Source organism: Podarcis pityusensis (genome assembly GCF_964106645.2).
Source record: "Podarcis pityusensis genome assembly, chromosome: 3".
Lineage (NCBI taxonomy): Eukaryota > Metazoa > Chordata > Lepidosauria > Squamata > Lacertidae > Podarcis > Podarcis pityusensis.
In genome coordinates, this window is record NC_138026.1 from 87,256,654 (window position 1) to 87,317,601 (window position 60,948).

The 60,948-nt window shown below is 42.9% G+C and overlaps 1 long non-coding RNA gene across 1 annotated transcript; it reads right to left on the reverse strand.

Annotated features, from left to right (window-relative positions):
* Positions 1 to 21,366: 21,366 nt before the first annotated feature.
* On the reverse strand, positions 21,367 to 60,011 carry LOC308474254. The gene is made up of 4 exons (XR_013984622.1): positions 59,748 to 60,011; positions 58,364 to 58,482; positions 23,994 to 24,056; positions 21,367 to 21,500 (listed from the first exon to the last, which is right to left on the reverse strand). It is a non-coding gene; the product is annotated as an uncharacterized lncRNA (long non-coding RNA).
* Between the last annotated feature and the right edge of the window lie 937 nt (positions 60,012 to 60,948).

Genomic DNA, 60,948 nt, shown 5'->3' on the forward strand with positions numbered 1-60,948 from the left:
GGAGAGAGCTTGAATATACACCATAGCAGCATTAGCTGGTTTGCATATTATTCCTTGCTGATAGAATCGTACAAACATCTGTCTCAGTTTCCCAAACGCTCATCCTACTGAGGTCAAAATAACACCATCCACACAAAATGGGGTGGTATGAGGGGTTTGGGGTGGGGAGCACACAAAAGAAAAACCTGCTGTACCAGGCCAACGGCCCATCTAGACCATCATCCTGTTCTCACAGTGGCCAACCAGATGGGAAACACGCAAGCAGGAACCAAGAAGAAGAGTTCTCTTTTCCTTCCCTCAATTTCTAGCAACTGGTATTCAGAGGCATCCTTGCCTCTGACTGTGGAGACAGAGTATAGCCACTATGGCCATTGATAGCCAAAAGTATTACCGGTAAGTTTCTAATGCACTCTGGGGTTGCTTTTAGAGGCTAGAGATATTTTTTAATAAATACATAGAATAAAATACATTATTTGAATAAGATTTTCTGTGCAGATTGTTCTGAAAAAGAGCAAAAAATGCAGTTTAGTGTGGAAATGGAACAGAGCAGATTCAGACGTGACAGCATGAGAAGCCAGCATTGTCCAGAAATAGACTGACGATCCCTGTTTTGAACCCATGGCAGGTAGGACAGCAACATGTATGTGTTGCAAGAGAAAAGCAGTAGGTAGGAATAGATTTAGGATTCCTCCTCCTCCCCCTGTTGCTTCTCAGCTGCAAATCATGCGCTCTGGTTGAGCGCAGGAAAGAAGCTGCAATAAGGGATGTTTATCTTCAGCTGTTTACAGATAAACTCAGTAGAAGCAGGGTTAACAGAACAGATCATTATTTCTGAGGAGGCCAGACCACACCTCTTGAGCCAGCTCTCCAGAAGCTGGCCTCCTGGGCCATAGCTGTTTCTCTTAAAGGGGCCATGTGCCCCTTTCAACATCTATTTAGTTGGCATTGCATATATCATGGAGGATTACGCGCTCATCTTAAATAACGGGGCGCAAAATGTAAAGGCATTCATCCTGGTTTTCAATTTTAGCCGGGCATGTTGGGGAATCTCCATTCTGGTAAAGGTCTTAGTGCTAGCATATAAAGCCTTAAATGGTAAAATACTTCATCAGATACCAACCACCTTGGGCTCTACAATTGATAGGGGAGGTCCTGTTGGTGGCACCACTTCTGGCTGCTGCCCAGTTGGCATTGCCCATGGCAGGGCCTTCTTGGTGGCAGCTCCCCCTTTGTGGAACCCCTCTCTGGTGAGGTGTGTCCACCTCCCTCATTATTGATTTTCATGGGATTTTTTTTAAAAAATCTTGTTTACCCTATGATTGGTGGAACCCTTCCAAATCTAAAATTCTATGATTCTAAGATACTTGGTGATATTTGGTGGCTTGTCTTTATTGTTCCTGGCAACTCTGAAATGATTAACTGGGGGGAGGAAACAGCATGTGACTATATATATTTTTTAGATTTTTAAACATGTTTCTCTCTTCTTCTAACTTTTGTTTTACCACTATGATAGCTGCTAACCAGGGCTCCTTTGGAAGGAAGGTTGGAAACACATAGACCCAGTCTTTTCCTTACACTCTCCCATCATGGTGAGAATCGGGTTCCATGGCACAGGTAATTAGGTGTGGAAAAACAAAATATATAGCTGCTTCCTATGCATGAAGCACACGTCTAGTATTTGCCCTCAGCCTGCTTTTGTTACGAATTTTGAGTGCAGGGTCTCAAGCTCAATCTAGCTGAGGCCACGGATGCATCCTTCAAGACTTCCAATTGTATTTGTCCCCACTTCCACTGCTAAATAATTCAGCAAGCTGCAATTAGTACCTCCATCTGTAAGTACTGGTAAGACGGTGATTTTTATCAGCCCTGTAATTCTCTGTGCTGTGGACCACAGGAAAGCAGAGCATCTCTGAGAAATTGTGAAGTGATGGTGATAGGGGGTATCTTTTTGCCTCTAGGCTAGATGCTTTGAAAATTGCATGTAATGGGAATTCTTAGCAGGTTGCATGGACGAATGTTATGCTCACAGTGTCAGGAGGTTAGAACTGTGCTGTGCGAGGCTAGCTTTTCTGTGCGGAAAAGGAACAAGAAAGTTATAGCCATTTCACTTTTGCAGCACAGGTCAGTGGGGTTTCTGGAGAGCTGTCCGTTTCCGAATCTGATTTGGATCCACTGCGGGTTGGAACAAAACTGAATTGTTCTAGAAGGAATTCGGTCAGAGCAAGATTTATACATTTGCTGGGGGCGGGGAGGAGTTATTTACACAGCCCAGTAGAAAAACCAGCTTTCATTGTCTGATTTCCTAACCCTTTCCCTTACGAATGCAGAACATATATAGTGGGGTCATTTCCCCCCAACCTCATAGCAGGGGCCACTCATGCCCCTTCGATAGTCCAATTTCACAAAGGAGAACCTGTAGAATGACTGCTGGTGATTTGCTATGGATCGAAACTGACTCAGTTGCAGGCTCCAGGAAGGGGCGGGGGGCGATCACAACACTGGGGCAAATCTGTGAATATTTCAGAAGCAGTCCTGAATGACAAGAAGGCTGGCCTGCATGATTAATAATTAACTGTTGTTATCGTAGAGGGTGGTTTATCATAGAGGATGGATTCAAGAGCAGCCTTTTCCCTTGCCTGCTTCATCTCCACACTCTCTGGCTGTGCAACTCTGTGAGCTGCACCTTCCACAGCTGATAAGTTAGGGGTGTGTGGGTGTGTTTGGCTCTGCTTCCCATGATACATCTAATTAGTTTTGAGGCTATGTCCTGGGCACACGATTGCTGGCAAGAGGCAAGGGCCTGAAAGCACCAGACACAATGACAATGAAAGTGTCAGCAGTGAAAGTTGCAACTCTCGAGTGCTGTTAGGTAGAGCGGAGTTTCACTGCCGCTTAGGCTCCCTCCAGACTTGGCCTTTGCAAGGGTTGATTCAGTTGTCTTCACTTGGACAAAGAAGCTCCCCCCCCCCCAGCCTTTTGTCGCCTCCGCTCTGACAAAAGAAGCATCTATCACAGCGTGTCTTATTAGGGACCCATCTTCAAGTCCAATAGGACATGCATTCCTGAACGGGGGTTGTCACTGTGCTTACTCACAATACCTGGACACCGGAAATGGCTGATGATTTATTGTAGGGACAATAGACAAGAATGCCTCTTCATTCCTTCCCTTAAAATATTAATAATAAAGTTGCACAGCCTGCTGTTGCAAGCAGGGAAAATAATCATATTTGGTTCAGATGTCTGGTGCTGCTCACGACAAATCACTGTCTAATCTATAACCTTTCTGCATATATACAAACATCAGTAGCTTTACTTATTTCTTTTTAAAAATCTGATTTAAAAGTTAAATGTTAGTTTTTAATCTTTCCAGTTCTGGGATAAGTAGCTACAAATTCTTCTATTCCATTTATTCAGTCATAGGTATGGGTCAATCGATCAATGTCGGTTTCTATTGGTTTCTGATTTTGCTAATCTTAGCATCCATTCACCCCATTTCCACATCAGCTTGCATTTTTTTTTTAAATCCCCATGAATAATCACCAGCATTTTAGTGCAAATTTCTGCTAATATGCAGAATTCAATTTTGCCCAATATACACATTTTTGCTAATAGAGTGCATTTTTTTGCATGTTATTTTCATGACTATTTACATTTTAATGCACTTTTTACACTGGCATATGCATTATAGTACACACAACTTGACTGGAGAACTGCCTTAAAAAAGTCAAAGAAGTGTGAATTTCCGAAGATGGCTGTATTTCAGTTCACATATAGCTCTAGCAAGTACAAATTAGATAGGTTCCCCTATAAATGCAAAGTGGATCAACTTTTTCCTCTATCTTTACCAACAGGCTGTGGTGCATGCTTGGTTGCAAGGCCTGTATGGTACCCATAGCAGTGCTTGAAGTTTGTTCTCATGTTCCCAAGAAGGCTGGAGGCTCTTGACAGAGGGTGCCCAAGAAATGATCCATATGTGGGGGGTCAGGGAGACAGACAGTGGTCACAAGCCCTACTTTCCCTCTCCACACATTGCTTGTCGCCGGCGGGGCAATTCTAACAAAGAGCTTGTGAATGTGCTGTTTATCTTCTGTTTCCTTCAAAACATCTTTGTTCAAAATACAGGCATGCTAAAGGCTACACTGATTAGAGAGAGAATATATGTTCTTTTTCCTTTCTCATCAAATTTACGAGGGATAAATATTTCCTCTCAGTAGATACAAAACCAACCTTAGAGGCTGAACAATATGAGCAGCCTCTGGGCTCATGTGAAATACTGAGGTCACAGAGCTTTATTCCCGGAATAATTACTTTAGCTCTTAAATCTGCCGGTTTCTTAACAGTGGTGCTGGTAAGCTACTGAAAACCCTGTTCTTCCCAACAAAGCAAAAGCGGCAGGGCTGTGCTGGGCTTACCATGAGTCAGAGTGAGGAAGCCACCTCAGGCAGCAAGTCTTGAAGGGTGGAAAGAGTCGGGTGTGAAACAGCACCTGCCCCTAAGCTAACCTGCCATCCTCAGGGCAGTGGAAGAAACTGTTCTATTTCCAGTGCCTCAGTAAGATTCAATGGCCAGTCTGGGCAGCTTTTGTCATTGGAATGATGGGGGTGGGGTGGGAGGGGGCATTTTGTCTTTCTTTTCAGGCAGTAAATTTTCTCCAGGCCTGCATGCTAGATATGAGAATAGAAGTGTGGAACTTCAAGCCTGGGGCTCAGATGCGACTGTTCAGGCTTCTCTATTTGGTCCTCTGGACTTTTCCCTCGCCACTTCCTCTCAGACCATCACCTTTGTTCACCCAACTCTGAGTCCTCCTCTATTGATTTTACCTAGCTGCATTGTGTCCCTGAACTGTGATAACCTCTCTTGTTTGCCTGGATAAAGGATGGAGAGCAGTGTGTCTGAGCACACAAACTTTGCTATACCCAGCACTGGCAGGTGGCCCCTGGAAGGCTGCCTATAAAGGAAGGTGGCCCTCAAGCAGAAAGAGCCGCTGCATGTCTTTTATCCCCCTTTTTCTGTGTGTTTCCCTGCTCGCTTTACTAAGAGACGAGGATGCAGACTGGGAACAGGGATATGCACAGCACATCGATGTCATATCACAAGTTGGGTTCAAATAGCAGTTACTGGGAAAAAATAGGAAGAGACACAGAATAGTGCCAGTTCCAGGCTTCCTTTGAACATTTTGATCCACTGTAGACTTGCAAATAATGGTGGATTTACGCAGCCCTCATTGGTCAGTTTCCCCTGGAGCTCCCATGGTGCTGTGAACATGGCAAGGTGTGAATTACTTGCCAAGGAGTACATAGTGGGCACAATCCAGCCAAACCTAATTGCTTTAAGGTTAAATAGGATCCGTGATCCATGGCAGTGGTTGTCAGGAGTTCAGCCTACACTCGAGTAGGACCCTGCCAGAGACACATGCTCGACTGGCATGTTCCCTCCCTCTTGGTCAATCGTTTGGGAGCATCAAAAGCTTTCTTCTGCCCGAACATCACAGTGACCGATGCCAACTGACACCGGCACACTTAGGAATCCTCAGAGTCTTTGCAACTTGCGTGACAGACCTCAGCAACTCAGCATTTTGGCTAATCTACTTTATTTACATATAAACACACACGGAGCACTGCGACATGGCTCCCTCTCTCTCTAGCATCAGACAGCAAAGAGAAAAAGAACAAAGGACAATAGTCCCACTTCACGGAACACAGTAACACAAACATCCCGTCTTCGTCACTTCCCGCTCTGTGGAGTCAAAACATATACCGTCATGTGAAAGACAAAAATCCCATGATTGCAATCATAGATCAGGAATTCTGACAGTGGTTGTGTAGAGATAAAAGAGGGAAGGTTGTGGGGATCGTGGAAGCAACCCTGGCCTGCCATGCACTGCCACCACCCCTTTGAAGGATGCCCAGGGTGTATTGCCCGTGAGGACTTATCCAGGTATCATGGAGCTTGTAAGAACTCTTATAATGTTTGGGAGCTTCCAGTTATCACAAGAAGCATATAGGAGTTTTAGATCTCATGGGTCACAGGATCTCACAGCCTTATGTGTGCCTTGTGAAATTTTGGAAGACTCATATAAAACCTTACCCTAAATAGTTTGGCCAAAATAGTTTTGGCCTAAATAGTTTGGGAAGGCAGCACAACCCACCCTCTTCATCAAAGTTACCCTACCGGCTCACTTAATTGAGGCTCAGTAAGGATTTTTTTTTTTTCTAAGCTGCCCAGACTTGTTGAAGATGGGTATCACCTTAGGGATGTGTAAGGATTGCTGCAATTAATCATCACAAGTGCCAGCTCTGAAGGCTGATTTTGCCCTAATCTGTGCATTATTTTGAGAAGCGTGCATTACTCCAGTTCACTGAAAATTGTGACCAAAAATGAAAGTCTCCCCAATCCTAAATCCAAGGAAAACAAATGAATGGTTCTTCTCTCGTTTTCACAAACTGTAACTATGGAGCAGATGGCGAACCACTATGCACCAAAAAATACCGGGGAGAAAAGGTATAAGGATTCATGTAAATTTGTTTCCTAAATAGATTATTCATACTATTAAAACATTGTTCCTCTGGGCCTTTGTTCTCCCTTGCAGCTGTGGAGGGTGATTAATCTTGCACATACTATTGTTAACTACCTTCGTGCTAGATTTACAATACCACCTGAATTTAAAGCGTACAGTGAACTAAAGATTTGTCTGTTACAATAATCTTTAGGCATAAAGAAGGATGGCACTATTACCAAGCTATTTCCTCTCTCTTTCCCGCTCGAAAATCCATCATGCTGGACTTTGGTAATGACCCCCAAGGGCAGATCCAAGTTCAGAAACTTAGCCAGGTAATGATCCCACTTGCAATTCACACCCATGCACTTAAAGCAGGGGTAGCAAGCTGGTAGCCTGTGGACTAGATCCAGTCTGTAATGCTGATTCAAAGGATTTGCCAGTTGCTTGCCATTATGACCAGGGGTGGGGATGGGAGTGGAAGTGTGGAACAGCAGAGAACAATTTTCTTCTCCATTGCACCACTGGGCACCCCATTCATGGTACCCAGAAGAGCAATGAGATCAGCTGAGGCACAAAGGAGGGGACCCTTTTCGTCTGCATTCCAGTCAGCATATCCAGCATGGCATCATGATGGGAGAGGGAAACAACCCCTTTGCTGATCTGCATGGATTGAAGAATGGAGGGACTGTGAGGATTGGGAAGGGGATGGTACATTTGTGTGAATGCTGTGTATGCTAAATGGCCATGTCCGTCTGTCTCTCGTAACTCTGCATGCTAAATGTGTCTCTATGTGCAATTGTGTGCATACTGTGTTAAAAGGAGCATTGTTTTTGTCTCTGGATTAGAAGGTGTGCCTCTTTGGCCCCACCCACTGTTTAATAATAATAATAATAATAATAATAATAATAATAATAATAATACTGTGGTAACCCAGAAATAGAAATAGCACCTCAGGTTAAGAACTTTGCTTCAGGATGAGAACAGAAATCGTGCTCTGGCGGCGCGGTGGCAGCGGGAGGCCCCATTAGCTAAAGTGGTGCTTCAGGTTAAGAACAGTTTCAGGTTAAGAACGGACCCCCGGAATGAATTAAGTTCTTAACCTGAGGTACCACTGTAATAATAATAATTTATTATTTATACCCCACCCATCTGGCTGGGCTTCCCCAGCCACTCTGGGCAGCTTCCAACAAAATATTAAAATACCCTAATGCATCAAACATTAGAAGCTTCCCTAAACAGGGCTGCCTTCAGAGGTCTTCTAAAAGTCTGGTAGTTGTTGTTCTCTTTGGCATCTGGTGGGAGGGCATTTCACAGGGCAGGTGCCACTACTGAGAAGGCCCTCTGCCTGGTTCCCTGTAACTTGGCTTCTTGCAGTGAGGGAACTGCCAGAAGGCCCTCAGCACTGGACCTCAGTGTCCGGGTAGAACGATGGGGGTGGAGACGCTCATTAATGCCCACGTTTAGAATGCACCCCCTGACATCTGTCTGCCATGACAATGCAGTCATTTACCTCAGGAAAGCTTCCACATCCCTGAATTAATTGATGCCACAAAATGTTCCTCGTGTTACAAGAAAGAAGATTTTGACTAAATATCAGGAAGAACTTTCTGACAGAAAGAGCTGTTCAACAGTGGGTTGGATTCCCTCAGAAAGCAGTGAGCTCTCCTTCATTGGAGGTTTTTAAGCAGATTTTGGATGGCCATCTGCCATGATGCTTTAGTTGAGATTCCTGATAGACTAGATGACACTTGGGTTCCATTCCAAATCTACAATTTTATGATTCTACATATTTATATTAATAACAAAAACCTTTAAGCCAATGGTTCTTTTAGGGTCATGGATGCCTTTGAGAATCTGCTGAAAGCTCTGGACACCTTCCCAGAAAAGGTACCTGAACACATACATACCACATTTTCAAAGTAACAGGATGGAAATAAAAGGACCCCCCCCCTTTGTGTCCAATTCATGGACACTCCCAGGGGTCAATGCACCACAGGTTAAGAAACCTTGATCTAAGTGGTTTACATAAAATGTAAAATATATATTTAAATGATTTTTCATTAAATTTTCAAAAAAGTCAAAGGAGAGGGAGGAAGATAGCATACACAAGGCTTATAGGCTGTACATGGTTCCCATCTCATGTAGCTCTTGGGTTGCATGGTGGAAGGAAAGGGTATTTGGTTGCTCTTAAAAAGTCCTAGATATCTGTAGTGCCTATTTGGTTAGCTGAGCTAAGATAAATGAGCTTAGGCGAATGGGGAAAAGAAACCCAGGCAGAGCTGAGCTGGATATCAGACAAGAGTAAGTCCTTTCTCGTATCCAGTGCAAAGATGTCTCAACTGCATTTGGCTGTCTTCTCTGAATACAGACATAGATCTGTTGCTCTCTTCGTCTCTGAAGGAAGCTCCAAATCTGACTCACAAAGGTGCTTAATATTCACAACACAGTGAATGTTGCCCACTGGGTTGGTCGAAGCTGTGATTTGCCTATTGGAAAAGAATTTGTGACCTGTTAATCTTTGTGTGTTACCTAGGATATTTATATTGCTCCTTTCCCTCAGATACAGATGAACCACTTCCTCTCTTTGTCATACTTATCACATCATTTGTTATAATTTCATCTCTCTCCACTAATTCCTCTCATCCATTTACTAAATCTAATTTTGCTTCAGTTCCTTCCTGGCAATTCTAGACAGTGAAATGACTATTTTAAGAACACCTTCTAGGCCTGAAGATTGGAACCATAATTTTTTGTTTGTATTATTTGCCAAGCTTCTTCTGATTATTTTTGGCATTTTGTCAGGAGCTGTTACCGTCTAGTGTAGCTGAGGCTGGTAAACTAATTATTCCTTGCCCTTCTCTCTCTAACATAAGAAGATTAAATTTATTGCACACAGTTATAGTTGGCGTTAAACATACAGGCACATTCCCTTTTGACTAAAAAGATAAAAATCAGCAGCTTTTATTAAAGGTTTATACTCTGTCAGTGTCTCATCTTTTAATTAGAAAAGCATTAGACTTGTAATTTTGCCTATTCTCAGTTCATTTAAATGGTTTCACATTCTTCAAGAAAAGATCATATTTGGCTCTAATCAACTTATATTACACTTCAGCCTCTCCCATTCGTGAGAAAGCATCCTTTAAGAGAATTATAAACAGGTTGTCCTGAAGGAGGAGATGCCATTTCTCCGTACATATATATTCAGATTTTGAGATTTACAAACAATTATCAAACAACCAAAACAGAAAGAGAATTCCATAATTTCCCATGGACTTCCCTCCTACCCTTCATGGGCCCTTATGTTAACTTTTTTCTTCGTGCATCTTCTCTATTAATCCAATTCTATCATAATCCCATTATAAACATAGTCCAATGTTAAACTACAAGTGTCATTCTAGTCCTGCTAAAACTTTTCATTGTTTTCAATGATTTTTAAGGTAAATTATATATTTCCCCCATTCCTTATTCAAATTTTGGTCTTTCTGGTTCTCCGTACTGCTTCTAATCACATTCCAAAAGCCTTCATGTATTCTTGGTCTTGAGGGGAAGGAAAAATAACAGAGGAAGTTGCCATCTTACTCAGCATTGTCTGTGCTGAATGACAGCAGATCTCCAGGATTTTAGACGGTGGCATCTCCCAGCCCTAGGAGATACTTGGGATTGAACCTGGAACTTCTTCAAGCAGGGCAGATACTCTACCACTGAGCTTAAAGGGGGTGGGGGGGGACAAAGTCCGTTCTACAGAAGATTTTTCTCAGAAGATAATATGGAAGCTATATGGAAGATAATATGGAAGCATTTGCTATTAATGTGTAGGACATTACCATGCTTATCATGAGTGGAGCCGTGATTTTAGCCCTGTTCCCAGCATTGTGTCTTCTTCTTGCAGCCACGTTGGCTTTCGGAGGTGGCAGCAATTTTTGGTAACGTGCCTATTTTTTACAAAGTGATTCCCCCTAATAGGATGCATTGTACATTTATATATACATCTCTATGCACACTTTACCTCAGTATATGCATTTTTTGCACACAAAACTTGAATGGAGAACTGCATTGCAAAATTCAGAGAAATGCAAATTTCAAAAGACATCTAATTCTAACATTGTTTCAGAAAGTGAAAATTAGGTAAGTTTGCTTTAAATGCCAACTGAATTAAATCTCCCCCCCCCCCACGAACTGGTACTCACAAACACCCCTTGGCTACCTCAGAGGTAAGGTAAGTACAAAAAAGTTTTGCACTGCTTGCATGAGAATGTCACCACAATTTCTGTTCTCTTTTGTAAATTTTATATGCAATTTATTTCCTCTTTAACTAACAGAGAATGGTAAAAAGAAAAAGTGGGATAAATTTTCAGCACAGCACTGAACATAATCAGACAGCTGCCATTCCTTTCCATTCTTAACTGCATTTGCTTTGCTGGAATTCCCTCGCGCCTACTGAGTTGGCAGAAGACACTTCATTTAGTGCCACAACCTTTGCAAGGAGCGTGCAATCTTCCAGGCATCTGCCACAGATCACTTCTTCTATTGCTAATGCTTTCATCAGTGAGCTGTCAAAGGATACGGCAGACAGTTCCTGACTACTAAAAAGGGAGAAAACAGGGTCAGTGTCCCAAGGGTCATGCTTATATCGCCTTGGTGATCCCTGACTTGTTTGCCATTAGGGAACATGACAAACCACTGCCGAAGCATCATTTGATCTTCATAAGCCAAGTCCTTCTCTGAAGTTCATAGAGGCAATGGACCATTTTAGCAAGGTGAAATGATACTCTGAAAGGAAACCTTTTCTTTTGGTCAAATTCTATTCCTTTTTCTTCCATGATATAATGGTATGGGGTTGCTGGTGCGTAAGTTGCCACCTCTCCTGGCTATGTTGCCTTGTTAAACCTTTCTGTCTGGACAGCCCTTCAATTCGTGGCTGCCTCAGTCGCTAGCAGAATCCGTCAGTGGGCGTTTCTTAAACCTTTTCCAACATAAAAGTTGTTTGACACCCAGTCTCCTCCTACTTTCTCTGCGCGGAAGTCTTCTGCGCAGGGAGGGCGTGGGTAGCGGAGGACCAGTGCTCTCCCCGCTGGTGTCCGGTGAAGAGTCTGGGAGCCCTCTCGCCGATTCCCCCATCTGCCCCTCCTTATCCCTGGTGTTGCACTGAATTGCTTCCCCATCTGCTGAGCTGCCTCTCTCCCTGCTGGGCGCTTCTCCAGCATCATTGGAGAGCCTTCCCTCCACCTCTAGCTCCGATGTCAGTTCCCTGACACATGACCTTTTTCTTTTTTTGCTGGATGCATTGGGTGGGCCTCACACTATTTACAAAGTAAAACCCTCCTGGAGATTTCACGTTGTTCAGGTTCTTAGCAATGCTTTGGAAATGAAGCATGACTATCCTTGTGGGCAGAATTCACTCCTGCATTCAGGGACAGCAAAACGCCTATACACCACTTAAATAGAACTAAACAGTCGTGGAAAAGCACATGTGCCTTGGGCAGAGGTAGAGAGACTTGCTTTGCTTGATGGTCACAATGGAACTATTGCATTCCTTTTGAAGCCCTCCGAGGAAAAGTAGGATTTAAGTGCTGAGCCCCTTAATACAGCTGAGTTCACCTAATTTGATCCAGTTTATTTAATCCTCATAGCCCTCAAGCTATACTTGGGCCTCCTGGGGAATAAATAAATAATAATAATAAATCAACATTTTCCTCTATTTGTGCGCATATCAAATATTTGCTGCAGTCCAGCTAGGGACAATATGATATGCCCACACAGAATCAGGATTATCTCTGGCTTGATGGTGAACTATTGCTACAAATGGATTACCCTGACAGATAATCACTGATGACACCAATTACACTAATCATCTTGGTTAAGGGGGTTGTAGGTGGAAGAACTCTGGCTTACTGACTCTTCCCATTATGTTCCAGAAAGCTGAAAGCTGCCTTATACTGTGCCAGTTCATTGGTCCACCTCACAGTATATTATCTCTACTGAGGGGCAGTGGCTCCCCAGGGTTTCAGACAGTGTCCATCTCCATTCCTAAAATGCCAGGGAAGGCGCATTTTGCATGCAAAACAAGTGCTCTCCTACTGAGTTACAGCTCTTCTGCTTGTAGCTGCCTACAAGGTGATTGGTAGACAACCAGCCACTGCCCCCCCTTATTTAAAGTGCTAATGAGTTTTTTGCAAGCTGAAAAATGTTGGCAGCTGTGTTGAAACCTAACTGTCTACTTAAGAAGATGGTGCATGCTCAGTTGGCAATGGGAACATCACATGTGAGTACAAAACTTTGCCTGAATGCACAGAGTAATGAGGTTTCCCCCCTTTTTTCAACCCAGGTGAAAGGAACTAAAGGGAGATCTTCCTATTTATTTACTTAAATTATTTTTAACCTGCTCTCCATTGTTCACACAAGAGTGAGGAACAACATTAAAACACAATAAAACCATATTTAAATATTGAGTGCAGTAAAATAAACATCAAAAGCAATATTTAAAACAGTAAAACCATCATTTAAATACAGTACAGCTGAATATAAATCAAATATACCAACAATGTTACTACTTCAGCCAAGCATGTAGTACTTCTTTAGACAATAGAATGCCATTTTGTGTGTTAGTTCCACAAATATACGCTGTTTGGTACACTTTGGTTTGAGAATCACCACCACCTGCAAAACAGCATAAAATATGTGCAGAATTCAACATATTCTGTCTGTTACCGGGCACACCAGCTGAGAATTGCAGGGAATCTGCATGCTCGATCTAAAAACACCCCCCCCTCACCAGTCCGGCTTGCACCCTTTCTTGAATGTTTTTGCCTGGCTAGAATATGTCTTTGAACTCTGATAATACTGCCTGCTTGCTTGGATAAAGGATAGAGAGATATGTGGTATATTAGTCTGCTACATAAATATAAAGTTCACATTCTTTGTCCTCTGGAAAAACTCAACACTGGCATGTGGGCTCTGGAAGGTTACCCAGATGGAGAATGTGGTCCTCAGATTAGACAGGTTATCCACCCTTGCTTTCAGCCGTGCCTTTACATTGGGGTTATTCCTGTACTACAGGGATGGGGACACTCCAGGCACATGTTAAGATGTGCCTATACTAAGACTATATGAATAAACGTGTGTTTATGCTGACATTTAGCAAGCAGCAGAATGCTGCTTGTAGTTAAGGGTGATTTTTAAAAAACCAACCCACACGTTTTTATGCACAGGCAAGAAGCCACTTGGATTCTTTCCCGATTAAAACTGAATTCACATTTCTAATGAACAAAGTGGAGGAACTGAAAGAGAAAATCATTTGAATGGAAAATTAGAAATGCCCCGCAGAGCTCAGAAATTTTACACGTAGACTGTGGGTGTTGGATGTGCTTCAGAAAGCTCGATTCAGATTAGCCTCCCTTGGACCATCAAGATGTGTACAAAATGAACGGTCCTGCTCTAATGAGCGCCAGCCTGCAACGTGTGCAAGAGGCAATTGTGCGTGATCATCACACTGATGTGAGGGTGGAAGATGAAGATGTGAACAGGGAAGGAGGGAAGGCCAAATAAGTTCATACAGTCCCACCACTGGGGTGGCACTAGTTTGAACATCACTGCTTAGGTTTTTGGAGAGAACAGTGCTGCACATTTCAGAATGCATGCTTCTTTATTGATGGAGCTTTATCAGCTAGCCAAGATTGCACATGCCTGGAAAGCGGCAATTCATTGCAACTCGGAGCGCCTGCAGGAGCTCTGTTGATGTATTTATTATATATATATATATTTAGATCAATTTGAGACTGACTTTGAAGGCAAAGGGGCTCTTGAACTGGGGGCTCAGAGTCTGTCAGTGAGACCCAAGTGCTTTACTGTTTCCACCAGGCAGCTTGATGTCCTTATTTGGCACTCCCTGAGGTTCATTGCTCTGCTTATATTGGAAAAAGCCATAATGTAGTCATCTAAGCACAACATGAGGGCTCAAGAAAAAAATTCTCTTACAGTCTTTTCTCCTAAACAGAAAATGGCACTATCGGAGCTAGATTCGGCACCCACACCCATTTGTTGTTAGCATAGCCCTTTGTGGTCTGGGGGCCACAAACAGGCACCTGGGTCTGCAAGCCCCCAGTCATTGTAATAACCTAGAGAGGGAGCCATCTTATTTCCATACTTACAAACCTTTGTTGGGTAGAGTTGATTTATAGAAGTAGCAGCCAAGAATGTAAGTCTGATGACAGGCCATGTAGTGCACTAAAAAAAATATTATGAAAATGAGGTACACCAACCAAACTTGCCAAAATGTATAAAACAAAAGATAAGAAATGTTGGAAACATAAAGAAAAAGAGGGAAATTTCTATCATATGTGGTGGACCTGTAATAAAGTAAAGGCTTTCTGGGAAATGATATATAATGAGTTAAAGAAAATGTACAAGAATACATTTGTTAAAAAACCAGAAGCATTTTTGCTAGGTGTAGTAGGTGAAGAAATTTCAAAGAAAGACAAAAAAATGTTTATGTATGTAACTACGGCAGCAAGGACTTTGTTAGCCCAAAATGGAAACACCAGGAATTACCAACGATCAAAGAGTGGCAGATGAAGGTGATGGAATATGCAGAGTTGGCAAAGTTGACCGGGAAAATCCGAAGCCAGCGTGATCAAGTTTTCCAAAAAGACTGGGGTAAATTTATACAATATTTGAAAGACAATGGCAAACAATTGACAACACTAGCAGGAATGACTTAAGAAAACTTGTAACATTTTTTGATTGATATCTTTTGATATATTTATTTAAAACGGTGACAATGGAGGTACAGTAAATGAAATGTCAAGAGGAAAAAGTACAAATGCCATGACATAGAACGGAACTATGGTAACCATGAGGCAGGAGGGAGGGAAGCAATTACCAATGTGTGAAAATAAGGTTGTACTTTAATTATATAAAATGGAAACTCAATAAAAATATTATATATAAAAATGTCTGATGACAGGCCAAGCCACATGTGGAGGAGAGGATTTCAACAAAATGTCAGCTGCATATACTGGTAATTTTATAAACCTTTATTGCCATCTCTTAAGGATGGTTGACATGGTGCACTGAACGTAGGTACAAACTGCCTCTATACTTTTGCAGGTATCTGCATAAAAGTGCATGGACTTGTTGATTTCTATAGGTCAACTATTGGGTACATGGTTGCCAAAGGCATACCTAGGGGGAAAGAATCACCACCATTCTAAGGCATGTATGCTGCTGCTGCAGTGAGATCAAATGCAGAAGCTTCCCATCCTTCTTGCACCACAGCACAAAGGTGATTTTTCCAAGGGGTGTGTGTGTTAATACAGCTCCTTGCCAAGGGTGCAAGTGATCCTAGGTACACTTCTGATAGGTGCACAGAATGTACACTCAATGAACACTGCATGTAAAAAGCTGTATTAGTGTACAGCCCAACTATTTGTGTACACAAGTACACATATTATATACTTGTTGAGTATAACATGGAGACATTCCACACGACCCTGATCTGTATTGTGTCACCTTTGGAGATGCACTTGGCTGGGACGCAGGAGTGGGTCTTCTCAGTGGTGGCACCCAGATTTGGAAGGGAGTTCCACACCACAAAGGGATTCAAATGACCTCCTCTCTTTCAAATTTTAGGATAGGAGGGTGGCAAAGATTTTTTATTCCACTGTGCCTTGAACCTATTTTAACCTCCTTCTGGGACAAGAGATTCATTGCACAATCAGAATGACTTCCATTCAAGCAGTGAAACTTGCCCTCCCTCTCTTCCTCCTGCATGCCTCCTCCAACCAGCTCTCGAGAGGTTTGTGGAAAATCCCATAACAGATCTTTTTGGGGGTGCAGGGGGTACAGAAGTGGAAGAAAGGGAGAGGAAAGTCCATTGCAAAGAAGTTCTGCTCACACAATGACTTTGATGGATACAACACAATGCATTTTTAGAACAGACCCATTTGTTTGATACCTCTCTCTTGCTACTTCTTTCGTGATTTAATACTTGCTTTTATTTTATTATTTTTATTGTACCTTTGCATTTTTAATGTGGAAGTTGCTTTGTGGTTCTTTTTGAGTGCTGGAAGGCAGGGCAGAATAAAATGAATTTTAAAAGGAAGAAAATAAATATATAATTTTCCATTCTGAAGTTTATAATTTTCAGCCCTACTTTGTAAGGAAAATTATCAAATTCCTCGGACTGTATCTAGACAAAGTTGAAAACAGGTACCATTAAATATATATAGAGAGAGGGAGAGAGAAAGATAGTAATATTTTAAGTCCAATTGATTTCAGCAGGATCCAATAACAGCAAAAAACGTAGGCTGGGTCCAACCACCTGAACATTAACATTTTGTGAAGTGTTTCCATATGAATGAGAAAGGGATTTTCATTCATAGCTTTTTATTTTAATGCTACTGTTTACATTGATTTAGAATGAAACAAATGTTAATTGATCCAAATTTATCATGCAATTCCATTTTCCAAATAGCTCCATTAATATCGCTCCATAACCTCTGGACAGTTGTGAGAAAAGAGAACTTTGAGCATATATGCAGTATAAATTAGGGCTTAGCCAATTTTGTCATCTGGCTGCAAAAATGAATACTAATAAGTCTTTCTTACCCGGTGCCATTAGTGAAACGTATTTGGCTGAGGTCACCAACATGAATAGGAAGTGCATCTTTCCCCTCCCCTAGCCCCCAGGCCTCCTCATGTACATGAAAGAAACAGCTGCAAGCTGGTGAGGTTGGCAGAATGTTTTAACCATTGTGTACTAAGAGATGAAACTCCTGCTAACCTTGTAGTTTTGCATATGGAAAAGCATGGGACTTGTCTGGTTTTTTGTTTTGTTTTTTTTTGAGAAAAATAACAAACTGCAAATATTTCTGGATTGTTTCAATTGGTGAAGAGCCAGTTGACTACTGAAGCTGTGAAATTAGCTGGGTATGGAACTTTTAACAAAAAGCGCATTGTGGCCAGCCTGAAAAAGCAGGTATTATTCAGAGGTGGAACAGAGACCAGGCAAGAGTCTCTGAACCTTAATGAAAGAAAAGCTCAACATTTACACTGTTGACTCCCAAAACCGGGACACATATCTTCTCATTCATGCTTCTGTGTGAGTCATGTGACCCGTGTAAGATCACGGAGCCCGAAAGACATGCTTTTGGGGGGCTGTGTTCTCACAGTGCCCAAAAACGTGGCTTTTGGGGGTTTGAGACCCCAAATAAGTGTTTTTTTCAGGACAAGATTTCTGCGGGAAACATGTAAGATCACAGCACCCTAAATGGCCACTGTGCTCTCAGGGGAAAATGCTTTTTATAGGGTATGTAGAGGTCACTGAGGAAGAGTTTGTGGAACCAAGGAGCCGTTGGCCATAAAAAGCTTGGGAACCACTGGAGTAAACCATACCAGAAGGAAAACTGGATGGTTTCCTTGCAGGCCCCTTAAGATACAGTCAACATACCACAAGTCCATTTCTAATCTCAATTTGATGTTCTGGCTTGGGACTGGGGTATCTGAGGAAATGCCTGTTGCTACATTAGGCTGCTCCTATGCTTAGGTTGCCTACAAATGTTCTTTCCCCAGTTGCTCCATTGAGGCAGAGGCAGCTGGTAACTGGAAAAAATCCACTGTTGGATGTGGCCTTCCCTTTGTGAAATTCAGGAGGCTCACCCACCACCTTTCCTGCTGTACCCCTGGCATCTTAAATCCTTGATTTGGTATGATGGTTTTTGCTTTTTAAAAGATAAATTAAATTCCACTAGTGCTGGTACATCTCCATGTTATGACAAGCCAATAATCATCAGGCTGCACTTCTTCCTTCCAAGTACTTTTAAAAAAATTACCTAGTTAAGATAGTTGATTAAACAATTCAGTCTGTGGATATGGACCTTTCCAATCATCCACAGATTGTAGAACTGACTCTGGACTTTTTAAGACCAAAATATGTAACCATAGTTCTTTTTAAAAAAAAATTGTTTCTTGTTTCAACAGAATTTATGACACTCATTTCTTTCTGGAAGTCTGTAAGAAAAATATTGACTTAATATATTAAGGGGATTGTTGTTAAATATTTGTTTGCTGGTAATTGTGCTCAAATTGGGCAACAATTGAGTGTTTTGTAATTAGAACAACTTAATGAGTTGGCTTTTATGATCAATGTTTCATTTGCACACAGTTGTTTTTCTGAAGTGTAAATTAAGTACCTCTTTCTGGGACCCTCTGCTTAAACCCATTAGCATCTTTTTATTACTTGGGCTTGGAAACAGTTTCCTTTTATTAAATGTGTTCTGCCAGCCACTTACTTTTCTGATTTGCAAAATCTCTTCCACTTTTCTTGTACCAAGTAAAAACGGTTGTGCTAACTTCATGAGAGGAATGCCATCCTGAACAGGGGTATGATGCTTCTCAGTTTTGGTAGACCAACTCTTGGTGGGGATGCTTGGAATAAATTAGCATTTATACAAAGCCCCATCAGCATACAAGGTAGCCATATGTCACACTTTAGAAAGGACTGTCCTCTATGTCATACTAATACTAACAATAACAGCTTTATATGTCACCTTATATCCAATAGACTCAATGTGGCTTGCACAGCAAATAATTTACTAGTTAAACAATACAGCAATAATAACAGCTAAATGTGATCTTGTTAAATGTTGCCCACTATACATTTCCCACCACGAAATTATCACAAGCAATCACCATAAAACAAAAAGTATCCAAAAACTATCCACCTGAATGAGTGAGAGACCACTATTAACATTCAAACACTTCAGTGTACAAAAAATACTTTATTTTCTTTTTAAAAAAATATTTATCATTTTCCATTTTACAATAATACATACAAGTTAACAAAACAAAAAAGAACATCAAATTGACTCTTCCCCCATCTGTGGTTCCTTCCACTTGATGTCTATATCTTCCTACCCACAAAAAACCCTTAATTATTTGCTTTCTCTAAAGATTTCTTTATATATTATTTACTGCTCATTTTACATTAACCCTGCTAACATTTTAAGTTGTTTACAATAACTTTTTAAATAGTCAATAATCCCACCCCCCCACCCCCGTCTTTATTAAACATTTTCTCCTCTTGGTTTCTTATTCTTCCCATTTGGCCATCTCTGCATACTCCATCAGTTTTAACTGTCAGTCCTCCTTGGTTGGAACTGCTTCTTCTTTCCATATATGAATGTAAATCATCCTGGCAGCCATCACTGAATACATAAATTGGTTTTTTTTCCTGGTCTTTGGGTATTGTTATGTACTGAGTTGAATAGGATCCAAACTGTAGCAGTCTGATTGGTCCTAGAACAATAGGATCCAAAAGGCAGCAGTCTGATTGGTCCTAGAACAATAGGATTCAGAATGCAGCAGTCTGATTGGTCCTAGAACAATGCAGCAGTATGATTGGTTGGCAGGAACCACCCAATCCTGCTCCAGATAGAAGTGAATCCACAACCTGATTGGCTTACAGTAGAATTCCAGAATTAGCCAATCATGTGCAGCCCATTGTGTAAATAATGTATATAAAGCAGATACTGTGAGGGGACATTCATTCATTCCTCCTCACCACTATGAGCTGAATAAAGAGCATGAAATCACTTTGCGACTCTGAGTATATTTCAGGTATGTATTGACCTATTAACCCTAAAAGAAAAGCTTCTGGTATTGTGGTAAAAGATACCTTCAACATTTTTTTTCCAGTTCATTATAAATCATTTTCCAGAAAGCTTTATAATGCTTTAAACACTTTCTTTCCCTCAAAGAATTCTGGGCATTGTTATTTGTTAAAAGTTGCCAGTAACTCTGTGAGGGGAAAACTACAATACCCAGAATTCTTTGAGGGGAAACTGTGTTTTCAATGTGCTTTGAAGGTATAGTGTGTACACAGCCTTGGTCTGGTGCAGAAAGAAATTGGAATCACATACACATCTCTGGGGAAAGTGTTCTAAAGATGAAGAACCACTGCAGTAAAGACCCTCCTTTCTATTTGAAGGGTTGTCCATAGTCCAAGCCTTGTTTAAAGGCAAAGAACCGTAAGAACAGAGAACAGCCACAGTCATGGTTTCTTTTGTTTTCCTTTGATTGATATGTACATTCTATTGATTTTTTTGCAGTTGTAGTCTCAAAAATTCACAAAATGTTTAAAAAAGAATATGAAGTTGCCCATCAACAGTTAGCAGCTGGACAGCAGATTAAGCTGGCATACAGGTCACCCAGACATATTTTCCTCGCCCCATTGGGAATAAAAAGCAATTTTTATTCAGATTGTTGTGCTTGCTTCCGAATCTGCATCACTACATATAAATTAGCAAAACCATTTCCCTCTTTTTAGATTATGTGAAAGTGTCCACTCTCATCTTGGCGCAGTGTTGTCAATTAAATAGTTGCATTTTGTTATACAGCTTTAAAAACAATTAAAATTATTTACAAAAAGTAATAATAATGGAGGGGGGGCAATGTTCTGGACTGCTTTATTTTGTCTCCCTTTAACAGGCACCTGAATTGCAAAAATCAGCAGGTGAAGCTTTTCATAGCTTCGAGAGAAGTGTTATTATCAGGAAACGTTTGCAGATCAAGCTGAACCACTTTTTTTGGGCAGCACAATATAACAAGTTAGTGTACTTAGCAAGGAGGGTCTTGAAAAAGCAATCTCTTACACCTAGGCTGCAATTTGAACCAAGTGCCATAGTTACTAAGCCAAGAAATACCAAATCCATTAATAGGATAAGTACATGTTTCTGTGTTGTTATTATACCTGTTAATATAAGGAAACATAACACTAGGCCTATTATTCAGATTGGCTTTATTAACAAATTGAATACCACCATAAATCTTTTTGAGATTAGTTCATAAAATGTTGGTTACCATGATGCAAAGTAGGGCCAACTGATATAAGTGCAGCTGGTGGGTGTAGAGGAATAAGGGCAATAATTTGCCCTGAAATCTGTGGGTGAGATCCGCCATAGAAATAGAATATCCCACTGATGACTCTCATCCCCTCGTCCTCTGTCTGTAAAAAAAACACAAGGCAGTTGAACCTTTCGATCTTCATGGGTTCTTAGCCAATCTCATTAACTTCCAAAAACCAGTTAAGAACAACTTTCTAAAGAACAGTTAAAAATTCCTACAATCGCTACTCTCAAACCACCAGTTTCCGGGTTTCCGGGGACAGAACCCTCAGCTATCAAACACCTGGGTAAACAGGTCAAAACTAAACACGTCTCTCCAAACCTGATGAATGACCATTACAATGGCAGATTCTATTCCAAGGTAAGTCTAATGATAAAGAACCTTAATAAGCAGGGAGGGCCTTCAAGCCAGGTATGAATTTAGGGGAGTGTGCCCAGTTCACCTGCACTGGGCACCGCTCAGAGAGGGTGCTGCAACAGTGATGGAAGATGAGAGGGCGGGGGGGGGGGATTTTGGTGGTGCTCAGGGTGCCACTGAAATTAAAAAACCCAAAGTCTGCCACTGCTGAAGCTGCCCATTGACAGTGAGCATCTGGACAGAACACTGAACAGGCACTTGGGATACTTGGTCACTCCCCCCGCTATTGTGAAATGTACTGGCGTCCCCCACTTACGCAAGATCGATTCGCATTTGACCACATATACATGTGGCACCAGGAAAATAAATAAATAGATAAATTCAAACCAGGAAATGGTGGGAGAGAACTCGTGGCTTATGAAGAGACCCCCCTGCCCCCTGGAGCTTGAAGAGGACTTTAGTAAGGGCAGAGGAAGTCCCAAAGAGATTGGAGGCACAGCAGGGCATTGTTTAGGCTGCTCAGCCTCCCCGCCTAACAGCTGATGTGTGGGGTAGCACAGCAGCAATCGCTTTCCTGTGCAGCCTCCAGCCAGCCACACAGCTTCAACTCTAGTTGATGAGAGAGTTGTGAGGAGGGGGGGACAACAGGTGTTTAGGGACTTTTAAGCAGGTGCTCCCCACTTACACGATTTTCACTTATGTGCACAGTGGCCCCATGTAAGTGAGGGACACACCCCTGTGCTCTATTTCTATTTCTATTAAAGTAAAAAGGTAAAGGTAAAGGGACCCCTGACCATTAGGTCCAGTCGCGAACAACTCTGGGGTTGCGGTGCTCATTTCACTTTATTGGCCGAGGGAGCCAGTGTACAGCTTCCGGGTCATGTGGCCAGCAGGACTAAGCCGCTTCTGGCGAACCAGAAGAGTGCACAGAAACGGCGTTTACCTTCCCACCGGAGCGGTACCTATTTATCTACTTGCACTTTGACGTGCTTTCGAACTGCTAGGTTGGCAGGAGCAGGGACCGAGCAACAGGAGCTCACCCTGTCACGGGGATTCGAACCGCCGACCTTCTGATTGGCAAGTCCTGGGCTCTGTGGTTTAACCCACAGTGCCACCCGCGTCCCTTTTCTATTATAGTAATTCTTTCTAATTCTATGAACATATATGTGTGCATTTTGTGCAAATTTGTGTTCTCGTCTCTCCTCTTTTATATGTGTGTGTGTGGTGTGTGAAGCAGCCATGCTACTCAATCTGTTGGGAACAAACCCAGAAGAGGAAGATCATGACACTCAAGTGTAAAAGAAAAGCAGGAAGGCCAGTAAAATTATTCTCTCTCTCCTCCACACAACCGGAATTGTAGGCTGTTAGCAGCCTCACTGGGGAACATTGTGGCCCATACATTATTAAATGTAATTACATTGTTACTTATAGATTCGATTAAACGACTTGTGTGTGGGGGAATTCTATAGCAATTCAGAGCACAGCACGTGCAACAGTTACATTAACCTTTAATAATCATCCTTTCCCCACCACTCTGTGGTAACAACCGTATTAATTAGTTATGAAATGATTAAATGTGGAGTGCCTGAACATTGTCATCAATCTCGCCACATGGGTACCTTTGAAGGGGTGCCTGGCACTGTGCCACACCCTGAAAAAGCCATCCGGGAAGGTTCCCTCTCCTCCCCTCCCCTCCCAGCAGCTGTGCTGCAGGACCTCTGAAGCTAGGAGGATAAATGAACTTAGGCGCTTGGAAGCCGAATGGGCAAAACCAAGCACAGCTAGCTCTTTACTGCCTTTTGGGACTCTAGTAGAGTCCTGCAAATCCCTGTGGCCGACAGTCTGCTGCTTACTTGACTTGCTGAGATCAAACTTCCTTTTTCCTAACTGGTACGATACAATATCTCAATCATTCTTATTTTACATTGTTTTATAGAGTTCTTTGTATGTATGTATTGTTTGCTTATCTCTATCTATCATCTATGCATGCTGATCTGAGCGGCTTCAACCAAAAGAGTGCCAGACTAATGCTCTAGCTAACTAAAATAAGGAAACAATTCTTCTTGGCCTAGTGCTGACCAATCATTTCACAGGGATTCTGGGGTTGTGGTGGACAGCTAGATGAAAAAAAATCAATCCAGTGGGCAGCTGCTGTGCTGGGGTGCTGAAAAGGTGAATTCAGTTTTGGGGATCATTAGGAAATGGATTGAAAATAAGTCTGCCAGTATTACAATACCTTTATATAAACTTATGGTGAGATCACACTAGGTATCATGTGAAGGTCTCTGCATCTCAAAAGCTGGAAAAGGTGCAGGAAAGGACAATCACTAGACTGGAGCAATTCCTCCATGAAGAACAGTTACAACAATGGGGGCTTTTAACTTGAAGAAAAAATTAGAAAGGTGGACGTAATGAAATGGTGTATGCTGTGGCTGTCTTAATAATACTTAGCATTTGCATGACACTTTCAAATGTTGCAAACATGTCACATACAATATCTAATTGTAATCCTTACCACAAACTTGCAATCTGTAATCAGTACTATTATTCTATCCCATACTGCAGATGCGGGGGGCTAAGGCTGAGGCCAAATGACTTTAAGCAAAACAAAACAATTTATATTGAAATTTTCTCTGACAAATAAGAAATGCATAACAAACAAAATAGACATAACAAAACTCGACTGTGAACTAAAGAGGAAAAAGAGAAAAATATAGAAGCGGAAATCTGGAAGACTGAAAGAGGTAACATACATTTTTAATCTAAAGGCTGAAAGTGTTTAGGTATAATGCCCACAGCTTTTTCCCCAGCTGGAATTCACTGGAACTCAGTTCCAGCAAGTCTCAGGTGTGTGCCATTGCCATGATAACAGAACAAGGGAGACATTTATGATGAGTTCCAGCACCTCTTTTTCTAGCAATACCTGTCCATAATGGGTGATGGAGATCTGGGGGGAGGACTGTTACCTGCCGTTTTAAAACAAATTCAACAAATGGAAGCCAAGCAACTCAGAATGGTGTGAATTCTTGAAAAAGGCAAGATCTGAACTTCCTGATTTGTAGCTCTGTCTCTTAGTTGCTACACGACACCAGCTTTCTTTTTGTTAACCAAAATGGAAGAACAGACTGTTTTATTTTCAGGGAAGTGACTCACAATTCATTTATTTGCTTTTTTAAAAAACAAACAAACCCAAAAACCCCTGCAGCCTTGTTTTCTTGAGGATTAACAAAGAGAAGCAAAGAGCAATGCTAGCTGTAATGAACTTCCAGCAGCCAGGCTCCAAGCTGAACCAATGGCTTCATGTGTCTTTAATGCAGAACTTAATCAAAGCACCAAATATCTGGTTGTGGAACAGAGTCATATCACTATTTATTCCCAGAAGTAAACTGTACACAAAGCCACAGCTCCATCCACACCAACATAAATCGCCCTCTTCAACCTCCTGTATTGCCATCCCATAAAGCTGCAATTGTTGTTGCAGAACTGCGGGAATGCAGCCAAGCGAGAGGCATTACTTTATACGCTAGCTTGATGTTGTTAACAGGGATATTGTAAATGCACAATGTCATATGTTTTCTTTCCCTTTTTTGTATATTTTATGTATTTTAATCTTTGCTTATAATGGACTTTTCAGCCTGGGTTATACATAACGAGCTTGCTCAGTGGAGGAGAGGATAAAACTACAGTGACAGCTCCGTGTTGAGGCAAAAAACAAAAGCAGGCTACATTGTCTTTCCATCTAACTGACTGAGGCATGGTGCTGCATCCAAATGAGGGAAAAGGGCAACATGACAGAGAATTGTTTAGCTGTGCCATAGTTTCTTCGGGACATCAGTGCCAACTCAAACTGTGCACCTCATTTCCATCCTAGCAACACAATCCTTCGTTACATATGTTATCAGGTTGTTCTGATCACTGTGTCAGATGACATGTCAGTATTGTGGGAGGGAAAATATGTAAATCCCCATGACCCACATGTGTGGGGTAAATAACAAAAGAATTGGCTGGGTGCCTGGATTCAAAATGCGGAGCTAAACACACTCTCTAGCGGGAGAAAGCCGAAGTAGCAGAGTTTAAACACACAAAAGTCAAGCAGCAATATAGCATTAGGAATATAGCTTGTTAGACCCTTGTATCCCAATTAGTTTGCTTGCAAACAGTGCTCCTCTCTCTTTTACACCTTTTGCGATGAGCAGACCACACACTGTTAAGTAAGTTTAAAATGCCTTACTTACAAAATGCTCCAAAGGTCAGATTAGTGCATTTATCCAAGCAGCAGCAAGGAGAACATAGGCAGAATATTCTTGGGTATAAAATAAAGAAAGATAGCTTCAAAGACGTGCTCTAAGCTTGCAGCTTGCTTAGACTCCTCTTCCTTGGAGAGGAGAGAGAATTAGGGTACAGGAAGAAGAAAGTTTCACTTCCTTCCTCAACAGAGAAGAAAGGACATGACCTATGTTGAGTCTAGGGACACAGCTCTATTGTCCTAACCCATTCATGTACTACCTAGCTGTATTTGAATGCAATCTCCCACAAGTATCTAGGTGCTGGCTCTTCAATATGCAACCCACAAACTGCATTTGAGTTGCTTCTTGGGGAAAGGCCATAGCTCTGTGGTAGAGCATCTGCTTTGCACACAGAAAGTCATATATTCAATCCCTGGCATCTCTAGATGGGGCTGGGAATGAACTCTGTTTGAAATCCTGGAGACCTACTGCCAGTCAGTGTAGATAATGCTCAGTTTGATTGACCACTGGAATAAAGCAGCTTCCTACATAGATACTGACTGGCCCCATGATGCCTTGTGTGTGTCAAACAAGTACATTTTGCTGCAGTAAATTCTGCAGCAGGGTTGATACACATATAAACGCAAAGAGTAGTGACCCCAACTGACATTTACAATGACAGATTGTTTGGATTCTAATAAAGCAGATCCATGTGTGTGTTGCCTTATTTATAATTATTTGAGCATAACATCAAGAAACATTAGCAACAAATGAAACAGAACATTCAGCCTCAAATGGTCTGACTCAGTTTAAAGCAGGGGTGGGGATCAGCGTCATGGACCAAATTTGACTGGAAGGTGGATCTAGCCACCTGTTGATCACATGATATCATATGAGGTTGGATGGCGGCTAACAGATTGAGGTTGAATCCTGACAAGACAGAAGTACTGTTTTTGGGGGACAGGAGGCGGGCAGGTGTGGAGGATTCCCTGGTCCTGAATGGGGTAACTGTGCCCCTGAAGGACCAGGTGCGCAGCCTGGGAGTCATTTTGGACTCACAGCTGTCCATGGAGGCACAGGTCAAATCTGTGTCCAGGGCAGCTGTTTACCAGCTCCATCTGGTACGCAGGCTGAGACCCTATCTGCCTGCGGACTGCCTCGCCAGAGTGGTGCATGCTCTGGTTATCTCCCGCTTGGATTACTGCAATGCGCTCTACGTGGGGCTACCTTTGAAGGTGACCCGGAAACTACAACTAATCCAGAACGCGGCAGCTAGACTGGTGACTGGGAGCGGCCGCAGAGACCACATAACACCGGTCTTGAAAGACCTACATTGGCTCCCAGTACGTTTCCGAGCACAATTCAAAGTGTTGGTGCTGACCTTTAAAGCCCTAAACGGCCTTGGTCCAGTATATCTGAAGGAGCGTCTCCTCCCCCATCGTTCTACCCGGACACTGAGGTCCAGCACTGAGGGCCTTCTGGCGGTTCCCTCACTGCGAGAAGCCAAGTTACAGGGAACCAGGCAGAGGGCCTTCTCGGTAGTGGCGCCTTCCCTGTGGAACACCCTCCCATCAGATGTCAAAGAGAACAACAACTACCAGGCTTTTAGAAGACATCTGAAGGCAGCCCTGTTTCGGGAAGCTTTTAATGTTTGATGTATTATAGTATTTTAATATTCTTTTGGAAGCCGCCCAGAGTGGCCGGGGAAGCCCAGCCAGATGGGCGGGGTATAAATAATAAATTATTATTATTATTATTATTATTATTATGACTGATAGGTGGGTTGTCCCACCCACCTGTCAACATGTCTTTTGGCATTTCCAAGCACTTGCTTTGAGAAGGCTGCATTTTATTGTGTGCCTCCTTTAGCGGTGGTAGCAGTCATGGGGGTGGCGGCAAGGTAACAAATGGGAGACTTCCTCCTCTTCTTCCTGCCCCCCACAATTCCCTTCCATCGCCAACATTGGGGATGGAAAGAAGAAACACAGGGAGGCTTTGAAAGCCCTTTACTATCCTGCCCATTTCTCCTGTGCAGCCCCTCTGTTTGAGAGTCACAAAGGGCTTTCAAAGCCTCACCACACAGTTCCCATCTGCATGTTGCAGCGTTCAGCATGTTAGACTAGGAGGACCAGGGAGATGGGTTCAGATGCTCACTGGGCTTACTTGAGTCAGTCCTACCTCACCCCACCCTATGACACAGGATTGTTGTAAGAACAAAATAGGGGAATTGGGGGAATCCTGTGCATCACCCGGAGTTTCTTGACTTACAAAACTATATCTGATAATACAGGGGGGATTTTTATTGGAACCATTAGGGAGATTACCCTTCAGTCACTCCCTTCAATGTTGGTTAGGGGATTAAACTCATCTGTAATGGTCTAAAATAATTTTACCCATTGTCATTCTCCCTGCAGCTATGCCATGGTGAGGAAGGAATGGGGAAGGGGGAACAAAGAACCACAGTAGATGCTGCAAATTTCCAAGCGAGGGAGCAGAGCTCTGATCCCAAAATGCCCGCGTGACAACTAATTAACCTTTTCTGCATTTGACAGGAGGCTTCAACAGAAATGGAAGATGTGGGGCTTGATGTTATTCCCTCAACTTGTATAAATAATTCATAACCTCTAGCCCTGCAGTCAGTTGAACATCTCAGCTAATCACCCAGGCTTATGTGGACATTGCCTAGAAAAAAAAGCCCACCCCCAAACCCCACATTTAACAAAAAATTAAATGGAACAGATTTTCCAATGGAAAGAATATCTACAGGCAGCAGGTAGCCACGTTGAGTAATTAATATGACCTTTGCCTCTTGTTGAATCTATCAGTGGGGCTGTAAGTATCCCACGTGGCCTACAGGATGGGAGGGTCTCCATCACAGGAGCTCATTGTTATTCTCCTGTATTCTATCAGCAGAGCACAAAATCCCTCTGCAGGACAGGTCAGGCTGAAAGGTTCCTGAATTTAAAGGCTTATGAGAGGTAGCAAGGAGGGGGGAAAAAGCTTATAATAATTCACTCCATAGGATTTTGGTATTGGGACTTATTGCCATGCTGATCCCTGAGAATGAGAGATCATTAATGTCTTTTATGGGAGCAACTTCTTTGGACGGAGGCGTGTGCCACATTTTGATTTACCCATAGCTCTGTTTAATGTTACCCATCAGGGCAGATGCAGTGCTTAACTGTTTTGAACTCCAGCCACTCAGCAGATAAGAGTCCCCACTGAAAATCATTTTTCTGCCTAATTACTGTCATCCAACACATTGCTACTCTGCTTCATTCATGTCATGCGCCTGTAACACAGTGTGGTAATCGAGAACTTCCAGTGCTAAAAGAAACTGATAGTGGGTTGCTCCAAAAAAAAGGAGATCAACTTACCTGCACAGCCTTTAGCTATGCGGCCTTGGCTGCAGATGTATCTTCTGTGAATCATGTTCAGTGGATCCACGTTGCTGACGTAATTAGCAACTTTATTAGTTAGTAATTGCTAGGTCATTGGTCACTAAAGTTTTATTTTCCTATGTTTTATTGGCATTATCTACTTCCATGGTCACCCTTTTTTGCTCAACATGGTCTTGAAAGCAGCTTATGTTTAGGGCCAGCCCTATCATTAGGTTGAGTCAAGCAGCTGCTTTAGGTGGCAGATGCTGGGGCATGATACTGCAAAGGATGCTGGATGGCATGAACTGGTTGGATGAAGGGGAGAGGTGAGAGGCACCATCTGGGGAACCCCCAAGGGAAACCCCAGAGGAGGAAGACTCAGAGCCAGGGGATTGGTGGTGGGACACTGAGGAGAGGTCAGATGGAGAAAGCTGGGAGGAGGGGCTGAATGCTGAAGGGCAACAGGGTTTAATGAGCAGGAAGAACCTGTGACAGGGAGCAGTTCAGACTCCAAGGTTGAAGGCTGCAGAATCCAGGGAGTCTCCTTCTCCTGCTGCGACGAGCTCCCCACACCCCCAGTCTCCAAGAATTTGCAGAGTAATATTAAAAGCAGAGCAGAAGTCAGAAGTGTGAAGGTGCAGTTTGAGACTGTTTGGGAAACATCAGAGAGAGGAGGGGTCTTAGAGAGGTGTGGAAAGCAGGGACCTTCAGTCCTGGCAACTGCTCCATATAGGGGCAAGACCTACTGGGAAGGGTTGCTGAGACCACTAGGCTGAGTTGTATGTTTGTTTCATTGAACAAAGAGTTAACGTCTCTGTCAATGGAGATCTGCTTGCTTTATTGCTGACCTGTATCTGACTCCGGGGACTGCACATGGGAGAAGTATGGTAGCCTTAGCCGAGGCCATTTAGGGCAGGTATTCCTTAGTCTTTGGCTAGAAATGTGGAGGCATGTGGGTATGGAAACATGTGAAGCAAGGAGACATTGCATACCTGGGGAAGAAATGAAAAGAAACATGCAAGAAGCACGTTCCCCCACAAAAAGGAGAAAAATAATTTACAGTGACATTTAAAATGATATTGTTACTGCTGCCCTTCAATCTTTCTTAACACTTTGTAATATTAACTCATAAGATTTAAATGCAGGCTCTGAAAATTAACAGTATCAAGGGAAAATTGCAGAAATCCAATGAAAATGGAGACAAGCGAGGGAGAGGGAGAGAGAAAAGAGAAAGAAAGACCCAGCTGAGCTGAGTATTTTACTGTATTATCAAGGCACTCAATTGCTCACATTAACCCAATCTATTGGATTTATTTTATTTTATTTTTTACATATTACTGAGTTTAGAGCAATATGTGATAAATATTCCAATTTCTCATGGTGGCAAAAAAGGAGAGATAAGTGCAGGAATGTAAGCAAATTTGATTAGAAGCAGAAATGGGAGTAGAAATTGCCACAATTTGCATGTTTGTCTGAGGTCAGGAATGGAAATCACGGAAGTGAATACGAGCAGTTTTAGCTATCAGTGGTTTGCTTGTTTTTAAGTCTATGAACATGAGACAATTACAATATTTTCTGCATGGTCTTTAACATTTCCCTCCCATTGAGGTATATTGGAATTAATAGCACAATTAATTACATAATTAATTACGTTTGTTTCAGCCAGAGCAGAAAGTGAGATGAATAACGTAAGTTTTAGTGGAATCCAAACCTTAGAGGAACCTAAACAGCACTGATTGTGAGAAACAGAGGTTGGGAGGGAAATTGTTGCTTCCTTACATCCCTAGAAAGGTATTAGAATTGGTGTTTGATTACTGAAAAGTTATCAAAACAATCTTATACCCTAGTTCCACAAATGCACTGTGATTCAAGGCTGTCACAGCATCCTGTCCTATTTCCTATCAGAAAAGAAGAAGAGCAAAGCAGACTGCTCTGAGAACCACAAAATGGATCAAAAACAATGGCTACATCTACAACATTCATGCTAAGACTGTCGGTATTCAGTAATCATCTGCCGGTGAGATGTTGCTGCAAAGATGTCATTAAAGATGTTATTTATTTTTTAAAAAATATTCCTTCTCTAGGCAAAGCCCATCCAAAGCAGCTTGCATTAAGAAAACCTACAATTTTTAAAAAAATAAAACAACAACAAAACCAACCCTCACTACTACAAATCACCAACAGAAGCGTACCTAGGGATTGGTTACGATGGCCCCCACTGCAGATCTGCTGAGAGGCAGTTCCAAAGCCGTGAGGCCACTTGCTTTACAGACCTGGGTGTGTGGGGGCATACCAAGAGGGAGACAACATGACAGTGATATGGACATGTTACAGAGATAATATAATTCCTCCGTGTCAGAAGATATCCCTACTATGTCAGCTAACCCCACCCACACTCCAGGCACAATGATGCCAACAGCACCCTACACTAGCACCCGAGTTCCCCAGGCATCCCTGCATACAGGAGTTCCAATCCCCTCAACACACAAAGGGAAGGGAGGAAAAGGAGTATAACACATGGCCTACAAAGCTCACTTCAAGGTAGCCTCATAGAGAGGACCAGTTCTGCTCTAGGCAAGGGCTCAAGAATTCACAACGAGGGAGACAAAACCATTCGCTAGGCAGGAAATGGATGAACCAGGACAGGCAATAAGGGAGCTCACAGCTGTGTTTCCAAAGGAGCCACGTCCATTAGCTTGCTGCAGAAGGCATGGGTTTTGGAAGCAGGTGGAGTGAGCTCACAACCCACCAGGGGAATGGGAGCAACAAAGGCTTACTCGTCTTTTGAACACCTGGCGAGTGACAGTTCTGTCAGAAGCAAGATCCAAGATCCAAGGACTCAAAGTTGCACTGCCAGCTCCACAGACAAGATCCCTATCCTCTCTGCCATAGCAGAATTGCTGACGCTCCACAGTAGAACATCTGCTTTGCATGCAGAATGTCCCAGGTTCAATCCCTGGTGTCTCCAGGTGGGTCTGGGAGGGAACTCTGTCTGAAACCCTGGACAGCATTGGCAGTCTGTGTAGGCAATATGGAGTTTTATGGACCCAATGATCTAACTCAGTATAAGGCTTCCTATTTTTCCTAATTCAAGTCAAGTAACCTTTATTGGCATCACATAGGAACATTCAGAATACATTCAGAATACATTCAGAATAAATACACCAGTGCGATCTTGTTGCCACTTCAACACCACAGTCGTTTGCCAAAGGAAAGAAGAGGCGAGCAGTTCGTTTCATCTCTGTGGGTGTCCACAAGGGGGTTTCTGTGGGCTTCCAGCAAGGGCAGGATCCTGTATTGCTTTGAGCCTATCCACATATGCCAGGACAATACAGGTTGCAAAAGGGAAGGGGCCCTAGCACAGTGAAACAACACACTATTTACATCTCGGTGATCCCAGGTTGAAACAAAGGGCCTGGAGACTTCCGGGTTAGCGCCTCTGGCAATGGCGGATTTCCTCTGATCAGGAGGAATCCGCTCCATGAGAATTAGGGTCTGGACCGCCGAGGCGAGGCGGAGACCCATTAAAAACCACAGGCGGGAGAAGCCTGTGGACGTGGGATTCGGCTGGCACCTTTCGCGTCTCCCCTACTCGCGGGGAAACCCGGTTTCGGGGATCCGGAGCGACGTGGGGTGAATGGCGCGGTGCTTCGAATCGACTGCTCTTTTCACGGAGTGAAGCTGCATTGCTGTTGCCGGAGAGCGCTGACTTTTTCCTGTGGACAATTGGATTTTAAACAACTGCCCGTGAGTAGAATGGAAAATTAGACTATAAAATTTCTTAATTTGGTACCAAAGCGGGAAGGTCTAAACAGGAAGTCCGCCTTCTGCTTTTGTAAATAGATTGAAGCAAAGACATTGCAAGCTAGAGTCTGGAAAGTCATTTGTAAAGGATTAAATTTTCATCATTTAAAACTACTGAACCCCCCTTGGAAGCAGGAGAAGAGGGGGGAATCTTTTTTAAACTGTTTAAACCTGCAGAAGAGAGAGTAAAGAAAGATAAATTTCCACCGTCTTGAACCTGGGAGCGGGGTGTCAAGACAGACGTTTTGGGGAAATTCATTGACTGTGGACAAACGTTTTTGACAGATAGTTTTAAAAAAAAGAGAAACATATTGATTCCATTGCTCCCTTTTGCATTTAAAAGGAACAAAATATCCGAAAAAGGAAAGGAACTTTGTTGCTAGATCTGCTTTTAAAAGGACGGATACAAATAGAAATTGTTTCCCCTAGAGGGAGCTTGTGAAACTGTTATTAGAGTTGAACTGGGGAGCTTTGCAGCTGCAGAGATTAAAGATCGTGGGACCAGACTTTGACCTTGAACAAGAATATGCTTAGAAGAAGTTTTAGTGCTTGCTCTTTGCAAGACAAGTGCTTTATTGGAACAGTTACATGAGAAGATGGATTTGATGACTGTTGCAGTCAAAAATTTTGGACAAACAGTGAATACTTATATAGAACCCACTCAGGAATTAATTCAGGAATGTGCTTTGACAGACCAGATAAAGGAGGAGGTTGTTGCTGAACCTCAAGTAGCAGAAATGGAGAGAGCTGCGGCCCAGCAGGAACATAAGTTGTTGGATTTGATGAATGAACCTGGAAAAAGTCAGATTTGGAGAGATAGAGTTCTGTCTGGCTTGGAGATGGGGGGCTGGATGGATCCCCCTATGCAGGGATGTTTTGACCTTTCGAGTCTGGCTTTGGGCCGGGGGGAGTTGGGAATTGTGGGGGCCCTTAACTTTGGAGGGACTTTGAAACATGCCTTTAAATATCACATGGATTACAGTGTTGACTATGGCAAATGGGCTGACCTGTCGAGAAGGGACAAAGATATTGTCAAGTTGGAGTCTCCCCGAGAGAAAGGAAGGAAATTAAGAATAAGATCAGCAGAAGACTAAGTAAAGTACAGGTATAAACATGAAGAAGACCTGTGGAAGGGACATGAAAAAGACTTAAGAGCCTCGGATAGAAGGTTACCAGGTTGATGGACTAGATGGATGGGATAGAAAGGACTGACATAACCCGAGACCAGGAAGAAGAGACGATGGATGAAGATTGGAAGAAAGTTTTAAAAATTTATTTAGAAAATCATTGTAAAATTAATGAGTATTAGAAAAATGTTGGAATGAAATTATTTGGCTTTAGCAGAAATGTTAAAAAGAATTACGTAAGAATATGTTATGGATAAAAGAATTAGGTATAAATAAGACTTAAGTTTTAAGCTTTAGGGTTTTTTATGGTAAGATAAGGTTAAAATAGATTAAGGTAATTTAATGACAGAATATTGTGAAAGATGGAAGGGATTTGCTGAGATAATTAATAATTAGAATACAAAAAAGGGAGGTGTGAGGAGGTCGATGAAATAAGTTAATGAAAGTTAAGGATTTGGGAATATTGGATTTGTTTTTAAATTTTCTGTTTATTTTTTATTTTTGACTTTGATGTATTGTGTGTTTTGTTTTTTCTTTTTGACTTTGGTTTTTATTGATTTGTATTGTTTAAATGCTATTTTTGTCTATTTGTTTCTTTCTTCTTCTTTTTATCTTGTTTCTTCATTCTTTCTTCTCTGTAATTTTAAATTCTCAATAAATATCATAAAAAAAAGAAACAAAGGGCCTGATCTCCTACTGGGAAGGACTGGGAGGGGTTCCCACACCATGAGAGGGAGCCTGGTGCCTGAGCCAATAACAAGCCAACAGCCATGCAAAGGAAAGGAAAGGAAAGGAAAGGAAAGGAAAGGAAAGGAAAGGAAAGGAAAGGAAAGGAAAGGAAGGCTGTGTATTTTGCAATCTCTAACTTATTTATCCAGGTAGCGCAGGCTGAAATATAAAGAGGATCAACAGATCAGCCGGAGTTCAAAGCTTTCCCTGAGGGGCAGTCAACAGGACTAGAATCTTAGACAACCCTCATGGTATAAGTGGTTTTAAAGGGCAGGGCCCTGCTTGCTGGCTGAGGGTCTTACAGTCTATTATTTATTTATACTGATAATTAATTCCCTTGCTGTGCAAACATTTATCAACGACTCCATTACCCCAGTCCTCTCTCTGCGTACTTGGTGGGGTTAGGCACACTGACAGCTTCGTAACCACAGTCTAATTAAGGTAATTGTTGGCCCACATTTCTTATTCTGTTTCATGTATAATTATACTCCATGGGAAATCTGGTGGGATTAGAAACAGACTTTTAATCTATTCCATGCAAATCAAAAACAACTCCCAAGAAAACAGTTTAATAGCAATATTTAACAGTGCACCAGTTACTTTACTCTGGAGACTTAGCAGGAGGAGTGTTACCCACAGACCCTTTCAGCCAAAGAGAGATGAGAAAAAAGGCTCCCCCAGAAGCAACCCCCTTGTCTTTTTATTTCCCTAAGTTAATTAACTCCATTTGTGAGGAACCTTTTCTCTTTGGGGTTTCTTGAGCGAAGTCTCCTGATGCTGCTGACAGCTGTTGCTCAACTAACACCTTGGCTGCTTCTGTAGATTCAGCCTTTGCTCAGCTTATTTGCTTGTGCCTTTTGTAAATACTGGCCAGAATCCATCTCATGTTTGCATCTAACCAGCCAATCAACACAAGCAGACAAACATCTACCTGCCCACACCAGTGGTGTGCCATGAATTTTTTTTTGTAGGGGAACAGTTAGGGCTGTATGTAGAGTTGGAGACCCCTAGGATCATCTGCCTGCAAGGCAGGGATCTCCACTCAAGCATCCCTGGCAGAAGCCTAAAAACTTTCAATGAAGGAGGGTCCACAGCCTCCCAAGGAGGTCCATTCTCTGGCTGGTCAATTTGCCATTTCCTAGCAGCTTGCAAAAAGAAGAAAAGTTTGGCTTTGCTTTGTTTTTTTGAAAAAGACAACCGCAGACGGAAGGGTGGACCCCCCCCCCCAAATATTAACACCCCCCATTCTTCATCATCTCCCTTTTTATGATCATGTTGTTGGTTGTTGCATGTTGCATGTTGCTGCCGATCCTTCAGGTTCTGGCAGATTGGGGCTGAGGGTTTATTTTATAAAAGCACCACGCTTTCAACACAAACAGAGAGAGAGAGAGAGAGAGAGAGAGAGAGAGAGAGAGAGAGGAGGCAGGCTGAAGGAGAGGAGGGAGGTAGTGATATATTAAGGTTGCAGGGATCTTGTTTTCCATCCCCACCCCATAGGCACTTCAGGCTTTCTGACTGCTCTTCCTTAAAAAATGAGGGAGAAGGGGCTGCAGTTTTGCTTCAAGCAGCTGCTTCCTGCTCATGCTTGTGTGTTGCTCTGCAGGGTCCTGTAGTTTTGCAGCCTTTACAGTGGTAATCAGAGAGAGAGAGAGAGAGAGAGAGAGAGAGAGAGAGACCCTGGCTAAGCAGCTACACAGAAATATCTTGCCAGGAACATTAAGGGGACTAGGCTAGTCTCACTAGTCCATGGACTGCATGCCGCTGACACACACACAGACTGACAAGGTCTGTTTCTGTGGAGAGCTATCAAGCACCCCACTTACAGTGTTGAGGAGTCCCAGTCATGTGACTCCATTTCCTTTGGAAGGAGATCACAGGAGCCTTGTGGCATTTTGAAACATTTGCATTTATTTTCAAATAGACATGCTGAGCATAAAGTAGGGAGCTGCAGTATTAACACTCCAACAGATCCTGCTCCCTAATTAAGTTTCTGAGGGATACCCAGACCCTCCAGATATCCCAATAAATAGTACCACTTTGGCCCTTTGCACTCTCAGTCTACAAAGATACAGCTGGATGACCTTTGAGAAACAGGGGAAGATGGAAGAATAAGGACTTGTCCGCTTCCAGAAGGAATCTTCAGCAATTTCCTTTCCTATGTAAAGGCCAGCTATTCAGACACATCACTGCTAGTCCTCCTAACAAAAGGCTGTAATTGTCCATCCAGTTTGTCCAAGCAATCTCTTTTTACACTGTGTGTGGGGAGACCATTCAAACCAATTCCCCATCTCAGTGCAATACAATAAGCCTACAACAAAATCATATAAGCAGCAGAAGGAAAGAAAGAAAAACCCAAGGAACATAGAGGCTGCCTTACTCCAACTGAGAACAAGGCTTAGTTTTGTCTACACTGAACGGCAGCAGCTGTCCATGATTTCAGACAAGGGTCCTTCCCAGCCCCACCTCAAGATGCAAGGGATTGAACAGGATATCTTCTGCATGCAAAGCAGATGCTCTTTCACTGAGCTACAACCATAGGTGACCTCAAGGTGCTTTCAGATGGTGAAGGGCCAAAACCTAGGAAAACCTAGGGAAACAGAAAAGATCTTCTTTGCCCAGTGCTGAAAAGATATTAAAGAAGGTGCCATCATAAATTGATAATAATGCTGCCTCTGGACTTTTGGTCAGCTTTAACCCAGTGATTTCTGTCATCTCCTTAAACACCCTGGAAGGTTCACAGGCTATGAAGGACTTGCTCACAAATTGATTGACAGCTGCACGAATTATTACAGCTAGAAAATGGAAGGGGCAAGCAGAATATAAAATGGAAGAATGGTATAAAGAGGTGTGGGATATAGCTATGAATGATAAATTAAAATGTGCCATTAAGGTAAGACGGGGAATATGCAGGAGAAATGCTTTTGAGGAGATAGGGAGGGTGTTTGTGGAATGTGTACTGATAAAATGGAAAGTGGTCAAACCATCACAAGATCTGTTGAAATTTTGGGAGGTTGGATAGTTACAATGGAATGGTCTTGGTGGTGGGGTGCACATCTTTTTATGATTATTACTTTGTCAAAATAAAATTAAAAAAATTTGAGAGAGAAGAAGAAGAAGAAGAAGAAGAAGAAGAAGAAGAAGAAGAAGAAGAAGGAGGAGGTGCCAGGAGAGCCTCCTTGAGCAGATAGTTGCAGAAATGTGATGTTCCTTCTGCTCAGTGGCCAGCTCCTAACATCTGATGGAGGGGGTAGCCTAGAGGAGGGCTTCCAATGATGATCTCTTTGTCTGAACAGTGAATTGAATCCCAGTCTCTTAGTTTCCTTGCTAGCCGTCTATGCACCTTTCATTGTGTGCTATTTTTAGGAAGTCAATACTGGTCTTGTTTTCATACTGTCCACCTGATTCCAGTTACAACTGTTCATTAGAAGAACCACCATAGTTAAATCTCAAATATTGATCTTGGACTTAGTGAACAGATGTTGAGCACATGAGGCTTCCCAGTAACATCTTTGAGAACAACACAGTGTATTGTTGTAAATGCTGTTAGAGCAACATTGTCTCCAATACAATGGGAAGGTCTGTGTTTATATACTCAGCATCCCAGCAAAAATATGAATGCCTAGAGAGCTTTTTAAAAAGTGTACAAATGGCTTTATAATCCTTAAAACATTCATCATCACAACAGCCCTGTGAAGAATCAGAGGGATTTACAGGCAGGGAGGCACAGGTGAAAGATAGTAAGGCATTTGCTTGAGACTACCCAAGGAGCACAGGCCTAATTGCAGCTTAAATGGAAACAGGTCAGGCTTTGTGGGGAGATGCTGAGGGTCCCACACAGCAGAACAAGCAAGAAGGCTTCCAAACACAACAGGGCTAGTTGGCTACATTTTGAAGCAAATAAAGTAATGCACATTGCCACCTAAAGAGCATGGACCCAGTAAGACCATTTAGTCAGTGTGGGGGACACAGTAGCGCTGTGGTCTAAACCATCGAGCCTCTTGGGCTTGCCAATTGTGAGGTCGGCGGTTCGAATCCACGCAATGGGGTAGGCTCCCATTGCTTTGTCCCAGCTCCTGCCAACCTAGCAGTTCAATAGCATACCAATGCAAGTAAATAAATAGGTACCGCTGTGGTGGGAAGTTAAACAGCATTTCCATGCACTTCTGTCAAGGTGTCCTATTGCACCAGAAGCGGTTTAGTTGTACTGGCCACATGACCCAGAAAAGCTGTCTGCAGACATACGCCGGCTCCCTTGGCCTGAAAGTGGAGTTGAGCACTGTACCCCATAGTCGAATTTGACTGGACTTAACCATCCGATGGCCCTTTACCTTTACCTATTTAGTTAGTGAAATACATCACCATCTAAACAGGGAGACCCTCTAAGACAATTTGAAGTAAGTGAAATAGCACACATTACTATCTAAAGTGGGATTAAGACCATGCAGTCCAGAGTCTAAAATTACCTAACTGAACCACTGTTTGAACTGAGACTGAAACAACTCACTCATTTACTTATCTGATGTGACTCACAGCTTTCCAGAGCACCACACTATCTGAGAGCAGCAATATGCTTCTTTGTTGCCTTTTGATTTAGAGTGGGTGGGTGGGTCGGATAAGAATGAAAGTTTCATATATTCTTAAATATGAGCTCCATTGGTAGGGAATAAGGTGGACACTGGGCCCACAAACCATTTCCTGCAGAATATCAGGGGAATCACCAGGTTTCTCCGGAGCTATTCCACACAATATTTGCTGTGCTACTGACTTGAGAGGCATTTTGTCCTGTTCTATGATTTCAGTCAGGCTGCCTGCCAGACTTATTATTAATTTGTATTGGCTGTTAAAGATGTAAGTTTAATATGCATTAAATGTTATGTCTGTATGTGTTGTGTTTGAAAATAGTTTGTGAAGTTTGCATTAGGCAGAGGGTTTGTCTCCAGCAAATGAGACAAGAAAAAGATTGGAGGTTTCCATTTGAGGGTTTAGGCTAACTGATGACTCATCCCAGATCACTCTCATAGCAGGGAAATGAAACCTGAGAACTCAGTGTCTTAGTCAGTCCTTGAACTTCAGGGATGATGAACAAGCATAGGATCTTTCTCTGGCACCAGAGAGAGGAAGGTTTATTGAACTGTATTCAGGAGTAGAAAGAAGACTAGACAGCATTGCTAGTTTAAGTGCAATGTGTATTTTTTTGCCAACATTTACTTTGTAACTATTTTAAGACTGTTTCCATTAAAGCTAATTGAAGCTCAATCTTGTAGTGGAAAGCAAATGGGATGGCAGAATGTGGTTGGTTCGAGAATGAAACAGCTACAATGATGCATATTTCCTATATAGGGTGTGTACTGATGGAAACTGTTCACAGACTCTTTGTATGACAATGCATTATGGAATAAAGTCTGATTGGAAGGTTGGCGGTTCAGATCCTCGTGATAGGTGAGCCCCCGTTGCTCTGTCCCAGCTCCTGCCAACGTAGCAGTTCAAAAGCATGCCAGTGCAAGTAGTTAAATAGGTATCGCTGCAGCGGGAAGGTAAATGGTGTTTCATTGCACTCTGGTTTCTGTTACACTGTTCTGTTGTGCCAGAAGTGCTTTAGTCAGCTTCCCACATGACCTGGAAAGCTGTCTGTCCATAAACGCTGGCTCCCTTGGCCTGAAGCAAGATGAGCGCCACAACCCCATTGTCGCCTTTGATGGGACTTAATCATCCAAGGGTCCTTTACCCTTTACCTTTACCTTACCCCACCACTACCAGATGGGGTTGGACTTTTACTTTAAATCCCTTTAGTCACACATCCTGCCTCTTAAGCAACAAGCTAGTGCTTCATGCACCCACTTCCCCTGGAGACAGCTTTCATATCTGGTTAAATAAAAACAGTTAAACAAAAACAGTTCTTATCACATATTTTCACCTCTTATTCTCTTTTCAGTCTGCTCCTCTCATGCAGCCTCAGTTCCTGTCCTGACTACAACATCATGACAGTTTTCTGTTGCCTCTGCTCTTCCATATGACTGCACCACTCCCCCTTTTCAAACATGAGTTCTGCATCTTTGTCTCTAAAGAAGACAATTCAGAGACTAGGCTCCAATACTATCTTTCAGATCCCAGCACCTAGCTATCATGCTGCAAGTGTCACTCCAATACACACTCTCTGTGCTTGTCAGCTATGCTTAAGAGATAGCTAATTAGAAGAAATACCTTTCAGCTGCACCCCTGCACTATAGTTAGCCTCCAGCAATAGTGCTGTCTTACAACAAATCGTCATATGCTAGAATATGTCGTTCTTTAGCAGAAACAGATTATAGTTCAGGAAAAGGTTGAGCTTCTCAGAAATCACTGCCTAATATTTAAAGGTAGCCTTCAATCTTTTGAAGTGGGTAGCACTATTTCCCCCCTTAAATGAATTAATAGATGGTAAGTGCAGGGGCAGGGACGCGGGTGGCACAGAGCCTAGGACTTGCCGACCAGAAGATCGGCGGTTCGAATCCCCACGATGGGGTGAGCTCCTGTTGCTTGGTCCCTGCTCCTGCCAACCTAGCAGTTTGAAAGCATGTCAAAGTGCAAGTAGATAAATAGGTACCGCTCCGGCGGGAAGGTAAACGGCGTTTCCGTGCACTACTCTGGTTCGCCAGAAGTGGCTTAGTCCTGCTGGCCACATGACCTGGAAGCTGTACGCCGGCTTCCTCGGCCAATAAAGCGAGATGAGCGCCGCAACCCCAGAGTCGGCCATGACTGGACCTAATGGTCAGGGGTCCCTTTACCTTTACCTTAAGTACAGGGGCAAAGGAAGGCATTGCGACACCCAGGGCGGGCATCGCTAAGTAGGGCACATGTGTGGCGTCACTACGTATGATGCATGCGCCGTATGTAGCAACGCCGCACATGCGTTGTATAGTGGTTTGCTGGCACCGCCGCTCCAGCGCCTTAAGGATGGTGCCGGGATCCCTCAGTTGCTGCTACAGCCGCAAATGGAGGATCCTCTGTTCATGGCTGCAGCCGCGAGCAGAGGATCCCGGTACTGTCCGTATGGCACTGGAGCGGCGCCACCGGCAAACCGCTGAGTACAGTGCATGTGCGACACCGCACATGCGCTGTATAGCGTTTGCAGCTGGCACTGCTCCAGTGCCATATGTATGATGCTGGGATCCTCTGCTCGTGGCTGCAGCCGTGGATGGAGGATCCTCCATATGTGGCTGCAGCTGCATGATGGCTGCTCACGCCCCCACGAGCCCCCGCGGGGTGACTTCTTGTCACCCCCGCAGACATGGAACCTGGGGCGTACCACCCCCACGCCTTCCCATTGCGATGCCACTGGGTAAGTGGGGAAGAGCAAGAACAAATTATCGTGAGAATTGTCTCTTATTCAGCTTAAAATAGATCATAACAATCATTTGCACTGACTCCATATGGATGATCATCATGGGTGGTGTTCAACTGAATTTTACTCAGAGTAGATCTACTGAAATTAATCAACATGACCAAGTCAGGTCTGTTAATTTCAATGGTTCTACTCTGGGTAAAACTTAGTTGAATTCCACCTCATCTCTTGTGCATTTGGAAACAGGAATAACCAACATGAGGCCCTCTTGATGCTGTTGGACCACAACTCCTAGAACTCTGAAGATTGACCATGCAGGGGCCATTGGGAGTTGCAGTGCAACAATGTCTGAAAGGCCCCACTTTGGCTACTCTTGGTTTAAGGTTTCTGGTTCCAGTGAAAGACGCATGAGATGTTCTGCATTGGCACTGGGAGCTGGACATGTAATTGTACATAGGACACACACACACACACACACACACACACACACAGCCTCACTGGTCAATTGACTTGTACTACTACTACTACTGCTACTACGACTACTAATAGTAGTAATAAAAATAAAAATAAAATATTTATATACTGCCCTTCGTCACAAGATCTCAGGGTGGTTCACAGGATAAAATCAGATTACCAGGTCAGTGTTAGAGATGGCTAGATCCTATCCCACTCTAGAAATTGTCATAGGAAAGAACCATTTTGCACCATACAGGGTTCCTTCTGGTCTCCAGAGAGGAGCAATGTTGGTACAAGAAACAGCCATGTTTGTCACACAACCTGATGCAAGTTATTATTGCAGTAACATGAAATCTAGCTTGGAAATGGATCCCATGTTGCTCCAGTCATCTATACTTATTCTTCAGCTATAGAGATAATGGAGGATGAGGCTACCGTGAGCCTAAGAGCGGTAGTCTCGTAATCTGGGGAACCGGGTTCGCGTCTCCGCTCCTCCACGTGCAGCTGCTGGGTGACCTTGGGCCAGTCACACTTCTTTGAAGTCTCTCAGCCCCACTCACCTCACAGAGTGTTTGTTGTGGGGGAGGAAGGGAAAGGAGAATGCTAGCTGCTTTGAGACTCCTTCGGGTAGTGATAAAGCGGGATATAAAATCCAAACTCTTCTTCTTCTCTTCTTCTACTACTAGTAATCATGGCTATGTTCTACCTTGGCTGTCAGAGGCAGCATGCCTCTATATACCAGTCACTGGGAACCACAAGTGGGGAGAGTGCTGATGCCCACATGCCCTGCTTGTGGGCTTCCCATAGGCATCTAGCTGCCCATTGTAAGAGCTGGTTACAGGACTAGACAGGCCTTTGGTCTGATCCAGCAGGGCTCTTCTTATGTTCATACAGGCCCAGTCCAATGCAAGATGCTATTCGACTGCAGCAATGTGAGTTGCGGGTTTGTGCCACAGAAAGTCTAGCAGGTAGGATTTTGGCTGCTGGCACAACTTGCACTATAAAAAAAAACCTGAGTTAGCTACCAGAAATTCACAGTCCTGCAACTATTATTCAGTGATACATCTCAGTCGGGAGAGCTTATGGCATATTTGCATTGTTCAAGGAACAAATATTTTACAAAGGAGAATCACATAGTTTGCTGAAGAAGCCAACTTTGTTATGAGACATGACTGTTAAATGCAGTCATTCAACATTGTGCTTCAAAGCTTCATTTAAAGATAACCCCATGATGGCATATTAGCTTAGCACAAGCACTGATGGGATAACCATGAATAACTCTGCTGGCATTATTAACCTCAACTAGGAGGTTTTTAGAGGTGACATGTTTGAATTTGGAATGATTTTCCACTAGATGCATTCTGAAGCAAAGGGATTTTTTTTTTTAAAAATGGCTTGTTCAGAAAGCCATTTTTGAATAAATGCAAAGTTAAACAAGCCAGCATGTCCTAATAATAATAACAACAATGCTAATAATCTCACATATCTCCTAAACGCAGCGTGGAAGGGTTTCAAGGGGGAATGTGGCTCTTTATTGATAACGCCTGCATAGCCAAGGCAACTGTAGTTGATAAAGATATGTTGCTGGCTAGTTTCCAACAACATTCTTGAGGGAGATGGAGTTCATTTGCTCTATAGATGTAACTCCCCCGGCATTCAGATGGTAATTTGTGCCACATTTGTTAAGTGCTTTTGCACTGGTATAAAATCAATAGATCCAATACTACTGCTACTACTACTACTAATAATAATCAGAATGTATGTTCTCATCATTTACAAGATTTGCGTGTCTGCCTGAAGTGTGCTTGTTTGAGTCAATTTATTATTTATTTTATTATTTATTGCATTCAGTTGAAGATCACAGGGCGGTTCACAGAATAAAAATACGAAATACTTGATTAGCAATGCTCTGCATATCAGTAATATGTGAAGTGGCTGTATTACTGTTTTTTTCTTTGCCCTGACTTCCTCTTACGTTTGGATTTTACCGTGGTTCTTAATGTTCACTTATTCAGTAATCCAGTTTGGGGGCCACTGAGGTGAGAAGGTAGAATATTATTATTAGGATTAAGCAAACAACTCTAGCTGTGATTGACAGCAATCCATACACCCTTTCATCTTGAAGTTACTCCTTGCACTTGACAGTGCCATGGTCAATCTGGCTACCGTATGTATTTCAGGACCATGGAGAGCAGCAGTCAGTTTTAGAAAGGGTGTTGATATGCTTGCCTTTGGAAATTCTACCTTTGGACATTTATGTTCTATTACTTAAAGCGACAAACAAATCCTTGCCCTGGAGGAGACTGTCCTTTGAAAGGGGCAGAGTAAACTTTATTTCCTGAAGCTCCAGGTGTTGTGTGTGTGTTTGTTTGGGAAGGGGTGTGTGACAAATCAGACATCATAGCAGACATGAATCATTGCGCACAAGATCTACTACAAGAGCAGCTGCAGATGCGTTTTTGGAAATGATTTTCACAGCTTCCCTGGCCACCCCCTGCTCAAGTTTCCTCTCATGCATTATGCACCAAAGCTAGTCACCCCCGCATTTTGCTAGTAGGGTGGCTCGTGTTGCTTCTGCAGCTGCTTTGATGTCCTCCAAGAGCTCCAGTTTCATTTTCCTTTGGCTTGGCTAATAAATCAGCAATTCACAGCCTGATATGTGTGTTTATTTCCCAGCAAACAGAAGCTCATCCATTGCTAAATAAACAACAAATATAGAAAAATGAGGAATATGCTTTCTTGGAAAAAGAAAAAAAAAAAAGAAAAGGGAAAAAGAAAGGTATCCAATTAAAATTGCTGCCCCCACTTTGTTTCGTTTTTATGTGATATTGAAAGGAGTTTATTAAATTTGGCTGCCCTTCCAGAGAACAGCAGGTGAAAGAACTGACTGGATTTCAAAGCAGCTCTAATATCCAATGAAAGTAATGTGTTCGCTAAGAGTTTGTGTTAATGCACATCACCTTTTGCATTGGTTCAACTGAAAGTGCTATAGTTTGAGCACGTATTGTCAGGCCTAGGTGTCTGGTTTTGAGAATCTCAAACACTGAGAACTCAAAGGGAGATTGCAAATGAGTTACTTTGTTCTCTACACATGATGGCCTGTGGTGTTCGTCTTCTTAGTCTATCATGCCGAAGCATCAGCTTGTTAAGCACTTGTGAGCTGGATGATTGGTTACTTCCTTTGACCACAATGGGCTGTTAATGCAGGCACATAAGCCCATAAGACATCTACCCTGGTAGCATTCTGAGGCACCTAGAGTGTGAACAGGATCTGTCTCAATCTACCTCTCATTGCCAGTGGACTTGAGGGCCTTGAAAATTGGCCAGTGCAGTGCAGGGCCAATTTCACATTGGTGGAAAAACAGGCAATAAAAATCATGGTGTGGCAAAATCTGATGCCTTGAGCTGGAATAATGATAATGAAATGGGAACACCTTCCCACCTGTCTTCCTTAGAGTTATTCTGGTTAAATGAGATGTTCATTGCAAATTTCTGTTGGTGAATTGTGGTCCTTTTACTCTGAATGCAGACTCATGTCTTCATTCCGGTGAGGGGAATATATTTGTCCCCATGCAGTATAAATTTGAACAGAAACATAATGCTATGGCAATGTGGATAATCCATTTCCCCCCTCTCTGGGTTCATACATGCAATTTAACAGCTCCCGTGAGTTGGACACCCCTGGGGAGCCTATCTTCTTTGAAAAACACTTTCTCTTTCTAAGCCTCAGTACCTTGCTATCGAATATTTCATCAGACTTTCTGCTGCTAACTGCTGTCATACTTCAGATTCAACATTTAGTCAATACATTATTCCAAAAAAAGAGAGACAACAGTTAAAAGCAATGTGGACAATGGGACTGTAAAATAAGGGTCCTAAGATAGTCTTTTAATAGTGCAGCAACCATCACCATTAAGACTCAAAACCCTGTAGCAGAAAGGCTATCTATTGCTGCATTTTTAAGCAATTACTTTGGTTTCAAAAGGTTAAGCAATCCTTGTGTGAGGAGAAAATAGACTGACATAGAAACAGAGACCATGTTAACCTGGAGAACTGGGGGGGGGGGATGAGACCCCAAATTTAATCATAGTGATTGCATATGGAGGCTTATGTACTTGTGGTATTACCAGCTAAGGAAATATTTATTCTTCTTTTTTTTAAATTGGTTTTCCTAGTTTCGCTTCATGGGTAGGGTCTCTGTGCAATTGGGACACTCACACAGCTAGGTATCCTAATTGCATGGAACTCGTAGACGTGAGGTAGTGGTTGTGTGTGTGTGTGTGTGTGTGTGTGGAAAAAGGGACCTTTAAAAAGCTGGTCACAATACCGCCAGCATATAACACCTTGCTTGCAGGATTTCAGCTGGTTGCCAAGCTGTTAGTAGGCCAAGTTTACGGTTTTTAGTAACAGCGTATAAGGCCCTATGCAGCTCAGGACCAGCTTACTTGAGAGAGTGCCTTATCCCTGAAATACCCAATAGATCACCATAGTCTGCAGGAAAGGTTCTCCTGCAAGTTTCAACGATCTCAGAAGCCTGCTCCACAGTAACCAGGAGAGCAGGGCTGTTGTTCTGGCTGCACCTATTCTGTGGAACTGCATCCCTGTTGAGATACTACACGTACTCAATTATTTGAAGTTTCCAGAAACAACTGAGGACATTTTTGTCTCGACAAGCTTTTGCATCTGGGTGAAAAGGTCTCTGCCTTAGGTGTCCATCTTGTATTGTTTTTTAAACCAATATTCAGCCAGTTTTCGTACTGTTTTAAAAACCATTTTAGCTATTCTTATGAGATGTTTTTAAATTGTCATGAGGCATATATGCAAGAGACAATGAATTAAATAATGGTAATAATGGCAAAAAAGTAAAGCAGAGACATCACCTTGCCAACAAAGGTCCGTATAGTAAAAGCTATGGTTTTCCCAGTAGTGATGTGTAGAAGTGAAAGCTGGACCATAAAGAAGGCTGATCGCCGAAGAATTGATGCTTTTGAATTATGGTGCTGGAGGAGACTCTTGAGAGTCCCATGGAGTGCAAGAAGATCAAACCTATCCATTCTGAAGGAAATCAGCCCTGAGTGCTCACTGCAAGGACAGGTCCTGAAGCTGAGGCTCCAATACTTTGGCCACCTCATGAGAAGAGAAGACTCCCTGGAAAAGACCCTGATGTTGGGAAAGATGGAGGGCACAAGGAGAAGGGGAAGGCAGAGGACGAGATGGTTGGATAGTGTTCTCAAAGCTACCAGCATGAGTTTGACCAAACTGCGGGAGGCAGTGGAAGACAGAAGTGCCTGGCGTGCTTTGGTCCATGGGGTCACGAAGAGTTGGACACGACTAAATGACTAAACAACAACAATAATGGCAACAGTATGGCCCTGCTCTGGTCTGAACTCAGGTATGTCTTATATATGCATGGATTAGGCTTATGATGGGACAACTGCACCACGTGCAGGTAGAGTTGCTTACAAATTGAAACCAATGAATGAACATGGGCCAATGTTAAAACAAACATATTGAGTTTGGCACTTCATAGTGCTTTATTACTCCCTTTCAGTAAGGCCTGTAAACTTGGTCATTTTTTAATCTGTATAGATGCATGAATCCCCTGAGAAGTTTGCTTGCAAAATGCCACAGGAATGATCGAGAGCAGTGATATATTTTTATTTTCTTGAATTTTTCTTCTTGTTGCTCTCTTAGTGCCGGAATAATTTCTATCAGAGTTGGGGTGAAAACTGAAGTAAAGAAGATGAATGTGCAGTCTTTTCATCCTCTAATTGTAAGGCCAGACTTTTTCTTATACTCCCCTCCCCCCACATTTCAGGATCATTTCAGTTTTTTATGTTTTCTGGTGTGTATTTGAGTCCTTACAACAAAGAGAAACGGGATAACCCCTGTCTCCTTTTTACAGATGATAACATTACTTAGATTTTAATATTACTGAGCACTGTGACTGCAGAACTGGGAACTGGTAAATAATAAATGTGGCTCCACAACATACAGTCTGTCAGATGTGGTCATACCAATGCAGCAACAAGTCAGTCAAATGCAAGATCTTACGGTAACAAAACCCAATTAAATATTTAACAAAAACCACAAAAGAGAAAGAGATGAGTAAATGAAGAATGTTGACTTGAAAGAGAAGAATGGAAAACAGAATGCTTTTAATGGCTAATACTAAGCTGACAGATTCTGCTTTGATCTCCCTCCCCTTCCTTCTTTCCTGGGCTTCTTTCTTCTCCTTTTTTCCAGGGCTGACCTGATGGTAGCCCTCTTCCATGCCACATGCAGAAGTTGACGGAACTGGACTTCAGCAATGTTGCTTAGGGCAGTGTTATTCAAGCTTGGGTGCCCACATGTTTTTGGACTACAGCTCCCATCATGCTTAGCAAACTTAGCCAATTGTCAGAGAGATGAGAGTTGGGTAGACTCCAACACCTCACCACTTTCTACCATTTGCTGGGGTGGTGCTCTAGGGATTTTCAAAGGGACGTGATAGGGCAAGGATGCTTTGCCCTGCCACGTCCCTGGCAGAGATCAGCAGCGGGCCTTCTGGGGAAGTACTCTGGGGATCATCAAAGGGACATGACAGGGCTGGTGATATGCAAAAGAACGTGGCAGGGCCAAGCATCTTCATCCTGACACAAGCTTTGGAGGATCACCACAGAATTTTGGGGTGCCCCAGCCCCCTTCTTCAAAATATTGCTCCTCGGCCCCCTGTTGGCAACTCAAAATGTTTGCTCTGATGAAGCATCAGAAGAGTGCAATGCTGTATTCTTCTCAACAATCTTCATGGGAACGTGGATTATAAGGGATGCAAGCAGATCTTCATTCATATGACAAGATGTCTGTTCCATTTCCACCCTCTGCAGCTTCTTAGCCACCTGCCCTCCCCCATCTTCTCCTAATCCCCCAACCCTCTGAAGCAGATTTTGAGAGTGCACCAAGAGTTGCAGGGAGAGGTGAATCCATTCCACAATTGGTGTCTATCCCTTAGCTGGGCAGTTATCATTGTGGTCCATGCACTGGTAACCTCAATGCTGGATTACTGTAATGCGCTCTATGTGGGGCTGCCCTTGGGTCTGGTTTGGAAGCTCCAGCTGGTGGAGAATGCAGCTGCTCGATTGCTGATGGGGGCATCTGCCCAAGAACATATGATACCATTGTTGAAACATCTTCACTGGCTACCCATCTGCTACTGAGACAGGTTCAAGGTCCTTACATTAATTTAGAAAGCCCTGAACAACTTAGGTCCAGGATACCTCAGAGATCACCTGAAACCTAATGTCCCAGCTTGATCACTGAGATCATTTGCAGGAACGTCATTGGTTTTCCCCCCAACTTGGTGAGGCTCATTTGACAACAATAAATAGAGCCTTGAGTGCCATTGGCTCAATGTTGTGGGTTACTATGCCGATAGCGATTCAGCAGGGGCCATCTGTTTAGACTTTTAAATGCTTCCTGAAAACCTTTCTATTCTGCCAGGCTTATGCAGGCAATTAATAATATATCTTTCCACAATGGCTAAGTGATGCCTGTTTTTAATTTTTATAATGTGTTATTACTGCATGGTTTTATGTATTCTTGCTGTAAACCACGTTGATATATTTTATGAAATAGCAGCCAATAAATATGTTTATAAATAAATAAGCAAACAAATGGATTTCAACCAATATCATCTAGAATGAACTACAAATAACCAAAATCACCCCACCTCTCACCACATTTCAGTGTTGTTGAGCTGAATCAAGAGATAGACTCATGCTAATGGCATAAGAAGATTCCCTTTGGCACTTGCAGAAATTATCCTTCTTTGATATGTAAGCGGGCCTTTGTAAATGGTGACAAAGCCATGACAAAGCCATGTGGAGATAGAGGCACCTATGTTATGAAATAATCCTTCCTTTGATATAACCAGTCCCATTGATTCTGGAAATACAAAAGGACATTTCCCTTAAAGATTCCTATTGAGACTTATATTCTCTTGAGGTGTTTTCAGTGCTTAAAAAATCCTCACTCTTTGAAAGATCTCTTGATATTTTTTTCCTAATCATATTCAAATGGTTCAATACATATAGCACCCTAATTGCTATATTAGGACCACCTTCTGTGCTGCGATAATTCTTTTGTGAAATGAGCATGTGTAATGGTGGTCAAAGGCTTTTGATCAGGTCATTACAATGTGCCTCCCATGGAAATGAATTTAAGCAAGCACTGATTTTAAGCAAATATGCCTTCGTACAAATAATAAGTCCCTGGTGACATGCTTGAAAATAGGATTCAAGCAGCTGGACCTGCAACAAAATGTTGCAGTGTGGAGCAATCCTGTTCCGTTAGCCATGCTCCTTTCTTGAATGCTGTGCTGAATTCTCCTGTCTCTCTCAGTTTGCTCTTATTTCTGCATTCCACAGCAGCTGAGCATGTTTAGTTCTCATTGGACATTAATGTGGTTATGCAGTGGACAGATGGGGGGCAGAGCCAGCAGAGCACACGATGGCAAAAATCTTCACTGGCTACCCATCTGCTACTGAGACAGGTTCAAGGTCCTTACATTAACTTACAAAGCCCTGAACAACTTAGATCCAGGGTACCTTGGGGATCGCCTGAAACCTAATGTCCCAGCTTGATCACTGAGATCATTTGCAGGAATGTCATTGGTTTTCCCCTAACTTGGTGAGGCCCATTTGACAAAAATAAATAGAGCCTTGAGTGCCATTGGCTCAGTGTTGTGGATTACTCTGCCGATAGCTATTCAGCAGGCCCGTTTGTTTGTGATCAAGCTGGGACATTAGGTTTCAGGCCCGTTTGTTTAGACTTTTAAATGCTTCCTGAAAACTTTTCTATTCTGCCAGGCTTATGCAGGCAACTAATAATACAAGGCCAGCTGCTTTCACATGATGCAAAAAAACCCCCTGCTCTCAAATAGGCTTGAGCCCCCCACCCCATCCAGGTGACACTCTCCCAGTAAGACGCTGATCAGGTCAGAATGTAGCCTCTCCCAAAGAGAGAGTTGCAAAGGTGGACACCTTACCATTTAGTAGGCTGTGGTTGTTTTGTGTTGGGGCACTCAACTGAGTTATATCATCATCATCATCATCATCATCATCATCATCATCATCACCACCACCACTAGAGCTTTGCACTGCAATCAAGCTTTATTTGAAACTTTCAAATTTGCCCCCAAACACAGTGTTCAAGCCACATAAACAGCCACGTACCAAATTTGATTGAAAGGAAATGGAGGGTTGATTTTCCTTCCAGCTCCTTGTCAAAGCTACCAGGAACCACTTCAAGGAGAAACCACTTGGGGATAGACTTGTAACATAGCAGTCCTATGGAAGCTGGTAGTGGGTGAGATTGTTTGGAGGAGAAACTGCCAATTCTTAAGCCATGCCAAGTGTGTGGGAACGTGGCTCTGTGGTGGATGGTGTTTCTTGTAGTGATGGTGAGGATTAACTATTCCAGTTGCAGGACTGGCATAGCTTTTCAGTCAGTTTGAGGGGCTGCGTTGAGGGGGAAAAGGATGCCTTTGGATCAAAGCTGCTTTCAGCCCTGCTGCTGCTGTATTAATGAAGCTGTCAACTGTGGACCACAGAGAAGGAATTCCATGGCATCCCCTCAGCCACCTGGAAGAGGGTTGCTCCCTTAATTTTAAGGGGAAAGTACAGGAAACTGTACATTTCTAGAGTTTATTCCTCATGGAGATTTGATTATAGCCAGCCATCCTGCAAATCTTCTGAATTCAAAAATACTTTGAGTCAATAAAATTATATTTGAATACTATAAAATCATATGATATACATTTCAGGTTCTTATGTTGCCGAATAAGAAAATACTACTTTAAAAAAAAAAGTGTGGTGGGGAGGGGCCTATGTGTGCATTTCATTACAATGGATTTTATACCCTTTCTGTCTAACAGAGGCCTTTCAGTGAAGTGGCAGCTTGCCATTTAAGAGTAACATTGTCATTTCCCATCTAAGAGAAACTTTGCCCTTTATTCCTGTATCTTTGACACCCACCTTTATCAAGGTTTTGAAAATAGGCACATTATTTTAAATTGGTTGATTAATGGATTAAAACCCAAGTAAAAACTAAACATCTTTAATTGGTTCTCGCTCAGACACGGTGATTATTACTTTACATGTTCCGCAGCTAAAAATATGATCTGGGCTGCAGCCTTGACTCAAATTAAGCCCTCTGCTCTGAAAATTATTATTATAAAGATGAAGATATAATTGCATTTTAATCATTAGTGATGCAGTTGTACACACATATGCGCATGCTTATAGTACTAATCATGTCAGCATGTTGCACGGTTATGCAGGAAGGTATTTGGAACCATTTATCACAATCACATTAGCATTAGCCACAAGTCATTGCACTCCTGAAACTGGATCAGGCTTGGAGCATGAGGAAGCAAAATGAACTCTATACCAGAATGCTGACTTGGTGGAGAGTATCTGCTCTTGTCCTGGTCGCTTCCTTTGCTCCCAGCAGCACAGACTGAGGACAGGTGGTCTGCCTGCTATCTCTTAAATGGGCAACCACAGAGTCTAGAAAACCACTCATTCAACCACTGTGGATGCTGTTTTAATTATATTGTATTACTGGGCCAGGTTCAGGGTTCTTGGGATAACACAGAATGCCCTACAAAAAAACCTGGGTCCAGTAGTGCCTGAACCCTTATATCTCAGCTCAATTGCTGAAATCAATTGGAAGAAGACTGTCAGTTCTCCCCCATGTTACCAAGACATCCTTGCTTTTGATTTTTAGGCATCTCTTAAATCTTTTATTAAATGCAGAAGGGCCTTTACAGATGTTTAATTTTAATTTTTGATTAGCCACTTACAGAGTATTTGTATTTTTTTAAAAAATTCTGTTTTATATTTTGATTTTTTGCATTATCCCCATATTTTGTGATACGGGAGCACAGAAATAAATAAATAAACATCATATAGCTGAATAGCATCACATATTCCTTATTGCAGCAGTTGCTTGTGTTTGTTTGGATTGATGGGGTGAAGACAAACCGACCAGATTGGTAGGAGCCAGAGTCCGTGATGGGTAGGGCTAACTCACAATAGTTTCCCCCCTCATCTTCTTTCCTCCTGGTATCCAAAGACATCCCATGCCAATGCCTGGCTATTTTGCACCCTAGGTAAAGCTAATTACCCCCCCCCAAAGTTGCTAACTTCAATTTTCAAAAACAGATGTCTTGTAGAGACACAAAAGCACAAAACTTAAAACTTCTGAATTTATTTTAAATTGCAAGAATAAGTAACACAACAATATCTGATTATTTTTCTCAAATACAAATGAAAATGTTTTAGCACACACATCATTTCCAATTATCTTTTGAATTGTGATGTTAACATTTAAGTCTCTTAAAAGTTTCACTTTCAGGCACATCAAAATCTCACTTTGCACTTTCTTTTGTATTTGAGAAAGATAATCAGAGATTATCACAAGACTGTGCTTTGTGGGGCAGTGCCCCATCCATCTTCTGTTATCATCATCATCATCATCATAATGGACCAGCCTCCACTGCCACATTGGTAAATCAGAAATACCATCTTCTACATCAGCATGTGTGCAGGGGTAATACAAGTGCTACCTAAATTTAATGTGTGAAAAGAGGACCACATAAAAAGCCATCATAGCAAACCCTCCAACACGTCACCATGGAAAACCATGGTCACCATGTCACCATGGAAAGGTTGATATGCTGGGTCTCAAACCTTTGGTGAGACTTTGAAGATCTATGGCCAGTCAGAATAGGCAATGTAGGGTAGATTGGAGTGGAGAACCTCAGCACCAGTGGACAAATGTGGTCCTCATATTTTCTCTACTTAGCCATTGAGACACTCCCAGGTTCCACCCATTTCTGGCCCTGCTCAGCATTCTCCTTGAGTGCTTTTGTGTGGCTGGAATCTTTCATTGAAGTGTCCTGCTGGCCTGGGTGGAGGGCAGGGGTGGAGCAAGGTGGGTGCGGGCTGCCCCGGGTGAAATCACCGAGGGGGGGTGACATTTGGCGTGCTGCCGCCTACGACTCCTGCCTACCCCGAGCCGTTGGGGGAAGGGGGGTAGTTGACCTGGGTGGAGGTGTGTGTGTATCTAGAAACCCCTTGATTTTGTATGGGTAGAATGTAGCCTTCTGTCCAGAGGTCAGAGTCACATGCAAAGCTCTAACTATTTTTGCCTCTGGCATGCAACCTCTGGAATGCTCCACATTCCACTTGGACTGAAAAAAGGTCCCCCTCTCCTTGTGGGGTAGATTAACCCATAGTTTGACAACATTTAAAGGGCCTGTGCATGCTCATGTATGTTCCCAGTCTTAAAACTGTGTGCCTGGGAAATTTGGAGGGGTGTGGTAGTGTCTATTTTGGGAGACATATGAAATCCCTTGAAATGTATGGCAATAAATGTCTGCTCAAGACAACATTTTCCTGTCTCTACTGACTGATTTTCACTGAAAATGACTAACTAGCCCTATGCTTCCTGCTACATTTCAGTGGAACACAATCCACCTGAGAGAGCTATACAATGCACTTCATAACTATTTTGTACTGGCACTTTCATTAAAAGGATCAAAGGTGAATTAGCATGCAGAATTAGCTACCTTCTGATCCCTTGAGGTTCTGCCTCCACCGGGATTAGTCAGACAATAGATGTGTGGTATGTTTTACTTATGAATGTGTTGATGAAATTCAACCTTATAAATATCAAGCTGGAAATTCACTAGAGATGCCATGAAGAAATTCTAGGGATGTAGAACCCTGAAATATGTGTTTTGCTTTATAATTGGAGGTGGAAACGATACCCTGACAATTCCGTTTCTTTATTCTTCCATGGGTTTGCTCTGCCCTGAGTCTCTCCTGAATTCTGATTTAGCTAGGAGAATCCCTAAATTAATTTAGAAATTGGAGCATGCAGAGTTTGCCACTGCTGCAGTTCATTGCAAATGTGACAGCTGGTGTGGTGCAGTGAGTATAGCTTTGGAGATGAATGTGGGAAATCAGGGTTCAAGTTGTTGCTCTGCCATGATGCTCACTGGGTTACATTATTAGGTTATTCTTTCTCTCTCCATCCAATCTCACAGGCAGAGGTAGCTGGAATGATGGGTTAGTGACAGTGACAGGTTTATAGAGTCAGTGTGGGGCTGGTCCCCTGAGGGGGGCGGGGCTGCCCAGGAACATTAGCAAAGTAAAGGTAAAAAAAGAGAGTAAAGGACTCCTGGATGGTTACGTCCAGTCAAAGGCAACTATGGGGTTGTGGTGATCATCTTGTTTTCAGGCTGAGAGAGCCGGTGTTTGTCCACAGACAGCTTTCTGGGTAATGTGGCCAGCATGACTAAATCACTTCTGGTGCAACGGAACACTGTGACAGAAACCAGAGCGTGTGGAAATACCATTTACCTTCCCCCAGAAGTGGTACCTATTTATCTGCTTGCACTGGCATGTTTTCGAACTGCTAGGTTGGCGGGAGCTGGGACAGAGCAACGGGAGCTCACTCTGCCACTGGGATATTAACCACCAACCTTCTGATCAGCAAGCCTAAGAGGCTCAGTGGTTTAGACCACAGGCCACCCGCGTAGCTAAGTAGCTCTGACCTTGCTGCCACCCTGCTCCCTCCTGGTAGGCTGCAGCAAAGCCACTGTCAGGAGGGTGGTGGTGCAGCACAACCCCACCACACAAGCTGCTCCTCTTCACAGGGAGGACAAAATTCTCTGTGTATGTGTGTGTTTGAAGAACCCTGGAGGAAAGCTAGGATATAAATGTAACAAGAAATAAAACTAAGGTGCCCCCACTCATTGATATTTGAAGGGCTGTAAGATAGGGACGCGGGTGGTGCTGTGGGTTAAACCACAGAGCCTAGGACTTGCCGATCAGAAGGTTGGCGGTTCGAATCCCTGCAACGGAGTGAGCTCCCATTGCTCGGTCCCTGCTCCTGCCAACCTAGCAGTTCGAAAGCACGTCAAAGTGCAAGTAGATAAATAGGTACCACTCTGGTGGGAAGGGAAGGTAAACGGTGTTTCCGTGCGCTGCTCTGGTTTGCCAGAAGCGGCTTAGTCATGCTGGCCACATGACCCCGAAGCTGTACGCTGGCTCCCTCGGCCAATAAAGCAAGATGAGCGCCGCAAGCCCAGAGTCGGTCACGACTGGACCTAATGGTCAGGGATCCCTTTACCTTTACCTTTAATGCAGAAGATGGAACAGATTTGCTCTGTTGGTCCAGAGGCCAGGACTATAAGTAATGATAACAGGGACGTGGGCTCTTTCACTGGTGGCAGCAGTGCTGTGGAATGCCCCCATCAGTATTGGCATTCCACCAGCTCTTGAAGACTGTCTAGACAAGCATTCCCCTGAAATGAACTTTCTGATCTAATTGTTTTTATTGCTCTTTTAACTGTTTTAATTATGCTTTTTAAGAAACTTGGCTTTATTATGTATTTTAATTATAGATGTTTTGTTACTGACTGTATACTTGTGAATTGCTTAGAAGCCATTTTGGCATATGCATATATGTTCAAAAGCATACCTGCATGTGTAGGTTTGTGTGTGTGTTGATAATATTATTATTATAATGATGATGATGGATAGAAATGGCAAGGAAACATTAAGCATTAGGAAAAACCTCCTAGTGGTAAGAGCTCTTTGAACAGAGTGCCTGGGAGGTGGAAGGCTCAACTTCACTGATGTTATTTAAACAGAGACTTGATAGCCATCTGTCAGGGATGGTCGTGCACTAAACAGGGGGTTGGATGAGATTACCTCCAAGATCTCTTCCAACTCCATTGCAAACAGCTTCCTAATCCCCCAAAGACCACAAGCCTCTCACAATCTCTTTCTTGTGTTGCAGCCTTGAGTGTGCCTTTTGCATTATGCAACAGGGAAATATGTTGCCTTCTGTTTTGACAATTTGATTACACTCATGTTTAATGCTCAGATGCAATCTAGAGTCCTATTGCAGCTCCGTTAAACTGCCATGATGCAAAGAAAAGAGGAGTGAATGGGCAGGCAATATCTGGAAAAGTCATGGAGCCCCGTTCTTCTCAGTGAATTAAGAGATAGGCTTCACTTAGGTGGTGATGACTCTTACAATCTTTCACCTTTGGGGAGGGGCAAGGATGCAGTTAACTATGCATTATGATTCACACATCATCTCCTGTGCTCATAGACTCCAATCTATTTATTTTTAAAGTGGGTTATACAGCTTGTAGACATACTAGGGGCCCAACAGAAAGGGGGAGGGGAGGAGGAGGAGGAGGAGAGGGCCTCCTTATGCTAGCAGAAACATTTTGTCTTCCCACTCCCTTCCCACAAGCCCCTAAAACATCCTCAAGCTGTGGCTGACCAGACATGTGCTGTGATTCCCAGCAAGTGGTATTTAAAGCCACAATGCCTCTGAAAGTGGAGGCAGAACATAACCACCATTGCCAGGAGTCACAGAGGAGGCACAAGGGCTTTCCTGGTGCTCCTAGCTGAAAATCATTATAGGTGGCTGGGTGGTGTCTATTCTTGATTTGAACTTCATTTTTTTATAGCTGGTTTCTTAGAATACCTGCTTACATAATGCCTCAGCAGGATGATCTCCAGGGTCCAAAGTGTCTGGCTGACCAGGAAGCTGTCCGCAGAGCCCTGAGGAGCTCCAGAGGATGTTTTTCTCTCTCTCTCCCCATCAGAGGATTCTTTAAAGAAATTAATTAAATTAGAACAATGGTGGTGGGGAAAGTCCATTGACCATGCCGATAGGATTTGGAGTCCAACAACAGCTCTAGGGTCACAGCTTTGTCCCCCACCCCCTGTGCTTAGGAGTTGCATTGGTATGAATGGTGTGATTAGCAATCACCATGGCTTTCTATTATTATTATTATTATTATTATTATTATTATTATTATTATATTTTAACAATTTATATACCGCTTAATTACAATTGCCTCTAAGCAGTATTCAAAAAAGACAATGCAGAAAAGAAACGATGAAATCAGATTTTGATTAAAATGCCTGCTGATGGTTTTTTAAAAGTCTTTAGTAGGTATCTGAAGTTCATCAAGGAGGCAGCCTGACTGACCTCAACTGGAAGGGAGTTCCATAAAACTGGGCCCACAATAATGAATGTTCAGCTTCTGAGAGATGTGAGCTGTGTATCTGAGGCATGGGGGACCATGAACAGTGACTCCCCCAAATATCTCAGTGATCAGGCAGAGATATAAGGGATCAGGCAGTCCTTGAGGTATCCTGGACCCAAGTTGTTCAGGGCCTTGTAAATTAGTACAATAACTCAAACTGGGAAAATCAAATAAACTAATCATGTCATTTGCTAGGTCTCAAAGCAGTTCTCTGTCAGGAATGGCTTCCAATTGCAAAATTGTCCATACCATTAGCTCATGGAGGAGGGAAGGAGTAGAATGGCTGGGTGTTAAGAGGCCTCAAGTATTTCTAGCAGCAGAATATAAAACAAAGCATGAGCAACAGAAAGTTCCATATTAAATGTCACTGCATACATTGTTCTCCCCAGTTGGCTGTCAAGAAGAATAAAGCATGTGGAAGATTGCGCTCTGTGCGAAGGCTACACAGCTTGACTTGGCTAATAAAGGTTGATTGTATGGGATTAGGAGCAATACAAAACATATTTTAATGAATAATATTTTCAAATAACTCAAGACAGAACCATTACCGGGTTTATCTATTTGCATCAGCAATCTGCTGTGTTTGTAAAACCTGCTTACGCCTTTTGGATTTAAATTATTTTTATGCGAGGGACCCATCGAGTAGCTTTATACAGTGCAGTTTCAATTGTGTTTCCTAGAGTCTCAGTGCCATATAGGGCTGATTTATCATGGTTTTGTGGATCCTTCTTGTCAATACACCAATGCTTAAACTGGGAACTGGAGCATTTAAAGCATGTGGAGGAAATGCAGACCACCTAAGGTACCAGCCAGTTTAGATTTACCTGATGCCCCTGCAGTTTCTCACTAACCCACACTGCTGTTACTCCTCCTTCTCCAATATCTATATTATTTATTCAGTGCCATCAATGCATGTGGTGCCAAAGGACAGGATCCTCCATCCGAGAACTTGCTATTACAATGCAATTTATCCAACCATAGCATCTTTTTATTTCGCCAAGTATTCAAGTAGCTGGGGCCCAGAAAGGGTTATATGAATGGGGCCAAGCAGTTTGAGAAATGCCAATATGAATGCTGCAGAGCAGCTCTGTTCTTTGGAGGCAGTCCAGTTTGAGCTCCCTGAGAGCTTTGACTGTGTTCCAGCCTGCTCTCAGACATTCCCTTGGCAACCAGCATTCCAAGGGGTGAGGGAGTCTCCTCTGACCACTGTTCAGCCTGCGTCAGATCTAATCCTCTCTGTTCTGCAGCCGGCTGTAAAGTTCCACTAGGAGCTGGCTCATTCCTGACAGAGACCAGTTAGTGATGTGGTTGAGTTGACAGGAGAGTCAACAGTGTACAAAAGTAGGAAGAGGGGCTCCCAGAGAAGCTGGAAGTTCTATTTCCATTGCTGGAGTCAGGATGCCTCTGAATACCAGCTGCTGAGAATTACAGTTGAGGAGCACACTTGCACTTGTGTCATGCTTGCAGGGGACACAGGTGGTGCTGTGGTCTAAACCACTGAGCCTATTGGGCCTGCCGATCAGAAGGTTGGTGGTTCAAATCCCCACAACAGGGTGAGTTCCCATTGCTCTGTCCCAGCTCCTGCCAACCTAGCAGTTCAAAAGCACACCAGTGCAAGTAGATAAATAGGTACCACTGTGGTGGGAAGGTAAACGGTGTTTCCGTGTGCTCTAGTTTCCAACACAGTGTTCCGTTGTTCCAGAAGCGGTTTAGGCATGCTGGCCACATGACCCGGAAAGCTGTCTGGGGACAACTGCTGGCCCCCTCATCCTGAAAGCGGATGAGCGCCATAACCCCCTAGTCACCTTTGACTGCACTTAACCGTCCAGGGGTCCTTTACCATGCTTGCAGGCTTCCCATAGCCATCATGTCAAGCACTGTGAGAAAAGGGTGCTGGACGAGATGTGTTTCTGCAGAGCTCTTATGCATTTATCTTCATACACTGGTCAACTGTCCTAAATACACACAGGATGAGCTTGGCTTCCTCTTTGCTGTCTTCAGATGCAGTGAGAATTTCATTTGGAG